This window comes from Asparagus officinalis, chromosome 1 (assembly GCF_001876935.1).
Source record: "Asparagus officinalis chromosome 1, Aspof.V1, whole genome shotgun sequence".
Lineage (NCBI taxonomy): Eukaryota > Viridiplantae > Streptophyta > Magnoliopsida > Asparagales > Asparagaceae > Asparagus > Asparagus officinalis.
In genome coordinates this window covers 2,244,365-2,311,269 of record NC_033794.1, presented here as the reverse complement: position 1 = coordinate 2,311,269, position 66,905 = coordinate 2,244,365, and the positions used below count along the sequence as shown (strand labels likewise).

Genomic DNA, 66,905 nt, shown 5'->3' with positions numbered 1-66,905 from the left:
TTTTTGCAGAACCACCCTCCTTAAAATGCCTTTTGGCATACAAGGCTGAGATGCTGTATTTCGTGAATTTGCAGCTGTACGCTTTGTCTTGGTGTGTATCATGCACTCAATGCGGTTCCCCAAGTATCATTAGCTTTCAATGCCCGAATGGGGACCACGGCTTATACACATACAATACCGATATAAGCCGTTCATTAATTTTAAAATGGGTACCTATCAAATATAATAATAAAAAAATAAAAAAAATAAAAAGGGTAAATATCAGAAAACCCCCTTAACCATGAACGATTATGAAAAAGACCCTTAGCTTTCAAAATATTAGAAAATCCCCTTAAGTTTAGGGGTTACCAAAATACCCCCTAATTTAAATTTAAAAAGAGTTTTCTCATAACCTCTTATACTGCTAAAGAGTTTTCAAAATACCCCCTAACTTTATACTGCTAAAGAGTTCCACGATGATTTTTTAAGATAATTTATTTTCAGTAAATTTGTAGCTACTGGTTGTAGCTAGTGTAGGCGTCAAAAATGCTGAGAGATATCCGAATACAGCTCAAAAAGGCAGAAGAACACAAGTATGGGCTGTATTGCACGCCGAGACGAGTCTTTATGTCTCGTAGGCGAGACAGTATTCTCTGTCTCGCCATGCAGAGACAGTGTTCTCTGTCTCCCAGGCGAGACAGTTGTTACTGTCTCGCCAGGCGAGACAGTGTTCTCTGTCTCGCCATGCGAGACAGCATTCTCTGTCTCGCCCGCGAGACAGTATTCTCTGTCTCGCCCACGAGACAGTTCTCAAAAGCTCAGAAACTGTTTTATAAACACGCCGACACGTGGCCACCAACTGTTCAAGAACGTGGGAAACGTCGTGGCGAGAATCACGTTATAACTGCCAAAATAACGGAGTTTGAAACGTGGGAAGACAGTTAAAACGAAAAACTGCTGAGCGTTACTGTTTCCGGCGCAGCATCGTTACTAGTCTCGCCCGCCGAGACAGCAAACACTGTCTCGCCCGCCGAGACAGCAAACACTGTCTCGACAGCCGAGACAGCAAATGCTGTCTCGCGAGCCTGTTTTCCGCCAACTGTTCCTATGGGTTATAAATACCCCCCGAAGGCCATTTTTGAAGGAGGCTGATCAGAGAGCATCCACAGGCTGATTTCAGAGCAGAGAGGGCAGAGTACTCGAGCTTCTGTAACTCCTTGATATTCAGGCTTTGACTTGATTTCAAGAAGAACGACTATCTTACCTTGATAAGATATCGTTTCAAGTTCTCACTTCGATAAACGAAGTCAGAATCATAAACCCCTCACGATTCGATCAGAATCTGTGATTTGGTGGTCCACGGGCTAACGCACCCCCGGCACAGGTAAAGATCCCACGCAAGCAGCGATCCAAACAACGATCCTGCGTTTGTTTCTCAAGAGTTGTAATTTTCATTTTGTTGTGTAAAAGAAGTCTTATAAAAATGCTGTCTCTTTTTTTGAATTTATTGTAATCGACTGAAGATATAATGAATTCCATGACAAAGTTAACTTTTGACGCAAACAAGCTGGCGACCACAGTGGGAGCCAACGGTCTCGCTGTCGAGACCGCCGTGTCGCAGCCGATCAAGATTCCAGTTGAATCCATGGTCGAATACGAATTCGACCAAACCAAGTTTGAGGAATATCTCTCATCATCCTCTTCAAGATCTTCGTTGTCTCGCAAGTACAAGAGGATCTCAACATTGAAGAAGACTTTCATGCCAAAGAAGGCACAGAATGAAGACTCTCGCCTGATTGTTGCTGAGGATTCTACTCACAACCTCTCTGCTCATAATGGCTCTTCGCCAAGTAAAGAGTCATTAAATCAAAGCCCGGGCATTGACGAAAAGAGCTCGTCAGAGACAACGCCAACGCCACGCTTGTCAAATTGCTAAGGCCTTGGAACAAACCGACGGAGTTCGTTATCATGCGGACTTAGAGTCGAGGAGGCATCGAGTGGTTCAGTTGTCTCAACAACCAATCATTCATGTCTCTGCTAAACTCACGACGGAGGAATGGACTATTGTCAAAAGGACTCGTTCGTCCCTCAAAGAACGTATACAAAAACGTCGTACAAATGCTGCTCATGTCCGAACTCTCCTACAACAAAGATGAGAAAGGAGGAAGGAAACGGTGACCAAAGAACCACTGAAACTCTGCCAAGTTTGGATTCCAAAGTCTGGACTTATGCAAAATCAGCATTCGGAGCCTGTTAAGACTCCATACCCGCAAGGGAGTGGTTTTAAACGTGTGACTCCCGACATAACCTTGGATCGCTCAAAGACAAAAATAAATTGTCCTGAGAATGCCAACAAGGTTTTACACCCCCAGAAGAAGACGCATTCACCAAATGATATCGTCATACCTGGGAGGTCATACCAACAGACAATACGATTTTTTTGCAATCATACCGATGAATTGTATTATCAAGTTGGGGTTGTGAATAATTTTCGAAAGAGAATTATTCGAGGAATAAACTCTCATTGTTCCTGTGCGCTGTTTTCGTCAAAAGTTGGTTTTGTTATGGAATTCATTATATCTTCGGTCGATTACAACAAATTCAAAGAAATAGCCTTTTTATAAGTTACTTACCACAAAAAGAAAATTACAAACTTTTTAGCAAACAAACGCCCAGGATCAGTGTTTGGACGTGCTTGTGGACTCTTCTCCTGATGCCGGGAGCGCTTTGACTCGGTGACCACCAAATCACAGGTTCTGACTTGAAACCCGTGAGGGGTTTAACATGTTCTGTCCCTTTCGTTATCAGAAGGTAAGAATTTCTGAAGCGAATATCTTCGACGTTTAAGATGTTCACCTTTCCACAAATCAGTCGGAGCTTAATCTCTAGGAATTGTGCAAGGGTCTGTAGGACTGGGTGTGAAGAAGAAAGACTCTCTCTCTTGCTCTAATTCACCAAAACTCAAGCGCCTCTCTGCTCTATAGGTGCGGCTGGTTGGAAATGCTCCGCCCCGTGTCATGATGACCATAGGGGATTGTATAGCCTCCTTAGACGATTACTGAAAAATAGCCCGGTCAAAACTGTCTCTGTTTAGGCCGCGGCCAGCTGGATCCCTGCGCGGCTAAGGCGCGACGAGTCACACATGTCGTAAGGTCGGTCGGACCGCCGTAAGACGCCGGCCAGGGTCGGAGGCGACGGTGCGCCGGCTAAGGTGCCGCAGTCGACACGCCGCGCTAAAGGGGCAGCTTCACACCCACGTTCATACCGTCGTTTGAAACAGTCTCCACGACCTTTAACCACCTTTTATCGCTGGCCTTTAACTGCTTTCTTTCCACACAGCACACGTTCTATTTCGTGATACTCCGCCACGTGGACTGTTAAATCAATCATCAGGATAACTGTATTATCAACTGCCCGCTCCCTGTGAGCATCTGCCTTGAACTGCCGCGGCAGCAATAGTGTAAATTTGGCCCAGCGGTTGAAGCGCGACCACCGATCCTAGGCCTGCGCGCCTTAGCCCCTCCCCGGTACCTTGGTCTCGAAAACGCGCCTTAGCCGCAGGCCATCGTGGGTCTTTCTCGCCCATGAAGCCGACGTACACACATGTCCTGCCCGCCGCCGCCATATCGTTGAACTTGAAGACGTGGTTGTATATTATTCCTTCTATATCGTCTTCGATGGTGTGTGAATGGCTGTAAGCCATTTTTTGAGCCTACAGATACCCCCTCCAAGTATCTCAGACTCATCATTTCTTTTAGAGAGGAGTCGGGATACTTTGGATCACAGTGATAGGGCTTTCCCCTGCAAGTTTCTCCGTGCTTGTTGAGGACAAATTACGTAGCGCTGATTGGTCTAATGAAATGAGCTTCAGATCTTGAACCTCTTCATCTTTAAGACTTATTGCAGTGCCTTTGTAGATCAATAGCTCAGTTCCTCCTGGTGTTGCGTTTATCGCTCTTTGCGTTGTCGCAAAGTCGTTGAATTTGAAGCTGCACGTCGAAGAAATGGTATAAATCGTTTATACGCGTACATATGCATCTATTAGAGTGTTCGCGCGGAAACAGTTTAACCTCAGTATACCCGTTGGAGATAATACAGATTTATCTTAAGAAATAATTCTGCCAGTAAGTATTCTCCAGCAAACTGCCGTGTTTGATGGTAGGAAACAGTTAGACTCGTACCTATTGCGATAGTAATATCGTGTTCTTTTTCTCAGGTGCAAAGGTGAACCTCTGATGATGGGAGAGGATAATTAATTTTATATTCTATCTCTTCTAGCGTCTTTGTTGTTATGTTTGCGTAGAGATGAAACCAGAGTAGCGGGAGCAGGAATAAGATAATTTTATATCTCTATCTCCTGTGTCTCTTGTTTATGTTTGTAGATGAATGAACCACGGAATCACGGGGAAGAGGAAGAAGTTTTATATCCTCACCCCTCCTGGTCTCATTGTTGTGTGGTAGAATAATACCGTAATCGGGGGGAAGAATATTCCTATTCGCTGGTCTCTTCGTTTTTTGGTAGAGATAAAACGGATCGAGAGGAGAATTTTATATTCTATGCTCCTGGTTACAAAGAAAATTTGAAGCGGATTTCTATCTCCAGAGATCTGAATTAGTGAATTGATCAATTGAGATTGTAGAAACAAATTCAACTTTTATAGGCTTGATGCGCCAATCGAAGGTTGGACTCTTTTTAAGAAGGAAATCAGAGGGTGGATTTTGGCTTTGGTCTAACGTGTTTAAAAGGATGATTACCAAGATGCAGAATTAAGACGACCTAACTGTTTTTTAAAGGTTTGACGTTCAATTGTGGAACCTCTCGTTTATGGAACGAATCGAATGAGGCCTGATTTTGGCTTTGGTCCTCCCAACTTTCTAAAGGTCCTGACCAGATGGGTATTTTAAGGACGATCCGTTAGACTTTTAAATCTTGAATCGTTTCAAATTTGATTTGCTTCGTCATGGATAGAATCGAGAGTGGATTTTAGCGATTTGGTCTCTCCTAAAACTGTTTAAGAGGGTCTTGCCCAAGCTGGGAGTTTGATACGATCCTAACTGTTTAAAGCGTTCTGATCGTTCAATTGTCGGACCCCTGTGTTCATGGAATGAATCCCGAGAGGGGATGTACGCTTTCGTCGCGCTAACTGTTAAAGAGTTGACCAGTGGATTTGAGACGATGCCTATACTGTTTAAAGCGTTTTGATCGTTCAATTGTGGACTTCTCTCGTTCATGGAAAGAATCGAAGAGGATTTTGGCTTTGGTCCCTTAACTGTGTTAAAAGGTCGATGACAAAATGGAATTTGAGACGTCTTAAATGTGTTAAAGCTTTTGATGAATAATTTATGTGTTAGCGATCCCTGTTTCAATTTGAGGACCTCTTCGTTCATTGGAACGAACGAAGGGGATTTTTGGTTTGGGTCCTAACTGTTTTAAAGAGTTGACCAAAATGGGACTTGAGACTGATACTAATGTTAAAGGTTCTGATCGTTCAATTTTTGACCTCTGTTCATGAAGGAAATCAAAGTAGGAGATTTTGGCTTGATTTGTCCTAACTGTTAAGTGTTTGGACCAAATAGGACTTGAGACGATCCTAACGTTTAACCGTTGGGATCCGTTACAATTTGATGGACCTCTCGTTCATGGAAGGGATCGGAGGGCCGATGTTTTAGCTTGGTCCTAAACTGGTTAAAGGGTGACCAAAGGGGACTTGAGCATCCTAACTGTGTTTAAAGGTTGATTTCAATTTGTGGAACCTCTCGCTTCAGAACGGAACTCGGACGAGGGATTTTGCTGCGTCTAACTGTTAAAGGGTCTTGACCAAAATGGGAATTGAGACGATTTAATGTTTAAAAGTTTGATCGTGCAATTTGGAGGACCTCTCGTTCATGGAACGAATCGAGAGGGGATTTGTTTTGGTCCTAACTGTAAAGGTTTGACCAAAATATGGGATTTTGAGACGATTCCCTAACTGTTTAAAGGTTATTGACCCTCAGTTCCAATTTGTGGAGCCTCGTTCATGGAACGAATCGTAGAGGGATTTGGTTTTCTGGGGCCGGCGGGGGGGGCGGGCGGCGGGGATCAGGCACGGAGACTCATATACTAGTTTAAAGGTTAGCTTGACCAAAATGGGAATTGAGACGATCCTAACTGTTTCAAGGTTTTGATCGTTCAATTGTGGACCTCTGTTATGGAACGAATCGAGAGGGGATTTTGTTTTGGTCCCTAACCGTTTAAAGGTTTGACCAAACATGCGATTTGAGACTGGATCTAACTGTTTATAAGGTGACTGTTTGTGATCGTTTTTTTCAATTGAGAACCTCTCGTTGCATGAGAACGAATCTGAGAGGGGATTTTGGTTTTGCGTCCCTAACTGTTTAAGGTGTGACCAAAATGGGAATTTGAAAAACGATCCTAACTGTTTAAAGTTTTGTCTCATTATTTGTGATGGACCTCTCGTTCATGGAACGAATCGATGAGGGATTTTCGCGTTTGTGGTCCTAACTGTTTAAAGGTTGGACCAAAATGGAATTGAGACGTCCTAATGTTAAAAGGTCTTGATCGTTCAATTTTCTGGACTTCAGCTTCATGAAGGAATGTAGGAGGCGATTTGGCTTTGCTCCTAACTGTTTAAAGGTTTGACCAAATTGGGGAATTATGAGACGATCTTACACTGTGTAAAAGGTTTGATCGTTCAATTGAGGACCTCTCGTTATGGAACGAAATCGGACTGAAGGGCATTTTGGTTTTGAGTGCCTAACGTTTAATTGTTGTAGTTGCCCAAATGGATTGTGAGCGATCTCTAACTGTTAAAGAATTGATCGCTTCAACTTTGTGCGACCTCTGTTCATGGAAACGAATCGAGATCGGGATTTTGGTTTTCCGTCCTAGCTGATTAAAGGGTGTGACCAAAATGGGAATTTTAGACGATCCTTTAACTTTTAAATGGTTTGATCGTCATATTTGAGGACCTCTCGCGTCATTGGAACGAATCAGAGGATTTTGGTTTGTCCAACTGTTTAAAGTGCTGTTGACCAAAATGGGATTGAGACGATCTAAGCTGTTTAAGGTATTGACGTTAATTTCCACGAAGAGTCTCTGTATTGTCGAAGCCTAAGCCGAGACCGAGACATTTCCGCAAAAGAAAATTAGCTACCCAAGATGATGAATTTCCTGAAGTTACCATCAACGTGGCTGATAAAAGAAAGTCTAAGCGGCATTCAAGTGACTCAAATCCCGACTTTTCCCCGAGAGGAAAAGTCAATCCAAGAATTGCTCAAAGGATGTCTCGACTCCAATTAGGAGCCATCAGACGCAGAGATTACAAGAGAATGCAAGAAGGAATGTCCTCGGAGGATGAATTCTCGGACACTTATTCTGCAATCGCTTCTGATGATACAATGTCTAGCACGGGACAAATCAGAGAAGTACTCACGATCACCTCTGATCAATTTGCTCAGATGCTTCAAGAAGCTCTAGCGAAACAACGTGAAGAAATTAGAGCTGAGATGAAGACAGAGATTGAGTTAGCTATTCAACAAATGAGAGAATTGCTAGCTCAATGACCTCAACCCCCTGAGTCCAGTCAGAGAGTTGAATCCAGCCGCCACATTCAGAATGTTACAAATGACAGTGATCCAGAAGTGGATGAAGTCATTATGGCTGATACACCTCCCAATAGCAATAACGCTGGGGGTAGTTTAACACATTCTCCCAATAACGATATTGGGAGTGGTTCAATGGCACCTCTTACAGGGGGTGGTCTAACTCATTCTCCTCAACGTCATTCGAATGAAGACATAGACGATGACGGGAAAATGAAAGAGCTTGAAAACAAAGTCAACGCTTTGATGACGGCTCAAGAAGTGAAGAGGACGGGTATTCCATGTCCCTATCCAAGAGAATGGAATTCAATACCGTATCCGACAAAGTTCAATCTGATTAACTTCACACCGTTTGAGGGGAAGAGTTCGCCGATTCAGCACTTGATTTATTTCAAGTCTCATTTGGGCATGATCTCTGGAAACGAGGCTTTAATGGTCCGGTCATTCGTTGGCACCCTTCGTGGGCCCGCTTTCGATTGGTACCGACGGCTCAAGCCAGGGAGCATCAATTGCTGGGATGACATAGAAAGTTTGTTCCTCAGCAATTTCTTCGATGATGACACCGAAGTGTCAATCGGAACCCTTTTGGAGGAGAAGCAAAAAGACGGAGAGTCAGTGGACAATTTTGTCAAACGTTTCCGTAACAAAGCAACGAATTGCAGAGATCCTATTACAGAGGAGTTCATCCTGCAAACATGCCACAATAACCTCTCCATCGATGTCCTGGAAGCTCTGGAGGTCGTGTCATCCACAACTTGGAAGGAGTTAAAATCTCGGGGTGAACAAGCTGAGCATTTTCTTAAAAGAAAAAAAGCTGAGAGAAGCCGACCGACGACATCTGCAATCACTGGGAACGCGACTCCCGATCCGAGGTTTCAAAAGGAGTATTATTTCGAAGATGATGAAGCTCCATCCATCTTTAAGTACCTCCTCGCTAACAACAAAATCAAGCTGCCACCTATCACTGATTATGGATCCAAATTACTGTGTGTATCACAGAAGGGTTCTTCATCCCACCGAGATTTGCTTTGGACTCAAAAACAAGATCCAAGCCCTAATTGACTCCGGCGTCGTAACGACGAAAGAAGTCGAGTAAAGACGACCATACAACTCCAGTGGGTGCACGAGTATAAACTGTTTCCCCATACTCCAAGAGTATATGAGTATAAACTGCTTCTCGATTATCCAACTGAGTACAATGTTAAACCCGGTTTCACAAAGGAAGCTGGGGGTGGATAATTCATGTAACAGGAAGTTCCCGGAAGAATGTTAAATGTAATATTCTTAGGGATAACCCCGATCATTATGAACAAAGTGATAAACACTAAACTCCTACTATGACTTCCGAATACTCTTTTGCTGAGATGAGATTCGATCACCTCTTTAGATCAATCTTCCCTTACAAAATTTCCATTTTGGTCAAACCTTTAAACAGTTAGGACCAAAGCTAAAATCCCCTCTCGATTTGTTCCATGAACGAGAGGTCCACAAATTAAACGATCAAACCTTTAAACAGTTAGGATCGTCTTAAATTTCCATCTTGGTCAAACCTTTAAACAGTTAGGACCAAAGCCAAAATCCTCTCTCGATTCGTTCCATGAACGAGAGGTCCACAAATTGAACGATCAAACCTTTAAACAGTTAGGATCGTCTTAAATTCCCATCTTGGTCAAACCTTTAAACAGTTAGGACCAAAGCCAAAAGCCCCTCTTGATTCCTTCCATGAACAAGAGGTCCACCTTCGATTTGCGCAATCAAACTTATAAAAGTTAGGATTGCTTCTAATCTCAATTGATCAAACCTTATTCAGATTTTCTGAATAGAAATCCCACTTCAAATTTCCTTTGTACCAGGAGATAGGATATAAAATTCTTCCTCTCCATAATCGGGTTCATCTCTACCAACAAACAAGAGACCAGGAGATAGGATATAAAATTCTTCCTCTCCGATTCTGGGTTTATCTCTACCAACAAACAAGAGACCAGGAGATAGGATATAAAATTCTTCCTCTCCGATTCTGGGTTTATCTCTACCAACAAACAAAAGACCAGGAGATAGAATATAAAATTCTTCCTCTCCGATTCTGGGTTCATCTCTACCAACAAAAAAGAGATCATATTACTCCAATAGGTACACGAGTCTAAACTGTTTCCCTACCATCAACAGGAAGTTTCTGGAGAATATCACTCAAAATATTCTTAAGAATAACCTGGCTACCTCCCAACGGGTATACGAGGGTAAACTATTTCCCAAGAACTCCAAAAAAATACATGAGTATAAACTGTGTTCCTATGAAGGCTGATACAGTGATTAACAATGCGGTATCAATTTGATGACAAAAGCTGAATTCACAAGTACAAATTTCAGTTTTAATTCAAGATCTCGACGACGGTCAAGCGATGAACGCTATGCCGAAAGGATCTTAGCTATTCTACAAAGCACTGAATAGACTGAAAGACAAAGAGATCAAGTGTTGAAGCCATCTACAAGTCCTTCCATATGATATACTCAATCAAGCCTTGAAGGAATTGCAGATAAGAACTATCTTATCCAAAGTATCTCAGACTCCTCTATAAAAAAATGAGTCTAGAATACTTTGGAGGGGGTATCTGTAGGCGTCAAAAAATACTGAGAGATATCCGAATACAGCTCAAAAAGGAAGAAGAACACAAGTATGGGCTGTCTCGCACGCGAGACAGTCTTACTGTCTCGCACGCGAGACAGTCTTTACTGTCTCGCAGGCGAGACAGTATTCTCTGTCTCGCCATGCGAGACAGTGTTCTCTGTCTCGCGCAGGCGAGACAGTTGTTACTGTCTCGCAGGCGAGACAGTATTCTCTGTCTCGCCATGCGAGACAGTTTCTCTGTCTCGTCATGCGAGACAGCATCTCTGTCTCGCCCGCGAGACAGTTCTCAAAAGCTCAGAAACTGTTTTATAACCCGCGACACGTGGCCACCAACTGTTCAAGAACGTGGGAAACATCGTGGCGAGAATCACGTTGATAACTGCCAAAATAACGGAGTTTGAAACGTGGGAAGACAGTTTAAAACGAAACTGCCTGAGCGTTACTATTTCGAGACAGCGTTTACTGTCTCGCGGGCTGAGACAGCAAACACTGTCTCGCCCGCCGAGACAGCAAACCTGTCTCGACAGTCGAGACAGCAAAGGCTGTCTCGCGAGTCTGTTTTCCCGTCAACTGTTCCTAGAGGTTATAAATACCCCCGAAGGCCATTTTTGAGAGGGGCTGATCAGAGAGCATCCACAGGCTGATTTCAGAGCAGAGAGGGCAGAGTACTCGAGCTTCTGAACTCCTTGAATACTCAGGCTTTGACTTGATTTCAAGAAGAATGACTATCTTACCTTGATAAGATATCGTTTCAATCTCACTTCGATAAACGAAGTCGGAATCATAAACCCCTCACGATTCAATCAGAATCTGTGATTTGGTGGTCCATGGGCTAACGCACCCCCGGCACAGGCAAAGATCTCACGCAAGCAGCGATCCAAACAACGATCCTGCGTTTGTTTCTCAAGAGTTGTAATTTTTATTTTGTTGTGTAAAAGAAGTCTTATAAAAAGGCTATCTCTTTTTTTGAATTTATTATAATCGACTGAAGATATAATGAATTCCATGACAAAGTCAACTTTTGACGCAAACAGCTAGATTCTAATTATACCATTGCATATCATCAATATTGTTTACTTACTTATTTATATTTTTTTTTTATCAGTATGCCTTTTTTAATCATATGTTTAACTGTTAAGATCTTAATACTATTATAAGTTCTCCTTAGAACTCTATATTGTAGTCTTTTGACTTTTATTATCTAGAGCTTCGGAAACATCGATGGAGATCAATCCATCATGCAATTCTTTGATAAACGAAATATTCTTGATTTATAGTTTTGTTTTTTTTAAATGTTTTTTATAGCCAATTTAACTGATCACTTGGAATACAACCTAGACGCTAAGTTGAGGATAAATATAGGAAACAAAATTTGCAAAACTGAGTGTGCAACTTTAAGGGGTTGTTTGTTAGGGTCAATATTTTAAGAAACCATCACTTTTGAAACAAAAAGTAGGTTTTGGATCATTATAGGATTCTAGGAGTTGTGTTTGTTTCAATTTTTTTTTAAGAAAATGTTTCTTAAAAAAAGAGAAAACAATATTTTTTTGGACAGCCTAAATCCTGTCTTTTGGCTTGGAAATTGGCTAGAAACCTGACACATGTTTGATCTAAGCGTGATTAAATCATAGCGATTAAACATTAAGAACGGAAGCTTATACCTGAATCCATGGGTTGGACTTGAGTTGGGTTTTGGATCTTCTAATCTTAGGGTTTCTCTCTTTAATATCTCTTTAGATGGGAATAAGAGAATGAGTGTGGCTAACCCTAAATTAGGGACCATAACCCCATATATATAGGTGTTGTACATTTGTAATTTGGCCCCTTATCAAATTATAATTACAAACTGGTATCTGCACATATAACCTCATAATTTATTTAAATACTCATTAACCCAAATTAATTGATCACTTTAGCGGGTTATCCTGAAGAATAGCAATACACACAGATTAATCATATGTGCCCACAAATAGATTTAATTAGATTTAAATCCAACAACACCCGCTTGCCAACTCAGCTTTTCCCTTCTCCCCTTTTCTCTTCACGTGACAACATCAGAACCCGTACCCCCATTACGCTCACCGCATCATCTTCTCGTTCCCTCTTCTTCTACCTTTCCCTCATCCGCTTCGCACTGCTTCATCGAAAAAATCAAGGCTATCTCTACTCAAATCGGTTCTACTCAAATCGGTCGCAAATTGATCTAGTATGGTCGATTAAAACCTTGATTATCTCCTCGATGAACCCTATCTATTTATTTCAAAAGGAAATTTCTTATTTTCGGGTTTTAGAAGACATTGATTTTCTGATGTTGGGGTTTTTCACGATGCATGTCGCCGTCGTGAACGGAGGCGATCTTCTCTGATTCAGGTGTAGTCGACACTCCCTCCTTGTTCTAAACTTTAAATATGATGGCTTGATCTCTGGGTTAGGGGTTCAAATTTTACCTCTCATCATCGGGGTCTACTCCATAATGAAGAAAATGTACAACCTCCCTCTAATTTTTAAATTTTTTAAATTGTCGGCAAATTAGGCTGAACTTGATCTGGTCACTATTTGTTATGATATAATAATTTGATTTTACCTGATTTTATTCAATTGCAATTTGATAAGCTCTTTAAGAAGTTAGACTTATTATTGTTGATGTTGGTGCATCTGCGTCCGTTGTTGTTGCATTATTTTGAGAAAACCCATAAGTTTTGAATAGTAATAATGAAACAATATGACTTGTCATAAGTAATTGTTGTTGATATTGTTGAATAGGTTAATGTTGTTGGTGTTCTAGCTGATACACACATAAGTTATGAACATGTTATGATCTTGTATTTTCATGAGACAATACTTTGCCTTTATTTTCATGATGCAACTGCTACATAATTTTGTAAAAATATGCTTATGATCAGGTTATGAACTGCTTTTGATCAGGTTTTGTACTTAGTGCTCTTTGTGTCTGTTGTTATTGCAAGTGCTCTCTATTGTGCTCCAGCTCAAGTCTCAGCTATGTTTGTTGGTTACATGCTCTATTTGTTGGTTACATGCTTGTTAGTTGTTACATGATCTGTTTGCTGGTTAACCTCTTGTTACATGCTCCAGTAAATCTTTGTTACATGCTCCAGCTTCGTGCTCCAATTTCAGCTCCAGTCTCAGCTCTATTTGCTGGTTACATGCTCTGTTTGCTGGTTACATGCTTGTTACATGCTCTGTTTGCGGTTTTCATGCTTGTTACATGCTCCAATTTCATGCTTGTTACCTGCTCTAGTTTCATGCTCCAGTTTCATACTTGTTACATGCTCTGTTTATGATCAGGCTTATGCAATATGATTGATCTTTATCGTGTACAGGTTATTAGTGTGCAAATGCATGCTGTTTTTTCACATCTATTCTCATGAGACACGAAGCTATGATCTATGATATGGACAAGTTATAAAGATAGCAATCTACAGACTTTGGTGTGTATTGGTATGACTATCTTTCAAACTTGGTGTGTATTAGTTTGGTTTTCTTGCACTAAGCAATGATGATTGGTCAAAATTTGTTAATGCAGGCTATATTGTGATTTTATTATTTAGATAAGACATATCATGATGAGATTGTAATCTAAATTGCTCATGTAATTTTTAGACGAGGCAACCATTATGTGTAGACAATCTATATGCAATTACAATATTTAGGCGAGACATCGTATACTGATAATATGACTTTATTCTAAGCCTTATACTCCATTGTTTGACAATCATGAAAATTTCCTTTCATATCTCAATACATTTTGCAACTACATGGTATGTTTTTAAAGATAATGACGAGTACACCAATTATGAGTAAAAACAATACACTCCTTTTCCAAATGATTACTTGATGCTCTGGAGATTTCAATTCTCTCTTCAATCTTTTGATTTTCATTAACTTTTTATCTTCAAGAATGTCTTGACTCTGTGATACTTGATTCTATTCCTGCAATCACTCTCTTTGTCGGCAAGTGAAAGAAGTTACATTCTTTATTTGGGAACTTAGTGCAACTCTAATAATGTCTCCCTTTATTTTTTCTATTTGCACATAGCTTCAAGGGTGTTGGAAGCTTACATTTGCACTTCACTTTATATAGATCAATTGATTGTTTGCTATCACATTTCAGCTCCATCTTCACTGTAGTAGCAAGGCTGCTTTGTTTCCTGCAAAAAGAAAAAGACAAAAAAGGCTGAAATGTGCATTGTATTTGGGCTAATGCTGATACATTTATATAGGATTGCAACTCCTATATACTACTCGTTGCTACCCATAGCCGTTTTTATAATCGTTGCCAACTTTGTACTGGTGAGTTTGTCTTCTAGGGGGTAACTTCACCACAAGTATGTTTATTCATAATTTTTTGCATTATTTCCTATTATATGGTTTTGAATCAAACACAAAAAAGCTTTTGAAAAGCTTTCTATGATGGCGTTTTTCTTATTTTTGGGAAATGAAACAAACATGAGTTTTGGATATGTTTTCTTATTCTTCACTTTATCATTCCATATCAAACACAAGTTTTGGATTCCTTGGATATCCTAATTTTTTTTTTTTGGATTTGATTTTTTGTGAGGGAATCCAATTTCATAATTTTATGGAAATGAAACAAACAGCCCCTAAGTTAGTGTTTCTTAACAATACGCCCTGCTTTTAGTTTTTAAAAGCTAAAGACTTTGTTACGAAATTGGAAAACATGATTAGTCCAGAATTAGTACCTAACTCCACCTTAGTCCTATCAAACAACGGAAATTAGAAATCGAGACCACTGACGAAAACTCAGTTTGCAAATCTCATTCAAAATCTGTCCTCATCCTGCAAATCACCGGAATAAACTCAAGACTCCTCTAACAAAAAAGCCCACCAAACAAATACGCACTCACACACTCTCTCTCTCTGCGCTCAACAATGGCGTCCACCACCACCACCACCAGCAGCCGCCCTCATCACTCTCAGTCCGCCAGCCCTCAGCAACGGCCTCCTCGTATCCGGCGGGCCCACCGGAGCCGCCTCCAAGAGACCGCCCCTCCGCATCATCCCACTCCCTCTCCGCCCCCATACACCGCGGCGACCTTCGGCGCTCCGGCGGACCTCACCGCCCCTCCTGCCCCTCCTCCTCCCGCTCCCACTCCGGCCACCTCCCCAAAGCGCTCCTCATCCTCCTCCCGGCCCCCCCTTCCAGATCCCCGCCAACCGCGACCTCAATCACCCGGTCAGAACCCTAACCCTAGCTTTTAATTCTAGCCCCAACCCTAACCCTCAGGCGAAACCCGAAGCAGCGAAGGACGTACGGGACCGTCCGGGTGACCGAGAGTCAGAGATCGAGGGCGGTGGTTTAGTCCCGTTTGCGGTTGCCCTAATCAGGCGTTGTGATTGGGCGGGGGCCGGCGGGGTCTCGGTTCCTAGATGTGTGCTCGGCAGTGGCTGCTGCGTGTGATGTGCTTGTTGGCGGGCAGACTGTAATTGGCGGGGCGGGCGGCGGCGGCGGCGCGCACGGGGTTGGCGGCTGTTTGGGCTCTGGAATTGGGGGGGGGAAGGGAGGAGGTGAGAGCGCGGGCTTCTGAGCGGCGTCCGCCCGGATTCTGGGCTCGATCCGAGGAATCTGCCGGTCGGGCAGATCGTGAAGGTTACTGGGGTAATCTGCCATTCTGTCGGCGTTTTTTTTACTGTTTTTTCTAAAAAAAAAAAAATTTATTGAAGTGGGGGAACTTCGCTGATGTTGAGTTAGAATTTTTGTTTGACAATAGTGGCATGTGATGATTTGTTATCAGATGAAACCGACGTCGCCGATGCTGTCACCAATTAGACTGACCGTCTACTTGCATATTAATTAGGATGTTTTGCATCTACTTCATTTCTCTCAAGTTGTGATTAAGGGATGTTGGAACAATAGTTACCCACAGTGAACCTTATGATGAGGAGATTCTCATTGAAAAAAAGTTTCGCAGCGGTTGATGACCATCACTAAATGAACAACCCGTAGTTTTTGAAACCATTGAACATATTGGAATCATGGGCATTTCTTTGCATAGTAACCGATACTATCTTTTTCTAGTAGGTTGAAGGATGAGCCACCTGGTATTTTATTTCTAATTATACACTGTACTTTTATCATCATGGACGTGAAATTTCGATTTAATAGGGGCGTGGATCATAGAATTTAGTTGTTTTGACTTCATGCTCTTCCTAGATGAGGAGATCCTCATATTTCTGGGTATATAAAGATGCCATATATATATATGGTATTGTATTTCCAAACCCAAGAAAATGTCTATATTGATGTATTCCAAGTGGGTTATCATATATTTCAATTGATGTATTCCAAATAGGTCTTGATATACGCCTATGGTTTTCTTAATCTCAATTCTAAACAATTGTAATCCAAGCAAGCCAAGCCAGTGTCACCTAAATAGGGCCTGGAAACTTGAGACAAATCGCCAAAGAATTAACTGTATTCCTCTGTCCAGTTGCCTACTCTGTTTTAATCCTCATGAGTTGGCATTAAAAGTTTCTGGTTTTTCAAATGTGCAAAAGGTGGTGCTAGTCTCACAAACCCAAGAAGTATGCAAACTCTAATTCTACTAGATTGTAGAAACTACTAGATAAATTTGTTGTATTAGATTCCAACAATTTGCCATTAAAATGTTGACTTTTTGTATCTAAGGCACCATAAACGCTTCCAGTTTTATTAAAATGTTGTTGTTTTAATTGATTGCTATGCTAAATGAGAATTTTATCCAGTATTCCTATCTTGTAGATTACGTTCAACTTGACTTTAAAAAGGTTGAAAGGGAAAAGCAAACATGTCATTGAAATTAGTAATATTATAGAAATATTTTCTATTAGCACCATCTTTTAGGTGGAAAATTACTGGTTGCAACCTACAAATGTGACTGTATATAAGGACTGTACTTCAATAAACACATAGGATCATGAAAATTGCAATTCTTCAACTAGACATTGATCGTATATCTGTTCTGTATATCTGTCTGTGAATATACATAGATCTGCATATACCATATTTGAACATCTCTTCTAAGAAGCATTTGGTTGTTTTGGGCTATTAGTTAATCAGGATAAGGTCTTGTTCTATCAAAATAGATAATTTAGCCGTAGTTTCTTAATCACTAATTTGTATCTGTAACGCACCAACTTTTTTACTTCAAAGCTGATGGATCTCTTATTGTAATCAGATGGTTACTTGTGGTGCTGCTCCTCTTGAAACATCCTATCAGAACATTTCTAGGTGTGTCTATGTATCTACTGAGTTGTATGAATATCGAGGTTGGGATGGCTTGCCTGTAGATTCCAAGCATAGGCCATTTTCATGGGGTTTGAGACATTCAGAGGTCAGTTTTCACAATGTTTCACTCGTATTAACTTTTCATTTGACCCCCCCGCCCCCCTATTTCCTTTATCACATTTGTTGAACCCTTTAAGCCCTCAGACACTTGGTTATGGCTTGTTTCCTTATTGTTCTTTTTATGAACAAAGCAATGTGTTAAGTATGCGAGTGAATAGATATCATAATGAAGTTTACACAAGTCAAATGTTTTATATATTTCATTAGAAAGGTTCATCTCTTATTAACATCATCTCTTGTTAACCTACTCCTTTCTTGCTTATTGTTACAGAGACACGTATCAGATTTTTATATATCTGATCCAAATTCGGGGACAAGATTTCTCGTGAGGGCGGGAAATGGAGCCAGAGTGGTTTCTTTTGTTAAACCTGCAACCATCGTGGAAATGACCAAGAAAAATAAAGAGCTAAATCCAAATTTTCTAACCTGGCTGGCGGAGCATAATATTTCCGGTGAAAGCCGGGTACTGCGCCTTGAAGAAGGGTAAGAAGCGAACTTGATTTCCAAGAAAATATAAACTGATGGTAACTCTGGTTACTTCTGCCCTATACCTTAGAAAAAGAGGAAAAAATGACGATAAGTTGGCTTTCATTGATATAACACGTTATATTTGGTTATATTGCCCTATACCTTAGAAAAAGAGGAAAAAATGACGATAAGTTGGCTTTCATTGATATAACACGTTATATTTGGTTATATTCATTGACTTTCACCTGGGACACTCATATATTGCAAATTTACTCTATAACGAAATAACTCCTCATGTACATTTTTTAGATGGCATAGTCTTTCCTAGAAACCTAGTCCCCCCCCCCCCCCCACACCTTGCTACGGTCTCGAGTGAATTGATATTCCAGAGAGTTTAGGCTGATTGATCGTAGGCAAAAATAAAATAAAAACATAACATAAAAACACTTTTCTTCTTGATGCATGAACTTTGTATGCTTATAGTGATTCAACACTAGACCATGATGTGCCATATGATATGTTGTTATAAAACTCTATACACTGTGCAATTTGATTTGGGTGTTCTACTTATTTCATACCTCATGACTTTATAGTTCGTTGTGGCCTAGTCTGCATAAGCATGGAGGGAATCAAGGCACGATTCTATAGACATAACATCCTTGGGAAAATGGGCCACAGTGCAGCAGGAAATATGAAGATTATTTAATATATTATATTTTGGTTAGACTTAACAATTTATTTAGAATAGGTTAATAAACAAAGTAATTGGAAACACGTATAAGATAGATTGTTCTCAAAATATCACCTACATACAACATTGAGTATTACTTTACAGAACTATACTTCAAATATTAAATAATCTAACCAAGATGGCATCATAGGTTCAAAAGTAACGGAAAACATGGCTAAAGTTTCTTTTTGTTACTTTCAAGAGACATCGGGTCCATCTATATGCTCCGCGTTTGTGAAAATTTAATTTACGTTTATCAAGTGAAAGACTAACAACTTTTGTAACTTTTAGAGACTTGATACCTGTTATAGTTAGGCCTGTCCAAACGGGTCGGCCCGACCAAGCCCGGCCCGGATTGCTAGGTCTGGGTCAAACCGGGTTGGGCTTCGGGCTGGCCCAGATTTTTTATTTGATTTTTTTGGCAAAAAAATGCTAAAAATTAGATTAATCTTATTATATTTATATAAGTATGTATTAGTATATATTTACATGTTAGTATATAGCTATATATTATATATACGCATATTTTATGTAAGCATATTGTATATACTTATAAGTTATAACTTGAGAGAGAGAGAGAATCGCATAAGTATATATTACTTATTTGTAAGAGAAAAATGTGTATGCTTGGTACCAAGCACAAATTTTGTGCTTGGTAGTGAGGTGTCATATTTTCATCCACTCATTCTAATTCCCAATCACTCCCCAACCCATGTGAATGTAGGCCCCGATTTCAATGAGTGGAGGGGAATATGTCACCTCACTATCAAGCACAAAAACTTGTGCTTGGTACCAAGCATACCCATCTTTCTCTATTTATAAATGCGTATTATACAGTTATATATGTATTTGTTATATGCTTATATTATGCTTATTTTAACTTTTTAAGTATAGTTATATACTTATATATACTAGATGCAATATACTTATATATAATTCTTAATATCAAGTGTATATATATATATATATATATATATATATATATATATATATATACTTGTATACTTACAAGTATATATATAGTTGTGTATATATATGTATATGTATATGTGTGTGTACACACACATACATACTTTCTACTTAAATATATACAACTATATACACCTAGGACTAGGAGGCTATGGCCATTTTCCTAAAAAAGACACTTAGAAATATATATATGTACACATTAATGACCATATCATAATATAATTATATATGTATAATAACTGGGCTGGGTCGGGCCTAAGTCAGGCTTCACCAACACAACCTGGACCCGGGCCCATAGCCTGGTCGTCCTGGACTTCCCGGGCTTTTCTTGGGCCCGGCCAGGTCGGGTCCGGGCCGAAAGCCCAATTGCACACCCCTAGCTATAGGGTTGAAACAGTTAACACCAGTGTCACAATTTGTTTGACCATTCAAATGTTCTTTAAAGGGAACAGGGTAGGATGAAGACACATCAGATTTTTGGCATGTAGTGGCAGTGTCCTGTTTCTTATGCTTTAGTGAATGGAAGAGTATGTAAATCAATTTCTTTCACAAGATGAAGAGGATGATTATCCAAATAGCTTCAAAGTCTGAAGCAAACGTATAGAGGATCCACGATAGGAGGCATATGCTTTTGGATTTACAATCCACCTATCTGACAATGAATCAAAGAAGGGAACGTTTAGCAATATGGTTAAAGATAAACTGGAGATGGAGACTGATTTTCTCGATTTAGGAGAAAGCGGATGGAACAATGTTATTGTCACCAAAAAGGAGTGAAAGCTTTCTAGCTGTTATTTTATTATTTGGAGATGGAGACTCAGTTTGCTCGAACATTTGAACCATTATTTGTGTAATTTTATTGGCTGCAAGACAAGCTTGTTAATTATATCGCCTTTCTCGATTTTATTCTCTTGCTGGTGGTTTCATATAACTGAAGAATGATAGTGAAGACTGCCTATGCTATAGAATCAGATATAATGAGCATGTCCAATATGGTTCATAATATGCATTCTGGTGATCTTACTTCTCGAGATATGCTTTATAACTGCAATTATAGTTCTCTTTAGGCTTTCGATATTTCTTTCGTGACAAATAGGCAAACAAATTCAAGGTAAATTGTCATTTTATTTCCCTTTTTGATACATTGCATGATTGTGTACAATGTTACATTAAACGTTGGGCGTTTCTAGGCGTCGGACTTGGCGCTCAGCGTTTAGTCGTCTAGGCGGGCGCCTAAGCGGTTTCTAGGCGTTTTTTTTTCTTTTCTTTTTAATTGTGATACTTGAAGATAAATATATATATACTCAATCAAAGATGCATAAATACTAAAGTACAAATACTATTAACTAAATTGCTTGGTTTACCAATTACAATAGCTCTTTGTATGTTTATACTTCTCAACTCAAATTATAAGTTCATCTCAACAGTGAAAAACTCATTCTCAACTCAAATTATTGTTAACTTATAAGTTACTGTTAAATTTAAGTTAACAATAAATTTAAACTTAAGTTCACTGTTAACTAAAATATTGTTAACTTAAGTTTACTGTTTACTTAAACTTAAGTTTACCATCAACAAAAACTTAAATTTAAACTTAAACTTGAGTTTACTGTTAGCATAAACTTTTAAGTTTAACTTAAACTTAAGTTTACTGTTAACTTACACTTCTTAAGTTTAAGTTACTGTTAACTAACTTGAATAGATATTTTCTCAAAAAAAAAAACTAACTTAAATAGATATTTAAGAAGTACTATTTACCTTGTTAGTAGTTACAGAGATCGGGGGAGCTCGACAATGTTACAAAAGGCGCTAGACAGACTAGACGTTTGAGCGAGCAGCTAGCGCCTAGACCCTAGGCGTACGCCTAGGCGTTTGACTATTTTTAAATTATTTAATTATAATAATTGATAAAAATATGTATTAAATTCATTTTAAATTATTTAATTATAATAATTGATAAAAATATGTATTAAATTCATATAAATTTTCAAAAAAAATATAGCAATTTTAGTTATTATAATAATTGATAAAAATATGTATTAAATTCATATAAATTTTCAAAAAAAATATAGCAATTTTAGTTTCATAATAAATCATGCATACTTAGATACTAAATAACCAAAATAATAATTAACAAGGTTAGAGCCTAAGATGTTTTTTTATTTTTAATTACAATAATTGATAGTGAATGTCAATGTTATAGAAAGTTTAGATGCCGGACTGGTGTCTAGGCGGATTTCTTTCTTCATTTAAATGGTGATCGATGAGGTTTTGCTGAAGGTCGGAGGAGGTAGTAGAGGTGTTCATATTTGGAGGTTAATGAAGTTTGGAGGACGTGTAGGCTACAACACATAAAATCACAACCAAGGCCTACCGGGTGTAATCCACGTAAGCAGACAATGCTCCCCTAAATGTTCGTAAAATCTAGATGGGCAGCCTAAATACCGCTTAGGTGTTAGGCGTTAGTTAGGCGGCCTAGGTACCGCCTAGGCCTAGGCGTACGTCTAAGCGGACTAGGCGGGGTTTTTTTAAAACAGAGATTGTGTATTCAATCAAGTGTTTCCCTTTTCCCATGGTAATCACTCATGTGCAGTATACCTTTGTTCATGTTCTTAATTGTTAACTTTACTAATGCAGAATGAAGTTATGAACAAGTACTTCATTATAACTTAAAACAACGATGCAGATTTATTAAAGAGGGTGGCACTGCAAGTGTGATGGGAATTCTCAGGAAGCATGAGAGTCTAACGATTATCGATCAACCCAGAGACATCATTTCTACCGGTTGCCAGTGGCACAGATGTTTCTTTCCACTGCATGTCGAAGGCCTAATCCTCATAGGAGATAGATCACCAGAAGCAGTATGCCATGTGTAAATACTTTCATATTACATCATCCTCCAGCCTCTGGAGATAGAACTAAAATTATTAGAAAACGAAAATATGTATTCTTTTTCTAACCTCTAGGGGGAAATAAGGTATTTAAATAGGTTCTGGTGATGTACATTTTGATGTACATATAAAGGGTTGTGAATGTGAAAAAGAGGGAGGATGTATGTAAGGTAATGTTGTTTAATAGTGCGCCGCAGTTTATCTTGTAAGCTGTATTTTCTTCTAATTGGTTCTGCATTTTCTTTTTTTCTCTGAAAGTTGCAGGTACTGGAACGAGAACAAAGACAATTATATATATATATGCTTCTCATTCCATGATGATATACTTACTCATGGCTTGTTCACTTAATTGAAATTGCTGAGATTATTTAGCTGATGGAGGTGTCATTATTGTGGGTTGGTCTGTTAGCAGCTGAGAAACCGAAGGTTTTTCTTTTACATTTTCTAGAGTTTCCTTGCCCGAGACAGAGCAGGTTGAATGAAAATGCCTTCTGTTTACTTGCTTGGTCTTGATGTCATGAGTCATAACCACAGTCCTGTATTTGTTTAGGATAATAGATACGTGACCCCCAATAATAGATAAAGGTGATTATTTTCTCAAGAAAAAAAGGGGAGAAAACATACAAATGTGATTGAGAAAATGGATTTTAGTTCTCAACCTATTTGACCTCTGGGGAGGGTTAATTCCCTTTTAATTTATGATAATTCTATGGGTAAAAAAGGAGGTATGCTTCAGCTAGCAGCTCTTTTAGCTTTTGTTTCTCCTAAAGCAAACTTTTGGTGAGAGAGCTGTATTCAGTAAGCAAGCATTTTGTACAACACTTTTTACGGAATCGAAATCATTGATATCCCTCCCAAACCTGTAAACTAACATTCTCTCAACCTTCAAAGAAACACACAATTGTCAATAATTTCAACCTTGCCAATGTCAATCTTTTATTATTATAAAGAGACTGGTTTACATTTCAGTTGAGGAGAAGTGAGACGCTAAAAACTAAACTCTGAAACAACCAAATCCTTTCTAAAAGTTACAAATACAGAGCAGAGCTTTGAAGGTAACTCCTAGACTTATAAAGGCAAATCTGCAGCAGAGAGTGAAACTGGTTCACAATTGAAGGTATAAGAGAGCTTCAAATGGACTCTAGAGCCTTGAAGGCATACCTCCAGCAACCACAATGGTTTCTCCTGTAATGTATGCAGAGTCATCGGATGCAAGAAAAGCAGCAGTCGCTGCCATGTCTTCTGCTGTCCCGAGCCTCTTCAGCAGGGTGTTCTGCTCTATTTCTTTCCTCTGTGACATATAACGTCAATATTAGATGACCAGAAGCTAAATTCAATTCTTATGCAAAGACTGATGACCTAACCTATGAGGCTATTAGAACAAGAGTGAAAATATACTATAGGTCCCTGATTTTTGCAATTACAAGGATAAATTATCTTGAATATCAGACAACAAGCGAAACAGACACTTGGTTTTGTGAACATGGAAGATAACAGGTGCAGGCAATTTGTTTAAGTGCTTCCTAGAATGAGTAAATGTGAGCAACATTCCTGCGAGAAGTTTCTCATACAGAGAGCACAAAAACTTGTGGATGAGGCAGAATTATGTCTCCCTGAGTGCTTACAATGGTGGGATTGTTTGTGATGAAGTCGGCAAAATGGGTAGGCACAAATCCAGGAGCTATGCAGTTGACTCGAGAGTCTGGGCTCATCTCAGCAGCAAGGGCCTGCAAGCATCCACGAAGAATGATATATAAAGCCATTGTTGATGCTAATAAGGTATACGTGATCCAGGAAATATTTCCAATTCCTTTATCATCAATGTTTATTAGAAACACTATTATCATCGTTCTCGACAATAACACAAGTATCTTTTTAATAAATGCGACCACAAGAATAAACATCATCATGATAGGACATAGACGTTATGATAGAGTTAATAAGCCACTAAATAAATCATGTGTGGACAAGCCCAAGTTACAACTTTAAATTAACATCATAACTAACAGAATATTTGTATGATCACATTATATGTGGTCCTACATTATAGAGACACTGCAAGCACTTTCATATAACTGACATGATTGCAGGATATCTTCAATATTTTTCAGCATCAAGAGCACCTACAGTCAAATTTCATACACAAACTTTATAGGCGGTCAAAGCTATTAAGGACATGATCTCCAAACTTGTTAAAGAAAAAGGAGTTTGTGGATGTTAAAATCCAACGCAGCAGCAGATTGGTTTGCATATAGTATATAACCTGATAAATCCCACCTAGATGACATCTGAGATAGACAAGATATCTCCCTATTATGGTTCACACATGTAGATTGTGAAGGTTTGGATGGATGTAATGAACCTAGAAGCCGTCTTTTTAGATATAACTGATTACGGTAAGGATGGGCTTCAGGTTCGTATTATAAAAATTGAATGGAAAAAAAATCTGTTAGACAATAATTGTATAGGGTATTTTATCTAAATCATGATGTCACAAAGTTAACAAGCAACAACCTGATGTAATATATTTGAAGATGACGGCTTGCAGCTTAAGCACAATGCCTTTTTGACAAGTTCTGAATTTATATTGGACCTTTTAGGAATATAGGATTTCCCCAGCTACTATCTTAAAAAACGGGGCTATAGAAGAGGTTATAGAAGAAGATTCCAAAATCAGTAGCTTATTTTTAAATAGACATATTTGGTAGGGTAGCTATTCCATAGATCATGGATTCAAGATACTCTCCCAAATTTCCAATTATTGGAAAGGTGGAACAAAGCCCAACTATTTAATGTTAATAGCCGGAAGCTCAAGATCTTATGTAAAACATAACTAGTCATATAGTCAGACCCTATCGAGATATTAAATTTTAAATGAACAAATTACATGCAGATAACTACTAGCAAGCTATTAGTGTAGCTGTTGTCCAAAGACCAATAAGAGCAGGCTCAACAAGGATACAATAGTACCACTTAAGATATACTTTCTTATCACCAGAACTTGATCATATATTACTATATTAGACATCAATATAGAAAAAAAAAGAGAAAAAAATCAGAGATACAGTGCGCCACTAATCAGAAGCTATAACTTCACATAAAGGGACCAAAGAAAATGACCTTGGTGAGCCCGAGAAGAGCTGTTTTTGTGACTCCATACATCGCCATAGACGACTGTGGATGATATCCAGAAATAGATGCAATGAGGATCACCGATGACCCCTTACTCAAATGTGGTGCAGCAGCCTGTAACAGTCATTTTAGCTTAGTCGTTCACTCAAAAATTATAAGAAGGGTAGTATTCACAAAATTACATGAACACATTTTTATTAGAGAAAACTACTAAGGGCTTTTTATATTATTAAAACTACAATGCCTGATGACTGTTAGATAAGCTATCACATGCCTCATACATGACATGTTTTATATGATTCTGCCTTTGTGTTCTTTATACATCTTCTATATTACCGAGTTGATACTTGATAGACATAACTAGGGTTAATTTAAGACCATTTTCAAAGACGTTAACGTCATTGGTAACAATTTCCAATCGGCAGCGGTCTGCAATTGCCCGGATTCAAAAAAAAAGAGAGTTTACTATCCCAAAGTTCATGGTAGTTTTGTGAACTTCAACCTTATAAACTAAAAATTAACCATAAATAGGCACATAATATACCTGCAAGAGTAAAACAGAAGCCTTCACGTTAATATCCCAAAGCTTATCAAGCACAGACTCTTTCATATCCAATATATTATCTATGGAAGGATTCGCAGCTGCGTTCGACACAACTATATCTATTTTCCCATACCTCTGCAATAAACCAGCACAAATTTTTCACAAAATTGAACTAAAGGAGCAATCTTTTCCCTGAAATTAACATAAAACAGGGATCCTTTTCCTACCTGAACGGTTTTCTCGACGAGGTCCTTTCTCTGTTGAGAGTTTGAGACGTGGCAGACGATCCCCAAGCATTCAACTCCTTTGGATTTGAGCTTTTCTACTGCCTCGTCTACGTTTTTCTAAAAATTTCACACAAGAGATCAAGAAATAATAATATTAGTAAAAATAAAAAAGACCAGATCTTTTTTGAAATTGGATGAGGTCAAACTTCGACCTGCTTTCGAGATGAGACGACGACGGAGGCGCCTTCGAGTCCGAAGCGCTCGACGATGGCGAATCCAATTCCTTGGGTCGAAGCCGTCACGATCGCAACTTTCCCTTGCAATCTCTTCATCTTCTCCTTCTTCTTCTTTTTTTTTTTTACCCAGATTTTTTGTTGTTTTTTGGGCTAAATTTTGATGCGGAAGAGTTATTGGGAACAGGAAAGACGCGAGATTCTGTGACTCTCTTCGCTGTGGGCCAACGGAGTACTTAACGCTGGGGCCCACATGAGCAACCGGTTATCTGATAATTCGAGGACAAATCATATTTTACGGTAGATCCGGACAAAATATTCAAAAATGCGTCCGTCGTTGACAATGTGCAGAAATAATACGACGTCCAACAATATCAAGAAAAAAAATACATCAAAATTTGAACGCATTTCAAATTTTATCTTAGGAAAACCGAGTTAATACTTTGCCCAATTTTGGTCAAACACGTTTCTTCCAAAAATAGAACCAGATCAACTTTGGTATTTTGAAAAGTTGTCAAACACATTCTAATTATGCGCATGCAAACGAAGGCCGTTTTGTTGTTGTATAATTATTTGCGGAAAATAACGATGACTTGTTTGCTTTGCATAATTTTCTATATTTCTAATCCTACTTATAAAGATACACCTACTTTTATGAGCCATTCATGTTGTTGTTTTTTCTCCATTTTTTGAGCCATAAATATCAGGGGGAGAAAGAAAGAAAAACAAATTAACTGAAAATATAGGAGATTCCTTTCGCCCTTTGCTATATTTTTTGATATAATCTGCAACAGTGGCGGACCTGTTCTTGTTCAAAGTGGTTCATTTGAACCACCTCAGATTTTGAAATAGTATATATATCATATATGTTAGTTTGTGAACAAATGTAATTTGTAGCCTAGTGGTATAAGCATTAGCTTACCTTCAAAGAGGTCAAAGGTTCAAAACCTCCTACAGCCTCTTTATGTGTCTAATTTCTCCTATAATCCTTATTTTCTCTTTACTTTTCTACTTTCTCCTATTTTCTCTTTATTATTATTTGTTTATTATTTTTATGCTTTCCTTAGTAGTATTTGAAAAAAAAATTAGCGTTAATTTCGAACCACCACACGAGAGGTTGTGGATCCGCCACTGATCTGCAATAATCTCTCTTTTACTCTCATCTCCTTTTGCTTCATTCAAGTGTAAAAATTTCACAAAACCCCAATACTTAGGGCTTTTTATATTATTAAAACTACAATGCCTGATGACTGTTAGGTAAGCTATATGCAAATCGCTTACAACAACATTGCAATACTCACTCTTCTAAATTCTCTCCTCGGGCAAAATTGTACAGGTTTACAACACTTTTTGAAGTAATTTGGAAGTCTATTTCAAATGAGGCGAGATGTAGCACGAAGCCTACTGCCATTTTTCCACTACAAAGTTACAAAATATGGCTACTTAGCTATTGGATGAAGTGTCTGAGAACAAGTGCATTCGACATAAATGCCAAGATCGATCCTCATTCGTATGGGTTTCTGAAGTTCTTGAGGAGCTCTGGAATGTCGTATCCAAGCATATCATCAACAGCTTGAATCATTTTTGGCTTCAGCTTCTCAAATTTGTCGATGTTGTAACCACTCAGGACTTCTCTGAAGCGCTCCGCGCTGGGAAAATCCCCTGCTGGTAGATGATACTCCCTTTGAACCTGTGGAAGAGGAGTAAGAGTTAGATGACAATAGAAAAGAAACATCAAGAAATACTGCACTAATTATCAAAACAAAGACTCAAGAAACAGTGGCGGACCTGTTCTTGTTCAAAGTGGTTCATTTGAACCACCTCAGATTTTGAAATAGTATATATATCATATATGTTAGTTTGTGAACAAATGTAATTTGTAGCCTAGTGGTATAAGCATTAGCTTACCTTCAAAGAGGTCAAAGGTTCAAAACCTCCTACAGCCTCTTTATGTGTCTAATTTCTCCTATAATCCTTATTTTCTCTTTACTTTTCTACTTTCTCCTATTTTCTCTTTATTATTATTTGTTTATTATTTTTATGCTTTCCTTAGTAGTATTTGAAAAAAAAATTAGCGTTAATTTCGAACCACCACACGAGAGGTTGTGGATCCGCCACTGATCTGCAATAATCTCTCTTTTACTCTCATCTCCTTTTGCTTCATTCAAGTGTAAAAATTTCACAAAACCCCAATACTTAGGGCTTTTTATATTATTAAAACTACAATGCCTGATGACTGTTAGGTAAGCTATATGCAAATCGCTTACAACAACATTGCAATACTCACTCTTCTAAATTCTCTCCTCGGGCAAAATTGTACAGGTTTACAACACTTTTTGAAGTAATTTGGAAGTCTATTTCAAATGAGGCGAGATGTAGCACGAAGCCTACTGCCATTTTTCCACTACAAAGTTACAAAATATGGCTACTTAGCTATTGGATGAAGTGTCTGAGAACAAGTGCATTCGACATAAATGCCAAGATCGATCCTCATTCGTATGGGTTTCTGAAGTTCTTGAGGAGCTCTGGAATGTCGTATCCAAGCATATCATCAACAGCTTGAATCATTTTTGGCTTCAGCTTCTCAAATTTGTCGATGTTGTAACCACTCAGGACTTCTCTGAAGCGCTCCGCGCTGGGAAAATCCCCTGCTGGTAGATGATACTCCCTTTGAACCTGTGGAAGAGGAGTAAGAGTTAGATGACAATAGAAAAGAAACATCAAGAAATACTGCACTAATTATCAAAACAAAGACTCAAGAAACCAGTATGCCATAAGCTTCATTTTTTCCCTCTCAGTTTACTGACAAATTAAAATTAGTGCCATGCTGATAAAGTGAAGTTGCTACCTTTGCAAACTCATCCTCGAGGCGATCTATGAGGCGCTGTTGAGTTTTGGCTTTGCCAATCATTGCTGGCATCTCCTTCTTTAAATGACTGATTATATATGCATGAATCTTGGCAGCTCTTGCACGCTTAACAAACTCATTGATCTGCAGAGGTTTTTTGGCAAATGAAGGATAACTATAACTGAGGGATCAGAACAAGATGTACATTGAACTTACCCGGCGATCACAAGCCTTCTTGGGGATGTCTTTTAGGTCAGAGATGAGGTCATCCTGCTCTCTCTCAAACAACTCCTTTCCAATAGGTCCAGAGGCCGCTTCATTTACAGGCTTGTCATTGAAAGAACTGAAACATTAAATTCAAAAGATCAAAGATATTAGGTATGCTGAATCAACTGACCCAATTTTAGCGACATAAACTAAGTCAACTCGTATACCAATTAAATCTTCTGTAGACACAGGTATCAGTAGCAAAATTTTAACAAAAGGGCTAAACAGAAGCAACTTAGAAATATTAACTAAATAGTGTTGGAATACAGCTCAATGGAAGAAGCCATATAAAGAGAGATTCTTACCCAATATAAACACGCATGACTTCAGGGGTATTCAGGACTTTCCCCAATGACCACAGCAACGCACCATAAACTCTCATGAGCTGATAATATCCGGAAACACTTAGTCAAAAACTCAACTGAACAGTGAAGATGGTAATAGATGAAGTAATGCACTTTTTTTTGAAGGTTGTTCTGCGTGCGTGCGCGCGCGCGCGGAGGGGGGGGGCATTTCACCTGTTGAGTGTGTACTTGGTCTGCCTTATTGAGAACCACGCGTATTTTATCTTCATGACCACGGAGTGATCCAATTACACGTTTGAACTCATCACTGATGTCAAGCTTATGTGGATCAAATAGAAGAAGTATGAGATCAGACTTAGCTGCGAACCAAGACGTGACACCAGTAAAATCATAGCTACGCTGGGTTCTTTGCTTTTCTCCAGAAAGAACCCCAGGAGTATCAACAAATGTTATGTGCTCCAGAAGCTGGCAAATACAGTAAAACAGTCAGTTTGCAACTTACTTTTACATGAAGATTTGCAGATTTTAGGATAAGGTCAACATACTGGATGTGGCATCTGAGAGCACTCAAATTTTGATAAAAATGCAGTTCCAAATGATGTAAGACCATTATAAGGCAAGTCTGCCTGCACAGCAACAGTGTTTCCAGGAATACTCCTTTCATCTGGTCCTGACTGTGCAAGAGATTAGTGGATATTGATAATTTAAACACAAGTGATGTACTTCAAAGAACAAAAAGTTTCAAACCATGCACCCGAAAGAATGTTGATATAAAAGATGATGTACCATTATTTAATTCCAGAAGATATGAATCGCATGATTAAAGTTTGCTATAACGGAATATTAAATTTATTTCTCCCTGATTTATCCTCCAAATCATTTACCAACTACATTTGTGAACATGGTCTTTTAACTTTTATATCTTTGTTGTTTCTCTGTGTTTATGATTTCCTTCTGGTCTGTAGCAGAAGTGCCGTGTCATCCGTTAGTTCCATTCCGTGAATATCTACCATGGTACAAAGGCTCCACAAGCATCAAGTGATAGACCTCTATTATGATTGGAGGATTATGCTGAAATTCTTTAGTTCGTTCAAGATCTAAATGCAGGCGCGCAGTCTTAGGTGCCAAAGAGATCACACAGCTAATCTAATTAACTCGAGTTGATATTAACCTTGAGTTACCAAGCTGAACAATAGGCCATGTTTGTCTATACTTATCACTTCCTTTCCTGTGCACTATCATCCGTCCTATTTATCTCTTTCTATTTTCTGCTTCTGCAAAAACCTTATTGTAATCTCTAAAATAAAATAAATCAAAATGAAATATGGAAATAGTGTTCTTCTAGATATCCTTCTCAAGTAACTTTAATATTTTTGTGATGTAATGAAAATAAAGAACATAATCACATTAAAAGAATCTGTATAATTTCATCAATCACAAAAAATGATCTGATTGAATGTATAACTTACTTGGACAAATAATATGGACTACCACTAATAGGAACACAAACTAAAAGCATACCATGACAACAATAAATCTATCGGTTGTGGGCTCTGGTCCTATATGAGCCCCTGCATAAAATAGTGAAATTTGATTAGTTACACAATATCTATTAATATGCCCTCACCCTCTCTCGCAAACCCATCCTTCAAAATAAGCAGGAAGTAATTTTAATTAGATAGAAAATCCAACAAACCTGGGTAGCTAGATCTTAGCAAATGCTTTATAAATGTTGTCTTCCCTGTAGAATACTGACCCAAAAGCATAACCATGGGCTTGGCATCAAAATCACTGTTTGTCTAAAAAAGGAGAGTTCAAAGCAAAATAAGTAACTTGCTGTTATGCTTGTATTCACTTATAAAAAACCATCAACTACAACCCCCTAAAGCGCTTAACGGCTGATTTTTAAAATGAAATGAAACTTATAAGGTGTTTGCCCATGATAAGAGGAATATATGTATTGCATAACTCACCAGCAAAGGAGAAGCAAAATCATTAAATTGATAGGTAACTTCCAATGGCTTTAATTTTTCAATATATAGTTTCTTCAAGCCATCAATAATAGAAGTGACAGAGCTCAGAGGAATCTGAATAGAAAAACAAAAACAGGTAGTACAGGAGCGTACAAAATATAGGCATAAAAAACATTACAAAACTTAATATAAAAAAGAACTATTTTACTGAAAATCAGTATGCAGGTAATAATCTGTTAGCAAAGAAATGCAATAGTTGATCACATGAAGATTTGCTTCCGAGGATATTGGAGAAAGAAACCATAGTTTGATTGAGATTGAAGAAATTCCAGTTTAATCAAGGTCAGATTTACTATATTCTACATAGTTAACATAAAAGGAATCATGTTTTAGCAGAACTTAACACCTTATTCTTTGTTCACTCAACTCTCAAATGATCCTCTGGTAGGAGTCACCCTGACTCCACACAATCTCCAAAAGGTTAAAATTTAACAATTTATAAGATGTACATCAAAAACATTCCTTTATAATGTTCCTCTTTCATAAGTTGAAAAGTGGACCCCAAGCAACAGATAAGCATAGAACTCTCTTCTTTTCTAATATCAATTGATCGCATATGAAAAAACAAGGATAACAAGGATAACTGTCTCTTGAATTCTACGTGGTGACCCATTCGCACTGGCAGATCTGTATAAGCCGTCCAATGGAATATATGTATCATAAATACTATGTTGAAAGGTATTCCAAAAATGTCAAGCATAGAGCAGTGTTAGTGAGCCACCTCGTTTGAAGTTCTACGGACTCTTGGCTAGGGTGTTCCGTGTTTATGATATATCAAGTTTATCTCTAATGCAAATTTATCAGAAAGATCTGTGAGAGAGTTATTTAATTGGATAGGTAACAAATAACAACAGGGGTGTCATATTTGACAAATGAAATAATATAAGAAAAATACTGCTGAAAAGGTAATAATTAAACATCAGCTGCTCATGGGAATCCATTTAACAGCAGAGCCAAACTGAAGCTATAAAAAAGATATCTCTGGTGTTAAAAGACACTGACAATATTAAATTCCTAAAAAAAATCTAAAGGCTAGAGAAGATTCACAGTATCACAGCTAATAAGAAATTTATACACCAAAGAAAACAAGGTGGATGGAAGCACCTTCTTTGTTGATTTTGTGCTGAAGAAATTAAATGATATGGGTGAGGGGGTCTCGGGAGATGCTACATGTGTCACAAGAAACAATGAGATGATGTTAGAGATATAAGTAATATTGTAGCAGCAGAAAACTGACATGTCAACTTACGTTCAGGATCAGGTTCACTCCTCTTTGTTGAATGCTTGGCTTTCTAAATGATGATAAAATATTTCATAAAGTCACTAATAGTCCATGGCTAAGCACTAGCTTGCACCTAAGGAAAAAAGTAAAATAAACGTACAGCTACTAGTTCATCCAAACCTTCCATCTCCGGAGGTTTAAAATTCTTCAAATCTGCCATGATTGACGAATATAATGTGTCAGAAAGACTATCATAATATATCACACTTTCTAAAAACCGAATTAAGGTACTGCATAAATAACTGTTCAATTTATTCACCTTCATGCTTAAGGGAATCTTGTGTAATCTCATGACCTGCCTGTGCTAGTGCAATTAGCTGTGCAGTTTAATATGAGTCAGTCTAAAATGTAACTTGTGATTATAAAAGCAAGATAAAACGTGCAAGAAACAACCTGCATTGCGCTAATAAACTCATGAAAATCAAGATACCCCTGTCGTTTAGAATCTGCTATGGCCCAGACCTTCAATCAAAGTTTCACAAAATGATGTCAGTGTATAAAAACAACAGTTAATGCAGTGCAAATAGACTAAGCATTTTTGTTTGTTATGACAAATGAAAATAAGATCACCCTTAATTGCATGAACTTTAATGCATATCCTGTCTACTTCTACGTATTCAATGACGAAAAAACACAATATATAAAGAATGACAGTTTGAAAAGGAGTACTTTTCTCGCTTTATGTTGGTTGCAGACTTATCTCAACTTGTCAACTTCCTCCTCTCACGCCGAAATGCATTTTATTCAGTAAAATTGCTAATAATAATAATATCAAATTCTTCATTAAATTGTTGTAGCTATAATACTTCTCATTCCTTGCTTCTTGAATATTTATAATACACACCAATCCTCAGTGAAAAGGTTGATAATACCTCCTTTCTCATCCTCATTAAACCTGAACATGTCACTTTTATTTATAATAACTCTTAATCTCTCTTAATACTAGCTCACCCCCCTGGTTCTCCTTTGAATATTAGCCAAAACATATATTTTCCAAGTTCTTTGACCTTATTCCCTCACGATTGTGTGCCTTTCGTAGGAATTTGATCCTATTTTATTGAATCTGATGTCTCTACGTAAATCCTTCACTTGAATCGTGTTGATAATAGTGTATTATAGTGGGTTTTAGTCCCACATTGGTTGTGAGAACACACCTCACCCTCCTTTACTTGTATAAATATATGTGTACACTCAATATTCAACTAAAGGAAAATTTACCCAAGACTCTCTCACTTACTTTAACATCGTATCAGAGCAAGGGTTATTATTTCCCTTCCAATAAAATTTTTTAACGCTTCTACGTTCTTTTGTCAAATCTTGGTCTTGCTGCTTTGCAGCCGTTTAATGTTTTTTTGCGTTCATCTGCCAGATTTTATGGCCTTGCCGCTTTATGACCTCTTAAAGCATTTCGCGTTCTCGTTTAACTTTCGGGTTCTATTTTAATCTTCGGGATTATATTTTAAACCTTCAGGTTTCATTCTAACATTCGGGTTCTATTTTAAACATTCGGGTTCTATTTTAACGGCATTGTCATTTCAAGACCATCTCTTGGTCTCAAATTTACGGCATAGCCGTTTTTCAAGACCGTTTCTCGGTCTCAAATTAACGGCATTGCCGTTTCAAGCCGTCTCTCGGCCTCAAACGAACGGCATTGTCGTTTCGCAATGAGTAACGGCATCGCCGTTTCAATCCATCTCGACATCTTAATGTCTCAACATCCGCGTTGTTTCGTTATAGGTCTCAACATCTCAACGTCTCAACATTGCTGTTATGGTTCCTTCAGAGAAGATTCTCAAACCACATTTGCCCCTCAATGATCAAAGTAACTGGGCAGGGTGGTCCACCATTGTCACCAATATCTTGCGTGATGCTGGTTTGCTTGATCATCTCACCAGTACGGGACCAATTCCACTGTTCATCAGCATTATTGCTTCATCCAATACTATTGCATCTGGCAGTGGTGATGTTGATCTTCAGACCGCTCGTGCTTTCTATGTCAAGGAGAGTTCAGAATTACAGTTACAGGAGTTTCGTGTCATGGATTATCTCATTTGTTGTGTTGGCTCTGGTCTCACTGTCGAGATTGGTTCGCTTCCCTCTACTCAGGCCATGTGGACTCGCCTCACTGAGTGTTTCATTGAGTGCTCTAGTACACGAGAGGCATATCTTCTGCAACGCATTGCTCTACAACGTAAAGGTAGTTTCTCTCTGCAGTCCCATTTTAGAAAAATACAAGTTTTTTAGATAGAATTACGCTTCATGCTTCCTGGACATAATTCCACATAAGAAGACTGGCTAGCCTGGTACGACTGGTGAGGTTCATCAATTGTTTCAGTCCCTTCCTGAATATTTAACTATGGTTGATCAACTACTTCATCAGCCTTAATTTTTGACTTTAGCCTCGGTTATGGGAGCTCTCACTGCTTATGAGACCCGACAGCAGACAATACGATTCAAATTGTCAACAGACACTCCTACCTCTTCACTCAAGACTGTTCTGTCTGTACCTGACACTGCTCCTGTTATGAATCATACTTCTTCACAGGCTTCATAGTTATGGGAGCTCTCACGTACTTCTTCACAGGCTCGATCTATGCTCTCTTGCAAATATTACAAGAAGAAAGAACATCGCACTGAGACATGCTTCAAGCTTCATCCTGAGTTACGTTCCTCAGGTACTGGTCGTGGTCGGCGACCCCCTCAGTCTCAACCCTCTCGTACACCAGGATTACTAGTCAATGCTATACCTTCTACTACTTCAAACTCTACTATTCAAGCTATTGAAAGTCTTCGCCGTCAACTTGATGTTTTTTAGCATATCACCTCTACATCCGCCGCACAACTCTTTGGTATGTATTTTGTTGGTTCTTCAGCTAATCTTTCGGTCTTTGGTATGAATGATCTCTAAATTTTTAACTCTGGTTGTTCCTTTCATATGACTTATAATGCCTCACTTTTATCCTCTGTCTTTACTTCATCTTCTCTTCCCCCTATCTACACAACTGTTGGACAACCATTATTCATCACTCGATATGGCTCTATTACCCCCATAAAATGATCCATCTGATCGTCTAACACTCGGTCCCGTCAATGTGGCTCATTAGCTATGCTTGAATTTAATTTCTATTAGCTCTTTATGTATGGCTGACTGACTTGTCTTATTTTCTTCTGATACTTGTATTGTGCAGGATCCACAGACGGGCAAGACAGTTGGGGCAGGTCGTAGGAGGCACAAGCTCTATTTTCTGAAATATCTTCACCTTCCAGAGTCCATACGTCTATGTTCTCCCAGAGTTGTTTCTTGTGTCTATTTAGGAATTAGTTCGGGATATCGAGATCATCGTTGTTATGATCCCGCAACTCGTCGAGTTCATATATCTCGTCATATTCAGTTCGAAGAGGATTCTCCATATTATTCTGCTTCTGATGACTTTAATTTCTTCCACTTTACTGATCATGCTTCCCCGTCAGCTGCATCACTCACTTATTCACCTCGGTTTTTCTTTCGAGATCTTCATGACATCTCTTCATCTCCTTCTGTTGACTTTTCCTCACCCGAGCCTTCTCTTACACCATCTGATTCTTATCCACTAGACACAACCCTCACTCCAGAACATACTGTTAATCTCCACGCACCTGCACCTGCATCTCCCCGCCTGAGGTTCTTCTTGCTCTTCGTCGAGGCAAGCGCACACATATCATGCCTGCCCGGTATGCTTTGGTTACTTCCTATTCGCTTATCTTTCATAACTTTCTTGCTGTCATTCATACTACCGTTGAGCTAAAGTGTTTTCAAGAGACAATTTAATTTTCAGAGTGGGGACAGGCTATGGCTGAGGAATTTTAGACCTTTAAGCAAACACATACCTGGGATGTTGTCCCCCTGGGATCTCTCTTGTTGACAGTAAATGAGTTTATAAGGTCAAATATCGTCATGATGGCACCATTGAACGTTGGAAAGCTCGTTTAGTGGCTCGAGATTTTACTAAGCAATAAGGTATTGATTATGAGGAGACATTTGTTCCTGTTTCTCAGGTGCCCACCGTTCGTACTCTACGTGCGGTTGCTGCTGCTCATCGTTGATCCTTATACCAGATGAATGCCAAGAATGTTATTCTCTATAGCTCTTTATCTGAGATAGTATATATGCAACCGCCTCCAGGGTCCAATATTTCTTCGGGACATGTATGTCTCCTTCGTCATGTTGTTTATGATCTCAAGCAGGCACCTCGCGCTTGGTTTGAGTATTTTCGCAATGTCGTGTTCAAGACGGGCTTTATGAAAAGTCATCAAGATGCTTCTCTGTTTGTTCGTATTACATCGCGTGGCAGAGTTTTATTACTCATCTATGTAGATGATATGATCATTACAGGTAATGATGTGACTAGTATACAGTACGCAAAATCTCAGTTACAACAACAGTTTCACATGAAGGATCTTGGATCTCTTTGATATTTTCTTAGTCTAGAAATTTCTCAAGGCCCGCGGGGTGTACTACTATCTCAACAAAAGTATCTCTCGGATATTCTAGATCGAGCTGAGCTAACTGACGATGCAACTGTCGATACTTCACTCCAACAGAATGTCAAACTTCGCTCTGCTGATGGTGAGCCTCTACCTGACCCTACACAATATTGACATTTTGTTGGTCAGTTGGTCTATCTGTGCATCTCTCGATCAGATATCTCTTATGTTGTTAGCATTATCAGTCAATTTGTTAGTGCCCCATGTTCTATACACTATGTTGTTTTATTACGGATTCTTCGGTATCTCCGGGGTACTAGCACTCGGTCTTTTTTATTTTCTACTATATCTAAGTTAGAGCTTTGAGCATATTTTGATGCTGATTGGGCTGGTGATCCCACTACTAGAAAGTCTACCATAAGTTATTGTATATTTTTGGTGATTCCCTTATTTTATGGCAGAGTAAGAAACAAGATGTTATTCTTCTTTCCAGTACCGAGGCAGGGTATTGTGCAATATCCACAATAATAATAGCTAAAGAGATTATTCATCGTCGTCGTCTTCTCAGTGATTTTGGTATTTCTGTTACGACCCATACTCCTCTCTACTGTGATAATAAGAGTGTCATCCAGATTGCTAACAAGCCAGTATTTCATGAGAGGACTAAACGTATTGAGATTGACGCTCATTTTGTCTGTCAACAAGTTATCAAGGACAAGATAATTCTACTTCCTCATGTCTCATCCGCTTACGAGCTTGCAGATTTTTTCACAAATGCCTTACATGTTCATCGGTTCCAGTTTCTTATACGCAAACTCACTTTGTTTGATCCAATATGAGTTTGAGAGGGGTTGTTGATAATAGTGTATTCTAGTGGGTTTTAGTCCCATATTGGTTGTAAGAACACACCTCACCCTCCTCTATTTGTATAAATATATGTGTACATTTAATATTCAACTTAAGGAAAATTTAGCCAAGACTCTCTCTCTTACTTTAACAAATCATCCCTTAGTACACAAATCGTAATCCTAAAAGTTTAAAACCTATTTAATGAATTAAAAAATAGAAATTACTTGACCAAGAAGCACACAGAAACACTAAAAATTCACAAAAGGATAAATAAATAGCAATGATTTATTTAATTAAAAAAAATCGAATAGTGTATTACCAGTTTGAGTTCAGAGCGAGCAAGATTGGACAAAGCGAAGAACTTGAGCGCATCGTTCCCCGTGACACGCCCATCGCCATCTAAAACAAGATCAAAACAAAACAAAATCGTTAAATTTTCTTTCTTTTCGTCAAAATCAAGAACCCTAGTTAAATTGGGGGAAAGGATAAAGGGGAAATTTTTACCAGAATCGGCGACGGAGAACCACTCGGCGTAGATCTTTTGCTGCTCCTTCGAGCAAAATCCCGGCGACGAGACAAGATCCATTGTCTAAAACCCTAGAGAGAGAGAGAGAGAGAAATGGCGGTTTAATGGCGTATGGGGATTTTTGAAAAAATGGGGCGCTAATTTTTTCCTTCGTGGGCTCGCTTCTAGATATTATTAATTCTGACCGTTGGATTAGATTTTGAAAAAATGGAAGACTAAATTGCATAAAACTAATAAAAGAGTATAATATAATAAATTAGCATTAATTGAATATAATATAAACATTCATCTCTGATGTTAATAATATTTATAGAGTAAAAAAATATAAAGAATTTTACATAAAAACTATCAGAAAGTTCAAAGATATCATTTTTTAAAAAAAATTGTTTTTATTTCAAATAGAGAAGTGAAGTAAGTAAACCCAAAATACGAAAAAATTTATGAATCACTTGTACTGACATTGACAAAATGTATATCTAGCAAAGAGCACCGATGAGTTCCCCCTTGAAGAACATATTGAACAATTTTATCCCAATTAAAAAAGCATTCATCGTGAAAGATACATGAAAATTTAGTTTGTATTTATGAATTTTCATACTTTATTCTTGAAAATACTAATGAATCATAAACTTAATATAAAATTACATATAAATAATCTTACAATAGAAACTAAAATGAAGTCATTGATCAACTATGTTGTGAGATATAATAAGCCAGATAAGATGAGAGAAATCACCATAATAGACAAAAAGTATATACATGATAATTAGTTACAATAGCGTAAGTAAAAAAATTTAAATTGATATTTTCTTTTTTCCTATATGTGGTAGGACCCTGCAAGTAAATTTATTTGGGGATATGACTACTAGTAAAGGATTAGTTTTTAAAGACACAATCAAGGATAAACACATAATAGCACTGTTAGATCTCAAGATCTTTAATTATGAAGGTAACATATTTTACTACTAAAATTTTTATTAAAGGTCACTAAATATAAAATTCGCATTATATAGGGAAAATATGCATGTTATCATAAATTGTGTTAACGATATATACCAACACAAAGATACAACTTATTGAAGAAATAAAAGAATGGTAAGTAAACCAAACATATATATAACACAATAAAGAAAAAATATTATACTTTAAAGATAATATACATGGCTTATTCAGAACAAGCTGCTAATATAAAATCATATCCATCAATGCTCTTTACAAATACAATACAAATTTAAACTATTGATATATGCAATAATCACAATATCAAAGAGGTATGATCTTATAAGACCTACTCTAAAATTTACACAATTAAACTTAAAAATACTCTACCAATATACGGACACGCTATTGGACCTATAATGTAAATAAAGATAACTACTATTTATGATAAAGTTGAGCCGTAGTTCTAGCTTGCAAAGGCTACAACAAGAAGATTGGAAATAGATGTTAATAAAAATATCCAAATGATAAATATCACAGAATTACTAATAAAGTAGTACCAATATTGAGTAATATCCCTTCTTCATGAAATAAACATATCAAGATTAAATAGTAACATTGTAATCTAAGCCAATTTGATAATGAAAATTATAGTTATTTTGTTCATATCATTGTGGAAAATAACACAAATAGAGTAAAAGTAACATTACTTAACGCGATAGAAACTCTTACTGGATGCACACTAGAAGGATTCATTGCAGAGAAAAAAATAGATAACTCCTAAGTTTTTTTAAATAAATTAGAAACACAAAAAAGTCATATATATAAAATTAACATTTAGTCTTATTGAAACACAAAAATAATCAAAGTCTGTATTTCTAGTTTTTTTTTGTTGAACATCAAAAATGCATTCAACTTCTTTGTGAAGTAAGACGAGAAGACAAAACACGAACAAGCTCGGGAAAAAATAATTACACAAGAAATCCAACTCCATTCTGATGTCACAATCAATATAGATGATGAAGACACAACTTTAGAATTGCTCAGGGAAAAGATAAATGTGGAGAATGATTGATCTTAACTCAAAAAATAAAAAATAAAACAGAAAGAATAAAAGATTTATTTTCCAAATATTTTATAGAATAACTTAATTTTTTGAGTAAACCCGGGAATCTTTAGAAAGGATTTTCATGAACTCTTTTAAATTTTTTTATACGGTTATGTGGATGGATTTATCATATAAAATATACTAGAGTTAGCATTAATCTTTAGTCAATGATTTTTTCTGAAGTCTATCAATTTAGCATTAATCTTTAGTCAATGATTTTTTCTGAAGTCTATCAATTAATTAGCAACAAACTTCATATTCTCTTTAGTTTCATTAGTCAATGATTTTTTCTGAAGTCTATCAATTAATTAGCAACAAACTTCATATTCTCTTTAGTTTCATTCCATATTCTCTTTAGTTTCATTTTAGCCCACTTTTAATTAATCATCTCGGTTTTTTAGGTTTAATTATTCATCTTTCTTTTATAACACTATTTTTTTAAAAGTGTTTTTCACTTTTATAACATTATACTTTCAAGTTTGGTTTCATGTCGGTCCAAAACACGTAAAAATTCAAATTGGCTTTAGATTACATTTGTTTCCTGACAATTTAATTATCAACATAAAATTTTAAATTTGGTGCGGCCTATTCAAACAAACATCAAAGAAAATAAATAATCACAATGCTAAAATTTAAATGCATAAGTGAGCAAAAATGATCAAAGTAGAACCGAGGAACAAATTTTAGTAAGGAAATAAATTTAAAATATTTAATCATGATATTTAACCACGATCATTGCATGTGCATAAAACCTAACATAACAAAATATATCTAAGAGGATTTCTTGAAAAAACAAGGTATTAATAAAGGGATTTCTATTAATTTCATATAAAAAAAACTTTTAACAAATACATTGCCAAAGGCCTCCTTTTTGAACTCCTTGGTTCCCTTAAAGATATCCTACATCGTCACCGATACAGCAAGAACCCTACTCTCCCCCTCAATAACCCCCTGAACCAGCTCTTTGACATGGTCTGCTAGAATGCATGAACGGACTGGTGCGCCTTGGAACCCGATAATTTCGGGGATTGTGAGAAGTTGGTATCTGGAAAAGGGATCGGAGATGTTTAATTTGATGGCAAGTTTGGGTGTTGAGGTTGGAGTTAGGAGTTGGGACTCAATTATTGCGGGTTGTGTTTCGTTGGGTGGGGTTGAGCTCGCATTGAGGGTTTTGGGGAGGATGTGAGGCCTAATCAGTGGCGGATTCAGAAAATCTTCTTCAAAGGGCGGACAATAGTTGTCCACTTATCTAAATAAATATATATTATTATAAAGAACAAAATGATCAAATCCCCGAGAGTATTAGGGGGTGTTTTTTTTGGGATATGGTGTGAATTTCAAGTTTTGGGATGTAAAAAGAGGTTTTTTGGGGTTTTAGAATTCCATAAAACTTGTTTGTTTTAAAATAAGTTTTAGGATATTATATCCCAAAAAAAAATTTAAGGAATTGTAAAATCCTATTTTTTATGTGGGATGTGGGGTGGATTTCAAAAGCTTTATACAAGTTATGAATTTCAAATTCCAAAAAGTTTGAAACAAACAAAAATATTACAAATTATAATATTCCAAATCCCAAAATATTATTGAAACTAGTTTTTACACACGTGCAATGCACGTGATTTAATACCATGATTAAGTATTTTTGGCAGTTTGTGCTCACTTTTTTTTTAAACTCTTACATCCCGATTATTTTTTTATGTTTGTTTAAATGGGATACACCCAATTTAAATTTTCATGTTGATATTTGAATTGACAAAAAACAAATATAATATAAAAATAATTTGAATTTTTATATTATTTTTGATCGATATGAAACTAAGCTTTATTTGAGAAAGTATAGCATTGCAAAGTGAAAAATATTAAAATAGTGTTATACAAGAAAGGTGAATATTTAAAACCAATATGGCAAAATGATTGATTTAAAGTATGTTAAAACGATGCAAAAGAGATTATGAAGTTTATTCATAATCATTGATAGACTTTATAAAAAAATATAAATTAAAGATTAATGCTAACTCTAGTATACTTTTATATGATAAAAACATCCACATAAGAATATAAAAGTACTGAAAAAATTCATGAAACTCCCTTCTAAAGATTCCTAATTTCACTCAAAATAAAACTATTCTATAAAATATTCATAAAATATTGTTTTTATTTCTTCTATTTTATTTTTATTGAGTTAAGATCAATCATTCTCCAGGTTTATCATTTATCATTTCTCGGACAATTCTAAAGTATTGTCTTCATCATCTACATCAATTATGACATCAGACTAATTTTGTATTTTTTATGCTATTATCTTTCCTGGGCTCGTTAATTTTTTATCATCTCATTTAACTTTACAAAGAAGTCAAATGTACTTATGATGTTCAACACAAACTGCTCAAAATATAGACTTTGATTTTTTTCTATTTCAATGAGAATAAATATTAATTTCATATATATAAAATTCTTTGTGTTCCTAATTTATTACTTAAATAAATTAGAAGCTATCTCTTTATTTTCCTCTAAAATGAATTCTTCTGATGTGCATCCAATAAGAATTTCTGTTATTTCAATAATATTACCTTTGCTCTATCCTTATCATTTTTCATAAAGATCTAAAATAAATACCTGCATTATTCATTACTAATTTCTCTTAGATTATAATATTAATATTTAATTTGAAGAACACAGTATGGAATTTATGAATACTTACTAATTTTTCTTATGTCTTCCATGGAGATTTTTTCTTTGATTAGGATAAAGTTATTAAATTATTTTTTAATGTAACTCATTCAGTGCTTCATTAATAGATATGTCTTATGTTAATGCCAATTCAAGTGATTCATTGACGTTTTCTGAATTTTAGATTTATTTCCATCACTTTCCCATTTGCAATGGAAATAACTCAATTCTTTTAAAGTTATCTCTAAATATTCTAATAGTTTCTCCATATGTAATTCCTTGTATTCTTTTACCCTATAAATATTATTAACGTCAAAGATTAAAGTTTCTAAATTAAAATCAATTAATGCTAAGGTATAATATTATAGTGTTTTATCATTTCTATGGATTTAAACATCTATCAATTAATGTTACGAATGTATTTTGGCTACCCCAACTTATTACTAAAATTATATGAAATTACTTTAATTTATATAGTGTCGATAATTTTTAATCTATAATATTTTTAAAAATTTTATCCATTAACCGGATGTTTTTAATCAATTCTTATTGTTTTTGTTTACCAGTATCAACTTAGACTATTCTTAGATGCTGAAAATGGATAGTAAATCCCTAAATTAGAAATTTTAATATATATATATATGAAAAATACCAAACAATTACACTTTTCTTTGCCAAGTTTTAAAATTTTAGCCCATTTTTGTGGTTTTGAACTTTGAGGGTGTGATTTATAATTTTTAAAATTTTGAAAGAGTTTTTAAAAAAATTTACTTTTAAGTTTGGTAGTTGTAAATTCTATGTTTCATGTGTTGGTGGTAATTTTTTAAATGTTAGTATATTTCTTGTAACTCTAAAATTTTGAGGGTGTCTTTTGCAATTATTAAAACTATAGATTAATTTTGAAAAATATTAAATTTTAGCGGTCTACCAATCGACGAATTTGATGTGTGCTAGTTAAAAATTTAAAAATTTAGAGTTTTTTTTTACGATTTTTAAATTTTGAAGGAGTTTTTTAAAAATTTTGAGGTTAATTTTGGCAAATTTTAATTTTTTAGGTGTCTAAGGGTAATATCTTGAATTGATCTTATTTTATTTACAAATTTTAGGTTTTTAGGGTGGCTTTTTATAATTTGAACTTTTGAAGGTGTTTCTATAATTTTTGAGATATTGAGGGTGTTAATTAAAAAATTTAAATTTAAATGTCAAAATTTTTAGGTGTATCATGGTAATCTCTTGAATTCATCTGTGTTGTTTGTAAGTTTTAAAATTTTAGAATTTTAATGTGCTTATCTGTAATTTAAACTTTTGAGGGTGTTTCTATAATTTTTGAGACATTGAGGTGTTAACTGTAAATTTTAAATTCTTTGCAAACTGATGTTAATTTTTTAATTTCATGTTTTTTATTTTAAGTTTTGAGACATTTGGATGAGTTTTATAATTTTGAACTTTTGAGGATCTTTTCTGCAATTTTAAAACTTTTTATGTTTTTTTTGCAATACTTCATGTATTATAATATGTTATCTAGAATTTTAAAACTTTTTATGTTTTTTTTGCAATACTTCATGTATTATAATATGTTATCTACTTGTAATTTTTTTATCTTAACAAACTAATATCATTTTTATGTTTTATATATTTTATTAATATTAGTTTTTTTAAATTGTTAAGCTAAACATGGTTCACATAGGATTAGGATAAGATATGATTATGATTAGGATATATTAAGATATAAATAAAATATTCAAAATAGTGAAGGGTAATATTGACCATTAAAAATTAGAATTTGATTATAGATAAGGTAGTTCAAACTATAAATGAGTATATTTGTCTAAAAAAGATTTTCCGAACTCGTGCTTTTAAAGGGAGTATGATATGATATGATAAACAAAGTTTTAGGAATCCTAAACCATAACAAATTACCTATGAATTTTAAATCACATGATGAAATCCATATCCTAAAATTATAGGATTTGAAACAAACACCCCCTTAAACTACCGCCGTATAAAAGTTGGAATGTGCAGATTAGTAAAATATTTATCTAGAAAGCAATTTCTCCCTTCCGAGCCCTAGAAGTACGATGGGCCAAAGCCCTTAACTACTATTAAGGCCACTTTGGTCATTAGCAGGGCCTCGCTCCGTATAAAGATCTGTTCACTGAGCCCAAACCAGCTAGCGACGAGTCTAGAAACTGGACTGAGAAAAGAAAAGAGAATAGAGGGAGGAGGAGGAGGAGCAAGGGTCTCTTCTTCAATCTCGATCTCATCGAGATGATTACAAGAGGGCGAGCTATCCTTGGCCTCAGAAATAGACTCCTTAATGGCGACGGGTCTCCAATATCTCGCGCGATCGCGCTCGCAAACGTCAAGAGGAAAGCTTCGAACTCGTGGTCTGCAGTCCAAGATACCTATTTCTCCACCAAGGTTCGATCCAATGCCACTTCCCCTTAAATGGGTTTTCATAATTTTGAGTATTAATCTGCTTGGATAGTCATCTAGGTTTCAGTTCCCTCATTTGGGCATCATTTTTGGATTGCTATACAGGCTTAAATTTTGTTGGGTTTATGATGATCATATTTTTCCCAAGCCAAATTGTGACCTTTTCTTAAATGAGTTAGACCATGAGATAGATTAAAAGGACACGAATATAGGAAATAGCAAAAACTGGAATAACGTGTCACACAATTGCGATCGATCCCCTAAAGGGTATTGTATTAAATATGGAGAAATAGATGGGGGAGATACTGTTTGTTGTTGTGATTGTAATAAATTTCAAACATTTGCCAATTTATTGTTGCTTTTGGTGGTTTTATGTTTCGAATTCTAGGAAATCTTTGAGAACCATCGAGTGGTATTTACGGTCGGAACATCGATTGCGTCCATTCTAACTGCATGGGCAGGTTTATCTCTTCACCTTATGTGTGCCTTGTATTTTAATTATCAGTAGAAAATAAACTCTCGTGGTGATTTAATCTTAAGAACATGGGTGATTAGTCTTTTTGTTAAAAGCACACAAATCGTACTCTTTAGTCTTGTTCACTTAGTATGTCTGCCCTTCTCACCTTCTCCACTTATTCGATATAGGTTTAAAGTGTAATTCTAATTATGGATTATCGGTCTCGTCAATGTCATCCTCACTATTTTTTATCACCATTGTGTTTCACTTCATTTTATTAGCATGCTTCTCCTATTTATTAGTTTTTCTTCTGTTTTAAGTCTGAGTTAATAAGCTTACACAACAGTTGTAAATGTACACATGCTCGAGTAAGTTAAATGTCATATTGTCCAAGACACAGTCATCTAAATTTGGAATATTGGTGATTCTGTCTAATCACTGGATTCTTCTTGGTTTTGGCATCAACAAACTTTTATCTTAATAAACACCTTGCACATTAGGTACATAGAAAAGAATAATCTTTGTGTACCTACTACTTGATGAATTTGTTTTCACCTTTCTATCCTTTCTATACTCGTTTTCATGAGAAGCTCCTTGTGTATTCATTGCCTTCTAGGAACTATCCATGCATGTATTAGAGCTCATACTTATTTTTACTGGATTACGTGATTTGTTGCTTTCGGTTACTACTTTTCTTGTAGAATCAGTTGCACGTTTTCTTACTTATCTCGATTCTATTATAATGGGTTGAGATTATGCATCTAGCTATTTATTGTAAATGTTCCAACCGTATGAGATTTTTGCAATATAATGCTTCAGGTTACTCCCTACGTCAAATGCATCAAGCCAATATTGACAAAAGGCTCGGGTCAATTGAAGAAGCAGTAAGTATTTGGATCTTTTTTTTTTCATTTGCAAGTTTGCTTCCTTCTAGTTGACAATATCCTTTATTACTTCGGTTAAACATTCAAGTTTAACCCCTATGGCTTCATTGCTTAGGTAATTGAGTAGGTGTTTATCCACTGAGTTTGTAGGTCACTTAGTTTTTCTTTTTCAATTTCTTATTATGAGCTCATTGCTTAGATAGATGAGTAGATGTTTAGCTGCTGAATTTTTAGCTAATGTCCCAAGACTTTCATTTCTTCATATATACAGAAAAGATCAGAACTCCAACTCAAATCAGAAGCTCTTTTAGAGCTCAAAGTCTCACGAGTCCCTAAACTATATGCTACTTTTCTATGAAGCCCCTAAACTATCTTTTCAATCTATTAAGCCCCTGAACTATTAACTTCTATTCTATTTGGCCCTCCGGCTTCAGTAAAGGGAAGCCCATGTTGATTTTTAACCCAAAACACTATTGTAGCAAGGTTAGAATTGGAATATTTCAAAATGAACCTCATGGCAGGCATGTGGCATTAAAATCTCTTGCTATGCTACCTGCAGTGAACACAATCAAATAAACATATGAAAAATCTTTATAAATTTCTTTTTTTCGCCAAATTAACAACCGAACAACTTAAATTTTTCATTTCTTGAGTGAAGAAGATAATGAATTAGAAGCAACACACTAAAGCCAATGTTCTTCTTCACCCATCTTAAAAGAGGTAAAACCTATTTCCACTAGAAAAACTCCATATACTCCCATCAAACACAGACATAAAGGCAGAAGTAGGAAATACTGATCAAGAAGATGCTCATGTAAGCCCCAGTGTGAAAGGCTCATCTCTAAGTTATCTCTCCTGAGGTAAATGATCAGTTTTACCCTAAGAGATTTTATTGCCACATGCTTGTCATGAGGTTCATTTTTGAACATTCCAATTTTTTATAATAAAAACTAGAAAAGAACTAGAATTTATTAAACTGTTACTAAGCATAATAAAGTAAACTCCAAAATCCATGTTATATTATTTGTACTCCCACTAGAGCTTCAGTATAAACAGTTATCAAAGGCGTGCGCCACATGTCCTCTGCGATGCAAGGTGGTGGCAAAGCACCCCATATGATGCAACAGTGCCTTTTTTGCGCCTTGCAAGTGCCTTTTGTGAGGGTTCTTCGCACAATGCAGATGCAAGGCATAACCTTATATATTTTTGTTCTTTAATATTTGAATTGGGTCTTTATACCCGATAGCCCATATTCCAAAAAAAAGGCCTTTTAAGTAGCCTGATCGAGGAACATAATTCGTTCTTGTTTAGTATTTGATTTTGCTTCGATATTAATCTTGATTTGACTTTTGATTTCGAAAATAATGAATTTCGCTACTATGTTGGGTGTGTTAGCATTATGAATTAAGACCTTATTTTGTGATTTGGTAGTAGATATTATTTATTTTGACATATTTTTATTTGAACATTTATAAACTTGTTTTTTTGTCCTTGATTATCTATCTTGAAAAATTATATCCAGTGTGCGCCTTGCTTCACTCATGCGTGTGCGGAATTTGCGCCCTGTATTGTGCCTCGCACATTGATAACACCTATAAAGTCAATTATAAATTTATTTAAACTATCCTACATCATTAAGTGCCTATTTATTTTAGATTTCAACTTAGCAACCTGGTTGTAAATCTGTCATTGAGATTAGGAAGTATCTTACACTAATATGAGAAAAAAATATATCCAATGTTGCTTTCAATGAACGTTATTCTGATTATTTCTGCCATTTGGAGACTTTGAAAAAATAGTATATATCGAGTGATTCAAGAACTCATTGCGTGTATCATATTCCGTTGAAGGAATGAATATATTTATGTAAATTCTCATGATAAGAGTAGCAATCACAAGGATTTGAATTTGATTCGTCAGTAACAGGAACCTCATTTGTCATGTAGTTTTGCTATCCTGATATCATATCTATTTGTAATTTGATTGTTTGTATCATGTCCTGTTTAAATGCTTTTCTATATGCTGTTTACATGATCTCAGCTAAATTTTATTTAAATGGTGTGTAGATGAAGAAGAATTACAGTGTGGAACACGAAGAAATAAGAAAGATTGTTAGTTCTGGAAATGTCAGTACTGCAGCCTGCATTGCTACTGCCGGGACTTCTTTGGTTCTAGGGTTTGTTTCTCACTATTGTATTTTTTTTTTAATTTTCTGCAGTTTTCAAAGACATCTTGCAACCTAATATGAAGAATAGGCATTATAGTGTGTAAAAAATTAATAAATAAACTAAACAACAACAACATCATCATCAAAGCCTTTTAACCCAAATGTTTTGGGGTTGGCTACATGTATCCTATTCTTCCATTCCATTCAATTATGGAACATCAATGAGTAATTTAGTAATGTTTGATATATTACCATGTCTTGCTGAGCGTATGCACAACTTTAGCTTTGGCAGGCATCTTTCTTGCTTTGCTTTGCAATTATCTCTTATGAGTATCAGAAGTCAGAACCATACTCTGTTGCAAATTAAAGTAAAAAGCTCGTTATCTTTGAATCGCGTCCAATTCCCATAGAGTAGATGATGTGTGGTCGATCTCTGAAGGGGTCCTTTCCTTGATCAATGCTAGCAATGTTTTTGCTGCTTGCTTCATACTGGACCGGACTCAACCTTTGAAGCGATATTACTGCTCTTCTTCGGTTCCTTGCCTTTTCATTTTTGACGCACGAGGAAGAAGAAACGTAAATATGTTGTCTGAGCTCCGTGCTCTTTTAAATGGCAACCACAATTCAGATTGGTTACCATTATCATAGATCCACAATTTTATTCCAACTTTCACTCAAAAAGTGTATACAGTCTTTTCCTTGAATAACTAAATCCTATTTCTTTTGAAGACCAAGACCACACTAGCATTATATTGATCGAGACTCTTAAAGTGGATGGTCTTATGTTTATGTGTGTCTTTGTTGAATGCAGGTATGGTCTAGGTTGGCGAGGGGGAGCGTGGTTTACCAAGAGAAAATTTCATAGGGAGCAGCTCAAATTGTTGGGTCAAATAAAACCTAATAATAGATGGCAAATATTGAGGAGGCCTTTCGTCCGTCTCAGAAAGCTTCAAACTTCCAAGAAAACTGCTGAACAACAGTCTACCCGTTCTCATGAATCCAGTACAAGCTCCGCTAAGCTTTGCTCAAAACCATCAAGCAACTTGTCACAAGGCATTCTCAAGAATACACTAGAAAGTCCAGTATAGATCCCTCCCTCCCTCCCTCCCTCTTAACTATTATACAAATTTCACCCACGGAGCTTACCGTCAAGCATATTGGGTTATTAAAACATATTAACCAAGCAGTACTGCCAACTAATTATTGCTAACTGGTAACAAGTTCTTGATGGCCTTGCTCATTCCTTTCCCCTTATTTTGTTATAAGTCCCTGGTTTGCTGCTGAAATTTTGTGCTGCCAACATTTACTACATAAGCTTGATGAGGAGATATTGTCTATACTGGAACACAAGATGTTAGACCTTATGTGATGATTAAATTTGAGAGAATGAACTACGCACTTGGAGGCGTGCATGTACAGTTTTTCCCCTGATAAAATAACTTGCAGTTGCTGTATGGGGAATTGGCGAGAGAATTGAGAGGCTTGATGAAAACAAACATCATTTGGTGCTTAATTTGGTTTTTTTTGGACGTGGTACTGAAGCACTGTGTGGTTTGATACTGTTTTTCTTTGAGTGCGAAGATTGTTAGAGATGTCACTTAAGACTTAAGAGGGTCTAGTTAAGTTGGTAAGTTGTATATGAGTAGTATGTTAGGGTCTTGACTCTCGTGGAAAGTGCCAATGGGAATTTAATTTCTTGGAATACTCGAGGCCGTGTGTTTTAGGGTGTTATTTAGCCATTCTTGGCGGGTTGATACCTATATCCGCGAAAGATCAAGGGGAAATTCTCTCATCAAAATAGCAATAGTAGTAATAATAATCTATATTATATTATTACTATAAAAAGAGGGTTGGGGGGTTAAATTTTTTTGGTTTTTCTTTGACAACTGGCTACATTCTCATTCTTTGTGCGCTCTCTATCAGATAAACGCCGTCTAAGTTGTTAACGTTAGGCCCATAGCGGTTTTGTTAATGGGCTTTATATCAAATAAAGGCCATCTAACTTAGCTTTTTTTTTTTTAAATTGATGGGCCATCTTTTGTAATTTTAGTTAACACCGCGTACTCAGCTACGCCCGTGACTGCTCGCTCCTCCTCCATTTCAAAGAGGACCGAACAGCGCAAATGGGCGAAACCCAAACTTCCTCGCTCGAAAAAGGTATTTTCTTTCGCCTCAAGCTTTAAAATCTCCACTTGCTTTCAGAGCCTAGGGTTTTGAGAAATTTAGGGTTTAAAAAGGTACATACATAACTCCGGGAGAATTTTAGGGCTTCTAAATGATCTTGAATTTAGGGCTTCCAAGTGATCTTGAATTTAGGGCTTCCAAATGATCTTGAATTTAGGGCTTGCGAACGGTTTTTAGTATATAGGGTTTTGAAAAGCTTGCGGGGACATAAAGCATGAATTAATTGTTAAATTTAGCTGAGAAGACAAAGAGATCATTCTGCTTGCAAAAATTCTAAGAAAGGATCCTTTAGCATATATAATGCATATCTTCGAGAAATTTGCATGCTGAATGTGACTCAAATCGGGACGTGGAACAGATACATAGAAACTTGTCAGCAACAGCCACAGACGATATTAATCAACTCTTGTTGCCGTGCGACTTTTATAACCACCAATTGTAATCTTTTCGAAAAGATATTCTTCTATATATGTATTTATGTTGTACATTTTGTCTTGCACTTAATGAGTATAAGTTACATGTGGTTGGTTGCTTGGAGAAAAGCGAAGACTGCAGTTGCATCTATGTTAACAAGATCTTATGAAGCTGCTGCACCTGATGATGCTTGCCTCTATCAAATTAAAGGTGTGAAATGACTGATATGAATTGCGGAAAAATGATTATTTTGACAAATTTTGGAATCTCTCCTTGGCTTTAGTTACTTGTGGTTCTTTTTGGTGTTGATAGTCTCTCCTCTTTCAGGTTTGATTTCTTTCGGGAGGACCAACAGTGACTCACAGCAGAAAGATACTGAAGAAAAGTCAAGTATTTAGGTATTTCTTTGTGCAAATATTATTTGTCATGTTATTTATGTATAATAGTTAATAAGTTAGAACCACTCATGTTGAGTTCCAAGTCTTCAGATGCTATCGAAGCTTCATGCAATTCTGCATCCGTTCCTCCTATGGCATAGGAAAGTTGATGTAGAGAATAATCTTCCAATGAAAGAAATATATTTTTCTGTATGGAAATATGACTGATCGTCAAAAGAAAATCCAGGATCGTTTAATCAACATAACACTTGAGGATTATGCCCCACAAAAAAAGCTGGTAAGATTCAACATTCTCTTAAAAAAGGAAGGTTTTGTATGTATTACAGTTGTGTGCTTATGGCTGATGTTTGGTTTGCAGACATGCGCTCAAGATTCCAGACCAGGCATGAGATGGAGGTTGACTAATTTGGTGATTCAACTTTAGAAAGAACTATGACATCCGATCTCTTATAGTATGTGATTATGATTTTTTTTCTAGGAGTTGGGATGTCTGTGTAACATCAGTTCTTGCCATATTTACAGGTTTTTATCCACCTGCGAAATAATTTGTAGAACAATGTGTCAAATTTCAGTTGTTACGCAGACCTTGCTATCTGCACAAAAGCACAAAGCATGTATTTTATTTTCATGTGCATTCATGAATTTAATAAATCAGAATGACACTCAGGCCTTTTTGGATTCTCCATATATATCATTGATTTCGTTGGTCCTTAAGATTTTGAAATCTAGATTGCTTTTGAATTATACTGATGCTATTTGGTTTTCCCTTGAGTAGATCGTGACTGTTTGCAGCTGCAAGTAAGATGTTGAAAACAGGGTCCACTTTGTTATTGAGAAGTTTGCTGAATGTAGGGTTTGATTATTGGCTGTAGCAAGACAGGGTTTGTTGCAATATCTCAGAAAATAGTTTCCTGCTGTGACTTGATTTCTTTCTTCTCTTATTCACCTTGTCCTAAAGGGAGTTCCTGAGAAGAACAAGCAATTTGTTGATCTCTTGCCACTGTTAGATCCCCCAAGGCGTGCGGTGCAGAAACCATTTGCAAGGCTCCAAATCTTGGTGTGAATATCAAGATGATTGCCGGTAAGTTTGCTCTTCCTTTTTATTTTCAAGATTGTCGCATCCATTGTCATGCAATTCTGAATTCCTAATATGCATATTCTGTTCAGGTGATCAGCTTGCTTGCCAAGGAGACTGGCTGAAGACTCCGAACTGGAACGAACATCTGTCCATCTTCTTTATTGCTTAGGCAAGAAAAAGATGCATCAATAGCTGCTCCTCCCGTGGATAAATTCATTGAGAAGACTGATGGGTTTGCGGGAGTTTTCACAGGTGACCCTTTGATGAGCTGTTTTTAGTTGTTTTAACCCGTTGTTAAATAATTTCACGGAGAGCAAAATTTACGATTTCATGAGTTATTATCCATGATTTTTGACAATATCAGTCATTTCTACCTATTTTGAGATAATTTTACGAAGATCAAAATTCACGATTTCGTGAGATAACACACGAGTTTTAGTTTTTTTAATTGTTCGACTTATTGGTAAATAATTATGTAGAAAATTAAATTTCATGATTTTATGAGCTATAATCACGATTTTTGGCTATTTATAGTTATTTCCACATGTTGACAAATAATTTCGAAGAGGCTAAAGTTCACGATTTGATGAGCTATGTAACTCACGATTTTAAGCCATTTTTAGTCTTATCAACCCGTCGTCAATATATTTTTGCAGAGGACAAAATTCACAATTTCACGAACTACTCGAGATCATTGGCCATTTTAGTTGTTTCGAACCATTATCAACTAATTTCGTGGAAGTTAAAATTCACAATTCATGAGTTAAATCTATTATTTTTTGACTATTTTAAGTTGTTTCGACTTGTTGACAAACAACTTTAGAGAGGCCAAAATTTACAGTTTTATGAGCTATAATCCACATTTAAAGCAAATTTTAATCGTTTCGACATGTTAATGTTTCACAGAGGGCAAAATTCACATTTTTGTAAGCTATAACCTATAATTTTTGGCCATTGAAGCCATTTGGATTATTGTCAAATAATTTCGTGGATGTTAATATTCATAATTTCATGAGTTATAATCATATTTTTTTTAAATTTTTAGTCTTCTTGACCTGTTAAATAATTTTGCTCAGGTCACGTTTTTGTGAGCTATATAACCCACGATTTTTGGTTAGTTTTAGTCGTTTCGACCTATTGACAAATAATTTTATGGACATCAAAATTCATGATTTGATGAGTTATTACTCACGATTTTTTTCGCTTGTTTCGGCTTGTTAAATAATTTGAGGATGTCAAAATTTATGATTTCGTTAGCTATAACCTATAATTTTTTATCATTTTTAGTCATTTTGTCAAATTGACAAATAATTTTGCGGCAGCCAAAAAATTATGATTTCCTAAGCTAAAACCCATTATTTTGTAGCTATTTTTAGTTATTTTGAAATGTTGAATTTTTTTCAAAGGTTAAAATTTACAATTTTGTGGGATGTAGCCCACTATTTTTGGCCATTTTAGTCGTTTTGACCCATTGATAACTAATTTTACATAGGTCAAAATTTACTACTTGATAAACGATAAATAATGATTTTCGGTCATTTTTAGCTGCTTAGACTCGTTGGTGAACAATTTTAAGCGTACCAAAGTTTACAATTTTATGAGCTATAATTCACGATTTTCAGCTATTTTTAGTAGTTTTGACCAGTTATAAAATAATTTCGTGGAGGCCAAAATTTATAATTCCATGAGCTAAAATTCATGATTTTTTGCCCATTTTTAGTCGTTTTAACTTGTTGCTAAATAATTTCACAGAAGCTAAAACTCATTTTTAGTTATTTTGACTTTTGCTAAATAATTTCACAAAGCTTAAAATTCATAATTTATGAGCTATAACATGATTTTGGCCATTTTTAGTCGTTTTGACTTGTTGGCAAATAATTTTGCAGAGACCATAATTCACGATTCCATGAGTTATAACCCACGATTATTGGTCATTTTTAATTGTTTCGACCCGTTGGCAATTAATTTCGTGAAGGGTAAAATTTTCGTCTCCATGAGCTATAAACCACAATTATTGATTATTTTTAGCCATTTTGGATCATTGTGAAATAATTTTGCGTAAGCTAAAATTCACAATTTTATAATCTATAATCCATGATTTTTTTTTTCATTTTTACTCAATTTCACCCGTTGTCAAAATTATTATAATTTTGCTGAGGCTAAAATTCGCGATTATGTTAATTATAGCCCACGATTTTTTTTACTATTTTTAGTCGTTTCGACCTACTGATAAATAATTTTACGGATGCCAAAGTTCATAATTTGATGAGCAACTAACGATTTTTGGCATTTACGGTTGTTTAGATTCGTTGGTAAATAATTTTAAAAATATCACAATTCATGATTTCAGTGCTATAAGCTACGATTTTTAGTCATTTTTAGTTATTTTGATCTATTGTAAAATAATTTCACGGATGCCAAAAATTCACGATTTCATGAGCTAAAACTTATAAAATTTTTGGTCATTTTTAGTTATGTCAACTTGTTGCTAATAATTTCGTAGAAACCAAAATTCATAACTTCATAAGCTAGTACCTATGATTTTTTGGTATTTTTAGTCATTTTCACCTGTTGGATAATAATTTCGCAAAGATCAAAATTCACGATTTCATGAGCTATATCCTAAGATTATAGGTCATTTGTAGTTATTTCAACCCGTTGGGAAATAATTTTATGAAAAATAAAAATTTTATTTTCATGAGTTGTAATCGATGATTATTGGACATTTTTAGCAGTTTTCGAACATTGTCAAATAATATGCTTAGTTATATTCCATGATTTTTCTCTCTGACTTTTAGTCATTTTGACCCATTGTTAAATAGTTTCACTAAAGCCAATATTCATGATTTCATGAACTTATATCCCACAATTTTTGGTCATTTTAGTCGTTTTGCCATATTAGTAAATAATTTCACAGTATCCAAAGTTCACGATTTCGTAACTACAACTCACGATTTTCAGACATTTAAGTTGTTTTGATCTGTTGTCAAATAATTTCATGAAGGTTAAAAATATGATTTTGTGATTGACGACCCACGATTTTTATAGTCATTTTAGCTGTTTTGATCTATTGTTAAATAGTTTCACGAATGTCAAAATTCACAATTTCGTGACCTATGACCTACAATTTAAAAATTTTAGTTGTTTTTGACTTGTTGGCAAATAATTTCGTTTGGGTCAAAATTCACGATTTCGTGAGCTATAGCTTAAGATTTTTTTTACAAATTTTAGTTATTTGTATGCGTTGTCAAATAATTTCACGGATGCCAAATTTTATGATTTTATGAGTGACAACGCATGTTTTTTGGCCATTTTTAGTCATTTTGTCCCAGTAGCAAATAATTTCACAATAGCTAAAAATTCAGCAGCTAAAAATTCAGCAGCTAAAAATTCGTGATTTCTTGAGCTAAAGCCCATTATTTTCTAGAAATTTTTAGTCATTTCTAACTATTGGCAAATAATTTTGCAGGGGCTAAAGTTTCTGATTTTATAGCTATACTTCATGATTTTCAGTCATTTTAGTCATTTTGACCCATTGGCAAATAATTTCACAACAGTTAAAATTCATAATTTCATGAGCCATAACCTCATGATTTTTGGCTATTTTAGTCATTTTAACCTTTTGTTAAATAATTTGGTGGAGGTCAAAATTCATGATTATATTAGCTATATAACCCACGATTTTTTTCGCCATTTTAGTTGTTTTGACCCGTTGACAAATAATTTCGCTGATGCTAAAATTCATGAACTTGTGAGTTACAACCAATGATTTTTTACAAATTTCAGTTGTTTTGACGTATTGTAAAATAAGTTCATTGAGGCTAAAATTCATGATTTGATTAGTTTCACCTCACGATTTTTGGCCATTTTAGTTATTGTGACCAATTGGCAAATAATTTCAAGGATGTCAAAGTTCACAATTTTGTGAGTTATAAACCACGATTTTTAGCCAGTTTTGGCCATTTTGTCCCATTAGCAAATAATTTCACGGCATTCAGAATTACATTAGTCGATGAGCTAAAACCCATTATTTTTGGCTGTTTTTAGTCTCTGTGAATTATTGGCCAGTAATTTCCCAAAGGCTAAAATCACGATTTTGTGGGATATAACTCATGTTTTTTTGGCAATTTTTAGTTGTTTTGACCCATTATAAGTAATTTTACAGAGGCCAAAATCTGTGATTTGATGAACATGCCATTTTTAGTTGTTTGGATGCATGATTTGATGAACAATAACTAACGATTTTGACAAATAATTTTAAGTATGCGAAAATTTATGATTTCGTGAGCTATAACTCACGATTTTTGACCATTTTTATCTCTTTGACCCATTGTAAGATAATTCATGAAGACTAAAATTTACGATTTTTTAGTTATTTTGACTTGTTGCCAAATAATTTTATAGAGGCTAAACTTTACGATTTCATGAGCTGTAACCCGTGTTTTGACCAATTTTAGTCATTTCGGCCTGTTGGCAAATAATTTCGCAGAGTCAAAAATTCACGATTTTATAAGATATAACCCACAATTATTGGCTAGTTTTAGTTATTTCAACCCACTAGCAAATAATTTTGCGGAGGGCTCAATTATCATTTTGATGAGTTATAACCCACGATTAGTGGTCATTTTTAGCCGTTTTGGACCATTGTCAAATAATTTCGCATAGATCAAAATTCATATTTTTATGAGCTATATATAATTTATGATGTTTTTTATTTTTTAGTCATTTGATCTGTTGTCAAATAATTTTGCTGAGATGAAAATTTACGATTTCGTGAGCTATAACCCACAAATTTTGGCCATTTTAGTCATTTAGATCAATTGGCAAATAATTTCGCAGTAGCCAAAATTCATGTTTGTAAGTTATATAACCCAAGATTTTTGGCTTGTTTTACTCTTTTTAGCCCATTAATAAATAATTTTTCGGAGGCCACATTTCATGATTTGGTGAGCAATAACTAACGATTTTAGCCATTTTTAGTTGTTTAGATCTGTTGCCAAACAATTTTAAGGATGCTAAAGTTCATGATTTTGTTAGTCATAATCTAGATTTTAAGCTATTTTTATTTATTTTGATTTATTGTAAAATAATTTTGCGGTGGTTAAAATATATGATTTCATGAGCTCAAACATATGATTTTTTGGTTATTTTTAGTTATTTCGAGTTGTTGGCAAATAATTTTGTGGAGACCAACATTCACGAGTTCATGAGCTAATACATATGATTTTTTGTCCATTTTAGTCATTTTGTCATGTATAAATAATTTCGCAGAGATCAAAATTCACGAGTTCATGAGCTAATACCTATGTTTTTTTGGAAATTTTTAGTCATTTTGAACTATTGACAAATGATTTCATAGAGATCAAAATGCGAGATATCATGAGCTATATTCCACGATTATTGGCCATTTTACTTATTTTCGATATGTTGGTGAGATATCATGAGCTATATTCCACGATTATTGGCCATTTTACTAATTTTCGATATGTTGGCAATTAATTCCGCGGAGGCAAACTTTTCGTTTACATGAGTTAAAACCCACGATTATTGAACAATTTTTGGGCCGTTGTGGACCATTGTTAAAGAATTTCACACAATTCAATATTCACAATTTTTTGAGTTATAAATCATGATTTTTTTTTATTTTGTCATTTTGACCCATTGTCAAATAATTTTGCTGAAGCCAAAATTTAATATTCATGAGCTATAATCCATGATTTTGGCCATTTAAGTCACTTTCACCAATTGGCAAATTATTTTGTGGTAGCCAAAATTCATGATTTCGTAGCCACAACCTACGATTTTGGCCATTTTAGTTTGGCAAATTATTTCGATAGGTTTGGACCTCCTCTCTGACGAGCGTTTGCCGCTGCTGCTGGTTAGCTCTCCCAGCGAGGAGAGCGTCACCGCAGGCTGCGGCAGTACAGTTTGTGCCGGAGTGAACCGGCGTTTCCTCCGAGGCAGGTGTCTGCGTGGACCGCTTGGCGATCCATTTGGCAGACCCTTGCCTCTTGCGCTCGATCTCTGGCTTGGCCTTGATCGATTGCGAGGGAGTGGGCTCCTCCGACGAGACTCGGGTGGAACCTTTAGGTGCGGAAGCTTTGACCGTCTGAGGTGGGCTTCGGCGCACGACTCTGTGGCGTTTGCGGGACGCATCGCCACCAGAGGATGAGGAAGACAAGTACTCTTCGTACTTGGCCTGGTCGAACTCAATCTCCAGGGACTCTACAGTCGTCCCGACAGCAACTTCGTCAAATTGAGCTACCACCATTTCGTTCGATGAAATAGCTCCTCCCACTGTGATCGCCATCTTCTGTATGGTGTAAATTTAATTTCCCGAAAACAGGGAGTGTTCGTTTGTATTAATAAGAAAGCTTATTACAAACTAATAATCAAATGGTTACAACAGAAGCAGAGGGAATGCCCTCTTTGTTTTGTGTGGGGACTTTAGGTGGCTATAGGACGCTTCGCTCGATGCTCGTGTCGAGTCTGCTTCCCTTGGACCGTTTGATCGAGGTTGCTGGAGAGCTTCAGTTCGCAGTAGAAGCTCGAATCGATGGAGTTCGGGTCTGCTTAGTTCGCCGGCGATCGGAGCTCAGAACTAAGCAGTGGTGCTGTAATGCAAGGATCTGCTAACAGCTTGGTCTCAACCACTTTTCTCCAGGTTTTGCGACCTCTCCTCCAGTGTGCTGGAAGGGGCTTTTAAATGGAAGAAGGACAGCTTGACTCATCCTTGAATTATGGGATGTGGCCATATCTTCTTCAGAGACGTCTAGCTGCTCCTCGATACCATGAATGGTCATTCGGGGGATTGCGCTTTATGTCCTGTCACCTAAAATGGGAAGGCCCATCCTTGTATATGAGGCAACGGCCGTCTGCTATCCGAGTGGACTTGACCAGCATTAATGAACCGTATTTATGAGTTCGCATATTGATGAGGCGTCTGTCCGATCACTCGTACTGTGCGTGACCGTCCGGCGTGCTTTGAGCACGGTGCTTTCTCCTTTCCGGTCAGGAGAGGCGGCGAAGTATGTGCACAGTACTCGAGTGGGTCTAGGATGGCCCATCCCAGCACGTGGGGTAGCGGATACCCAGCTGTACTAGTGGCCTTGAGGTTTGCAGGCGGATTCGTCTTTGGACTCGGGCGGGCGAGTCGAGTAAGAGGCGAACTTCCGCTATCCTAATCGATCTTAACTCGTGCAGGCGAGCCGATCATTTAGGCGAACCTAGTATCGAGTACATTTGACACCTACATGGTTTAGGCCTGCGCTAGAGGACCGAGCGTGTGAGTTCTCCTCGCAGGCGAATTTCCTGTAAGCCCATAGAAGTATTTTTTTACCGTCTACAGGTAGTAAAAAAATTCATGCCCCTGAGCTAAACCCCATTAATTTTCTGGCCATTTTTAGTCAAACTATCACCAAATAATTTCACAGAGGCTAATATTCTCGATTTCATAAGGTATAATCCTCAATTTTTAGCCATTTTAGTAATTTTGACCCATTGGCAAATTCTTTCACAGTAGCAAAACTCACGATTTTGGGAGCTGTAACTCATGAATTTCTGCCATTTTAGTGATTTTAACCTGCTGTCAAATAATTTCATAGAGGCTAAATTTCGCGATTCTATGAGTTATAACCCACGATTTTCTAGCCATTTTAACGATTTTTTACTAATTTTACTTGTTTTGACTTATTATTAAATTATTTAGTGGAGGCTAAAATTCACGATTTGATGAGCTACAACTCATGATTTGGTTATTTAGTCATTTTGATAAATTGACAAATGATTTCACAGCAGCCAAAAATCACAATTTCATGAACTGTATAGCTAATGATTTTTGGCCATTTTTACTAGCTTCGACCTATTGGAAAATAATTTTACGGAGACCAAAATTCAAGATTTGATGAGCTACAACTTCAAATATTTTGTCATTTTTAGTTGTTTTGACTTGTTGACAAATAATTTTGTGGAAGCAAAAGTTCACGACGTTTTGCCCTTTTTAGTCATGTTGTCCAATTCGGAAATAATTTCACGGTAGCTAAAAATTCATGATTTCATGAACTAAAACCCATTAGTTTTTGGTCATTTTTAATCATTTCGAACTGTTGCGAAATAATTCACAGAGGCTAAATTTCACAATTTTGTGGACTGTAACCTATGATTTTTGGCTATTTTTTAGTCATGTTTTGTCCAGTTGTAAAGTAACTTCGCGGAGGCTAAAATTTATGATTTTATGAGCTAGAATTCATGATTTTTTTAGCCATTTTAGTCATTTCAGACTATTACCAAATAATTTTACAAAGCCTAAAATTTAAGATTTCACGAGATATAACTCGATTTTTGGTAATTTTTAGTCATTTTGGTCCGTTGATAAATAATTTTGTGGAAGGCAAAATTCATATTTTCATGAGCTATAATCCACGATTATTGTCATTTTTGTCTGTTTGGACCTTTATCACTATTTCATATAGGCTAAAATTTAGAATTACGTAAGCTATAACCTATGATTTTTTTAGTCATTTTGATCAGTTGTTAAATAATTTTGATGAGGCCAAAATTTATGATTTTGTAAGCTATAATTCATAATTTTTGGCGATTTTAGTCGTTATAACCTACAATTTTTTATTATTTCTAGTCGTTTCAACCCGTCGATAAATAATTTTATGAAGGCTAAAATTCTTGATTTTATTGGCAATAATTAACAAAATTTGACCATTTTTAGTTGTATGGAACCCTTGGCAAATAAATTTAAAGATGTTACACTTCATGATTTCATGAGATATAACCCATGGTTTTTGGTCATTCATAGTTGTTTTGATCTGTTGTTAAATAATTCAATGGAGGCCAAAATTCATGATTTTATGAACTAAACCTGTTATTTTTGGCTATTTTTAGTCATTTCGACCTATTGATAAATAATTTCATGAATGCCAAAATTTACGATTTACTCAATTATAACATACGATTTTTGGACATTTTAGTCGTTTTGACAAATTGTAATTGATTTTGCATTAGCCAAAATTCATTATTTTATGAGTTATACATGACTTTGGCCATTTTTGTCATTTTGATCTATTGGCAAATACTTTCGTAGAGGCAAAATTCACGATTTGATGAGCTACAATCTATACTTTTTTTGGCTATTTTTAGTCATTATGAACCATTGGTAAATAATTTTATGGTATTCAAAAATTATGATTTCATAAACTATAACTAATGATTTTTTTGGCCATTTTTAGTCGTTTCAACCCATTGGTAAAAAAAATTATGGAGACCAAAACTCATATTTTGAGGAACTATAACTCGTGATTTTTTAATATTTTTAGTTTTTTTGACCCGTTGATAAATAATTTTGCGGATGCTAAAGTTCACAGTACTATGAGCTAAAACTCACTATTTTTGTCATTTTGTCAAATTGACAAATAATTTCTCCAAAGCAAAGTGTTCACGATTTCCTGAGCTAAAACCCATTGTTTTGTTGGATATTTTTAGTTATTTTGAACCATTGGCAAATAATTTTGCAGATGCTATAATTCCCGATTTCATGAATTGTAACCCACAAATTTTAACCCTTTTAGTCATTTTGACCCTGTAGGCTGTCAAAAAAATCACAATAGATAGCTGATCCCCATCAAAACACTAATGATGGAAGTTACAATCTGACGACTTCCAGAAGGTTATAATTTGAAGACTTTCACGTGGATCGATGAAGGTTACAATCTGACGACCTTCACGATAACTGATGGAAGCTCTAATCAAACAGCCTTCATAATCAACATCGGGAGTTACAATCTGACGACTCTCATATGTCAGAGAGCTAAAGCAAAGATTACAAAATGACGATCTTTGCAACACTTCGACAGAAAGAGACTACAAATCGACGGTCTCTTCAAATCAAACTGTGGAAGTCCTCCCCGCACAACAGCATCAAGGCGCATCGTGTTCATAGCCACGAACGCAGCTCAACGCATCTCATACCGCAGCTCAAACGCAGCTCAAATAGCCACGAACGCAGCTCAAACGCAGCTTTCAAATCGCTGCAAACGCAACCCAGACGCAGCTCTAATCGCTGCCAGACGCAGCTCAAATCGCTGCCAAACGCAGCTCAAATCGCCGCCAAACGCAGCTCAAATCACCGCCAGACGCAGCTTCCAAATCGCTGCAAACGCAGCTCAGACGTAGATTCCAACGCTGCAAACGCAGCTTCTAATTGCTGCGTCCGAGCTTCCAGACGATGCGTTCAAGCTTCCAGACACTGCGTTTGAATGCAGAACTCACGTCATAACGCGGGCCTGCGTTTGACTCGTTCAAACACGAACTGAACGGTTCCAAAACCGTTTCCCACGATCTGAGGGGATCACAACTCCACTCAGGAGTGATTTAAGGGGCGGTTACATCCCATTAGCCCCACTTAGGAGCGAATTAAGGAGGTGGTTACACCCCTTAATCCCCTATAAATAACTAAGAAATCAACTTAGTTTAGATCCTTCTTTTTGGGCAGCAAAGAAGAGATCTCGGGCTGGCTTTTGGATCCTTCTCCTTAACAGAAGAGAAGAGATCTTTGGCTTGTCTAACCAATTACGGTTAAGATCAATTTCTTTTACTGCAAATTTTCCCACAAACAAAAGATGGCGACTCCGCTGGGGACAAGCTTCTCTGACGAAGAAGTGGTGGCGCAATCCGACGTTCATCTCACTGGAACAACCGTCGAAACTCTTATTGTTGAGTTTGATCAAGCCAAGTTTGAGGAGGCTCTCTCATCCGGATCCCTTAGCCCCAAGGCTATGCGCAAGATCCACAAAGTCTCCAAGGAGACTAAAGCTCCAATTGTTGCTCCTATGCCGAAGGAAGCCTTCTCCTTCAACCAAGAATGCTCGAACAGCCCCTCCTCCGAAGGAGTGGGCTCAGCTTCGGCCAAACTCGTCCACCGAGTTGAAGGCTCTGCGTTCATGCCAAAGCGACGTTTCTCGGGTCACGAAAGGCCCATAACAGCGACCAACTCTGTCGACGACATCGCTGCAGAGACCTTAAAACAGGCCAACAAGAACGCCGCTCGACGGAGGAGGAGATCCTTATGACGAGCACAACTTCGAGAAAATCGATCCTCCAACCAACGCGAGCTTCGCGTTCGTGAGCCTAAACGCGACCCTATGCCCTGCGTTTCTGTTTCAAAATGCAAGTCTCGCGTCTATGAGCCCAAACATAGGCTCCGTGTGAAGAAGATTGAGCGCAACCCTCAGGGGCGCGTTCTACAAAATGAACGCAACCCTCAGGGGTGCGTTCCACAAAATGAACGTAACCCTCAGGGGTGCGTTCCACAAAATAAACGCAACTCTCAAATATGCGTTTCATCAGCAAAACCTGAAGCTCAGGCATGCGTTTAGTTGACGAAATCCAATACAGAGCCTGGTATATATCGTGAAGCTCAGGCATGCGAGACCCCCGAATACTCTGCGTAGCGCAACTATATCGAGGGACGGATGTCAAAAGTCCATGGATTCAAGGCATCTCAACCACATCCATGTTCACCAAGAGCCAGTCCTGTCCAATCATAGACTGGGGGTTCCAGTTCAAACCTCACGGTCAGTGAGTAATTCTCCTCGAATCTTTACAACAGATTTGAGAGAGTTCATAACGAGAGAAAGACCGATGCAACAAGTCATTCGTTCATTCCAATGTGAACGACTGATTCCTATGGTCCTCTCGGGATATCACTACTGCTCATATGCGGCCCAACTGTTGGTGTTCAACCAATTTACGAACGTTGCTTTGCCCAACCAACGACGACGTTCTCACATGAAGAAGTCTCCAGAGACCGAGTATCCTGGGGTCACTATCAATGTGATCGGCAGAGGAAAAGTCTCAGCTCCTAGTTCCAATGACTCTGAGACAAGTCGTTCACCGACCGTCAGAGAAATCGCTAACGAGTTTGAAGGAGTCTACCAACGCACTCGGACGCGAACAGGAGCCATTCCCTCTGTCAATTATCGGAGGTTAGCCAGAGGAACCAATTCTGATGATGAACACTCAGCCATTGCAGAGTCCCAACCATCAAGCTCTTTTGTTGAACATGAGAGCTCCGCCTATATGACGAGAGACCATGAAAATCTCGCAAAGAGACTTGATGAGCAAGAGGCCATGCTCAAATCTCAGCAGGAGGCCATCAATGAACTCTTGGCCCTGTTGACTCAACTTGTCGCAGACAAGGCCAAATCTCAGAAGATAGATTCGCCACTCAGGCAAGAATCTTCCCGAAGGGAAAGAACGTCTTCGTCCCGACCTCACACAAGCAAAGGGAAGGGAAAAATGGTTGATGACAAGAATTCTCCCGGAGAGGAAAAACGTCTTCATCCCGACCTCACACAAGCAAAGGGAAGGAAAAAATGGTTGATGACACGGCTTCTGACCAAGAAGCCCACAACCTGGAATCTTCCTCTGATGAAGGAAGAGAGACTGAGAACGAGTATAATCTCCAGTCTGCCAAAATGGAAGAATTGAAAGCCCGCCTCAATGCCATGGCCAACAGAAGTGAGCTCCAAGACGAGGGAGTTGTCAGACCCTATCCTGCCGAATGGGATGCAGCCCCTTATCCTCCAAAATTCGAAGTCCCGACGCTACAAACTTTTGACGGCACGGGATCACCGAACCAACATATCTATCATTTCAAGTCACAGACTGGGAATGTGATATCAAACGACGACATACTGGCTCGATTATTCATTGGCACCCTCAAGGGAGTTACCTTTGAATGGTTCAGGAAACTACCTGCCGGATGTATCCAAAGGTGGGCAGATTTAGAGAGACTCTTCCTATCAAGATTCTTTGAAGA

At 36.8% G+C, this 66,905-nt stretch overlaps 4 protein-coding genes and 1 long non-coding RNA gene across 6 annotated transcripts; 3 read left to right on the top strand and 2 right to left on the bottom strand.

Annotated features, from left to right (window-relative positions):
- On the top strand, positions 15,778-22,776 carry LOC109845960 (uncharacterized membrane protein At1g16860-like). Its single transcript, XM_020415190.1, has 4 exons — positions 15,778-15,845; positions 17,404-17,559; positions 17,845-18,056; positions 22,427-22,776. The coding sequence occupies exons 2-4, from the start codon at positions 17,404-17,406 to the stop codon at positions 22,614-22,616; spliced, it is 558 nt and encodes a 185-aa protein (XP_020270779.1). The 5' UTR covers positions 15,778-15,845; the 3' UTR covers positions 22,617-22,776.
- LOC109845949 (short-chain dehydrogenase/reductase SDRA) lies at positions 23,533-26,951 on the bottom strand. The gene is made up of 6 exons (XM_020415180.1): positions 26,747-26,951; positions 26,535-26,651; positions 26,308-26,442; positions 25,752-25,877; positions 24,257-24,358; positions 23,533-23,922 (listed from the first exon to the last, which is right to left on the bottom strand). Exons 1-6 carry the CDS (start codon positions 26,864-26,866, stop codon positions 23,773-23,775), a joined length of 750 nt encoding a protein of 249 aa, XP_020270769.1. The 5' UTR covers positions 26,867-26,951; the 3' UTR covers positions 23,533-23,772.
- On the bottom strand, positions 28,945-39,491 carry LOC109845938 (EH domain-containing protein 1-like). Its single transcript, XM_020415176.1, has 16 exons — positions 39,320-39,491; positions 39,135-39,214; positions 33,896-33,964; positions 33,762-33,819; positions 33,603-33,655; positions 33,470-33,512; positions 33,325-33,386; positions 32,161-32,274; positions 31,884-31,986; positions 31,709-31,758; positions 30,733-30,861; positions 30,401-30,652; positions 30,188-30,267; positions 29,832-29,958; positions 29,616-29,759; positions 28,945-29,443 (listed from the first exon to the last, which is right to left on the bottom strand). The coding sequence occupies exons 1-16, from the start codon at positions 39,399-39,401 to the stop codon at positions 29,258-29,260; spliced, it is 1,632 nt and encodes a 543-aa protein (XP_020270765.1). The 5' UTR covers positions 39,402-39,491; the 3' UTR covers positions 28,945-29,257.
- Positions 46,245-51,531, top strand: LOC109845928. The gene is made up of 5 exons (XM_020415169.1): positions 46,245-46,479; positions 46,883-46,955; positions 47,771-47,835; positions 49,902-50,011; positions 50,814-51,531. The coding sequence occupies exons 1-5, from the start codon at positions 46,327-46,329 to the stop codon at positions 51,088-51,090; spliced, it is 678 nt and encodes a 225-aa protein (XP_020270758.1). The 5' UTR covers positions 46,245-46,326; the 3' UTR covers positions 51,091-51,531.
- On the top strand, positions 52,052-53,712 carry LOC109845920. 2 transcript variants are annotated; one of them, XR_002248463.1, is made up of 5 exons: positions 52,052-52,159; positions 52,735-52,810; positions 52,928-52,998; positions 53,089-53,275; positions 53,357-53,712. It is a non-coding gene; the product is annotated as an uncharacterized LOC109845920 (long non-coding RNA). The 2 variants fall into 2 exon arrangements; XR_002248464.1 differs by having other exon boundaries at positions 52,071-52,159; positions 52,730-52,810.

Excerpts from the sequence above, each read along its gene's own strand:
- LOC109845928 (XM_020415169.1), top strand. The coding sequence starts at position 46,327 with ATGATTACAAGAGGGCGAGCTATCCTTGGCCTCAGAAATAGACTCCTT. Across the intron at positions 46,480-46,882 it reads ATACCTATTTCTCCACCAAG|GAAATCTTTGAGAACCATCG; the intron begins GTTCGATCCAAT and ends TTCGAATTCTAG. Across the intron at positions 47,836-49,901 it reads TCGGGTCAATTGAAGAAGCA|ATGAAGAAGAATTACAGTGT; the intron begins GTAAGTATTTGG and ends AATGGTGTGTAG.
- LOC109845960 (XM_020415190.1), top strand. The coding sequence starts at position 17,404 with ATGGTTACTTGTGGTGCTGCTCCTCTTGAAACATCCTATCAGAACATT. Across the intron at positions 17,560-17,844 it reads GGGGTTTGAGACATTCAGAG|AGACACGTATCAGATTTTTA; the intron begins GTCAGTTTTCAC and ends TTATTGTTACAG. Across the intron at positions 18,057-22,426 it reads GTACTGCGCCTTGAAGAAGG|ATTTATTAAAGAGGGTGGCA; the intron begins GTAAGAAGCGAA and ends ACAACGATGCAG.
- LOC109845949 (XM_020415180.1), bottom strand. The coding sequence starts at position 26,866 with ATGAAGAGATTGCAAGGGAAAGTTGCGATCGTGACGGCTTCGACCCAA. Across the intron at positions 25,878-26,307 it reads CTTCTGTTTTACTCTTGCAG|GCTGCTGCACCACATTTGAG; the intron begins GTATATTATGTG and ends TGACTGTTACAG. Across the intron at positions 24,359-25,751 it reads CTCTTCTCGGGCTCACCAAG|GCCCTTGCTGCTGAGATGAG; the intron begins GTCATTTTCTTT and ends GGATGCTTGCAG.
- LOC109845938 (XM_020415176.1), bottom strand. The coding sequence starts at position 39,401 with ATGGATCTTGTCTCGTCGCCGGGATTTTGCTCGAAGGAGCAGCAAAAG. Across the intron at positions 33,965-39,134 it reads CTCGCTCTGAACTCAAACTG|GTCTGGGCCATAGCAGATTC; the intron begins GTAATACACTAT and ends CTTTGATTGAAG. Across the intron at positions 33,656-33,761 it reads AGATTCCCTTAAGCATGAAG|ATTTGAAGAATTTTAAACCT; the intron begins GTGAATAAATTG and ends CAATCATGGCAG.